Source organism: Macrosteles quadrilineatus, unplaced genomic scaffold, assembly GCF_028750875.1.
Source record: "Macrosteles quadrilineatus isolate MER2022 unplaced genomic scaffold, UCM_ALF_1.0 Scaffold_6__1_contigs__length_79288215, whole genome shotgun sequence".
NCBI classification, from domain to species: domain Eukaryota; kingdom Metazoa; phylum Arthropoda; class Insecta; order Hemiptera; family Cicadellidae; genus Macrosteles; species Macrosteles quadrilineatus.
Window position 1 is genome coordinate 72,428,411 of NW_026542599.1, and position 72,089 is coordinate 72,500,499.

A 72,089-nucleotide genomic window follows, 5' to 3' on the forward strand; every position below is an offset into this window, starting at 1 on the left:
AATTGTTAAATTATATCCAACATATTACTTTTTGATCCTTTATGTAAAATTTCGAGGTCTATTGTAGAATATGAATGGTTATTGTCTATAAGATGTTCGGCATATGTAGATTGGTTTTAGTGGGAGTTTTTGGGAAGGTGTTCCTTATAACGGACATTGAAACTTCGGCCCGTTTGACCAATGTAGTATTTTGGGCATGTGGCACATTTGAGTTTATATACCCCCAATGCGTCATGATTTGTTTTATTTCTATGTTTTGGTTTGTTGAGGATTTGGGCTAGGGTATTCTTCGATTTGTAAGCAATTCGATACCCTTTGTTCCTTAAAATATTATGGATTGAATTGTTGACTCGGCCATGATATGTCATCAGAACAAATTGGTTTTGAGGGTTGATTGATTTATGATTCCATGTCAATAATCCAAAAACCGGAACCAACAAGAGTTGTGCTTGATACATTCTCGACATTTTCCTTTAGCCCTACATGTAGACTTTTCGAGGTTCTTAAGACTCTTTCATTGACTGTACACTCGAATAAACTTTATACATATTTATAGTTCTATTTAATATACTATACACAATGCTATTGACGCTTCTCTATTAAGACACACTTCCCCAAGGCCAAGAAATGTTTAAGGTCATCTTTTGACATTTCAATAGTTCTGTTCACGACAATTACAATAATAGCTTACAATTAATAGATGTTAATCCTTTCTCATACTTGTTATCATAACTATTTCCTGAAATAATTATGTTTATTGGCCATTTTAAAATATACTTATGGATTTTAAAAAATAGTAATCAATATTTAAAATAACTATTACGATATTCAACCCCTCATTTTTACTTTATAGCAATGACTTTTCACCTGTCTTTCACGTGACTTACAACACTACTAGCAGTTACCCGGCGCGCTTTGCTGCGCTAACAAAATACATCTGTCTGTGTGAAAAGCATGTTTTTTCTACATTTAAACCAACGATAGTCAGGGATTGCCCTAGTGCCTTATAATGGTGATTGCGAAAGCAAGACACTAAGGAAATTGTAGTTGCTTAAGATCAGAGGGTAATTCGGATGAAATCATCAGTATTCTTGGGATTAAGACTATTTCTCCCTTAAACCTACCGCTGATAATTTTTGCTTTAATCCATTTTGACGTTATTACGTTAGTTTGGTATTGTTGCACAGCTTCGGTGGAATAAAGTTTCGTACTAGTATTATTGGAGTTTTTTTTTCTTTTAATGGCAGTAATGTGGTGGGTTATTGACAAATTGAGAGGTATTTGATTACCCGTGATACCACGCACGATTTTTATTCACTTAATAATTTATGTTAGATTGTGTGGGTATAGAACGAAAGATAAAATATTAAGGCATTGTCATCCCTTTTATTGTTTATAATGCTTTGATAAAGGTTTTTATGGTTTTAATATTTAACATTGGAGAATTTAAACGTTGTCGAGTGCTCAGGTGTACTGCGATAGGGATTAATGCATTTGGACTTATTAAAAAGTAAAATAGTTTTCTGTGCTGCACTGTGTCGAAACACTGTGGCACTATTTCAAATCATCGAATATGAGACAGTTAGATATTTAACAGTAAACCCTTGAAAATCAAGTTTTTGTCGATTTTTGACGTGGAATTTCTGGAAGCCCATGTTAACCTTATGAGAAATGAAATTATTGAATCTTAACAGCTGTTTCAATTAAACAAGTTGGTTCAGTTCTGTGATGTTCAATAGCATTAAAGTTACAAGGATTACCAACAGGGTGCAGCACTAGCACTATTATTTCTTTTACATTTATGACAACAGCTAATTTGCAACCTGGAGGCGAGTGAGCGTAGCGAACGAGCTAACCTGAAGGCAAGTGAGCGTAGCGAACGAGCTAACCTGAAGGAAAGTGAGCGCAGCGAACGAGCTCCAACATACAGGTGAGTGAGCGTAGCGAACGAACTTCAACCAGGACGTGATTGAGCCATGCAAACGAGATCAGATAGTAAAAATAAAAGTAAGCCTACCGTTATAGGATCGACCGGCAGACACAGAGGTAATTTAACCTTTTATTGATTGTCATACCGATCCGGAACAACAAAAAACAACATAAAATGAAGCTATGTATAATAGTTTGGCCAGCATATCTTAAAATATGCAAACCAACTGCTGTTCGTTATATAAGAAGGTTTCAACTGAATATTATAAGATCCCCGTGCGTAGAACGGGTACACAGCTAGTCATGACTAATGCTAATACAGAATGTTGTGATTAATCAAACCTACAAAACAGTTGTTGAAAGTAACATATGCTTTTAAATTATATTTATTTGTAAACATTGTAGATCAAAAAGTCTGACATTGTCCCACTTAAAACCCTATAGGGCAGAGCTCTTTTGACGGATCTGCACTAAACTTCACTCGAACCATGTTTGAAAGATGCTTAACAATGCCTGAAAGTTTCATTACAATCTGTCTAGTGGTTTCGGAGTACATACCGTATATACACACACACATACATACATAGTTCTTCTTTTATAGATATAGATTTTTTATAAAGCATTACAATATTGTATTGCAAATTATCAGACAGGCCTGTCTGTGTGTAACAAGAGTCTTTCTGGTTCCGTAAATGTTAATTATATATGTACTTACAAATACTATTTTCTCATTAACCTACCATATTTTATTAAGGATCAGGATGGCTATGAAATGAAGAGCAGTTGAATAGGAAACTAATCTAGTGGACGCAGTCTCTAATTCAGGCTCTTTACTAATTTTCAATAAATTACAACCCTTAGTTGTCCAAGGGTGAGTAAGTATAGGTTGAATAAAAACAAAATTACTATATACCTAAATAGAACACACTAAAAACAGTCAAAGTTGCAATAAATCAATTGTAAAAGGTAGACTACATGCTTACCTATAATTATCTAACCTACCTTCTTACCTAACCTAACCTCTTATAAACATGTATTCAATAATATTATGTTTCTAACTGTTTCAATAATGACTTGTTTCAAACTGTCAGAAGATGATCGATGAAAACGAATCGTTGTTCTTAGAGGTATTACACATTGTCGCTTAGCTGAAATATCACCCAAACCTTTACTTCACATAAAGCCTCTGGTTCACTTGTGGAGATAAAAAAATCGCCAGAAATTTATGATTTTAATTTAAATAAAACCTTTTTTACGCCGGTGGCATTTCACAAGAGGACAATGTTAGAATCAAGGTTAAATCACACTAACCACCAGGTTTAACACGCTAAGTTTTGTACTTGTCGCATAAAAAAAATAAATATACTCATTAATAAAAGAAGAAACTTAAAAAATTATCAAACATATTACTATAATGCAAACAATGAAAAAGACATCAACTCTAAAGTTTATATTTCAGTAAGCGGGCTGAGGATTACTCACAATATTTTCATTGTGATAGAATTATTTTCTTAATCGTAGAATAATTTACCAGAACATTGAAATTATTTTATTTTAATTTTTCTAACATATCATATAGTTTTAACACGATCAAACACTAATTCCTACTTAAACAGCAAATAATTACTTGTTTTGTTAGTATTTCAGTGGATTTTTGTTTTTAGCCTAATTAAGATTAGATTCAGGACCTAGAGAATAAATAAAAATTCTTTGAAACAATAAAAAATTTACTTAACAACAAATAAACAATGCTTTAATTTTTTCACAAAAGCAGTGTAAAAAAACTAATGAAAACATGAATAAAAAATTGCAAAACCTTGGATAAATTCGTGATCCAAAGTAATTTGTACAAATTAATATTAACCTATGCTAACAATATACAATCCAAAACGTTCCACTAGTAAACCGATGGAAAATATCAGTAATAGCTTGCCTTGGGGTAGTCCGTGCAAAGAAATTGAATTACATTCCAAACATAAACGTTTTCATTGTAGCTAAAACGATTTATCTTACAAAATCGGAGAGATTTCGTTTAGTGGTATGTGCATTTATAAGAATTTTATATGATTTTTTGACCAAGTATGTGCATGGAGGTTGATAATAATAATAACTGTTAATAATAATAGATAACAATAAATGGTAGATGTAATATACAAATAATCCCCTCCGCAGCAAACCTGCCGAATAAGCGAATTTCCATTTGTCTGGATTGATTTTCAAATCTATTTAAAAACAATAGGTTTGACGAGTACCTTGGTTTGCTGCTACAAGGAAACTAATAAAGTGTTTTTTTAGTAAAATATTAATAGCTTATTATTAAATAAATACATTTGGCTAAGTTTTATCAAAATATACCCATAAACAAGCAAACTATAACGTTTTACATTATTTTCCTTAAGAATAACATGGGAATTTGAAATGTACATTTTTTTAGATTTTCTCCGTTACCAATAAGCGTACAAAAACACTTTGATACATTTAATCATTTTTTTACTCTATAAAAATTTATAGTGAGGAATTGGAATTTTTTTTGTTTTGAGGGTCAAAAATTAGAAAAACCAATTTTTACCCCTTAAAACCCCCCGTAAATCCCCGTTCTCATGGTCTGATCATGCTGGTTCGTGAGCTCATTCAAGTTTATCCTGCTTTACTCGCTTAAACCAAATTACATCAAATTTGGGCAAAAATTACAGAAATTATCGTGTTCACGGACACATACATAACTCGTATACATATTAACGAATTTGAATGGCGTTATTTGAATTGAAAAATTAACGAATGAATTGAAGAATGGCGTTTTTGGCCTCTGTGGACACCAAAATGAACAAATAATTCGATCCTAGGTCATACCGTGCCACCTACGGTAATAGCTACTTCCCTATAGGAAAATTCGCTAATTAAGAGTGTTATGCTGAAAATTATATCACAGTTGGTTTTCCTACTATATCTTTATGTTTTATACCATGAAAAAGCACACTGCTTAATTACGTTCCGTGAGCTCTAATGGCCCAAGTTGGTGTAAAAGTGGAAAATTTGCATACGAGAACCGATAAGCTACACTGCAATACAGCAAAGTGTAGATTTACTGTGTTTTTGTCACGGAAACTACATACATTTACGTATTTTCATAGCCATTAATACTAGTGGAAAGACAAAAAATAAACTAAACATGTTTTTTGTTATATTTTTATCTAATTTGTTGTATATTCAATCAGTATGTAACTGTACATTAAGTAATTAAGTACGTTACTGAACGGTTACATATGACCATATCGGTAAGTAACGATTTTAGAGTTAAACTTTCAATGCTTTTTTACCGAAAATGTTAGTTATAGCCTACATCTTAGTAATTTCACGTTATGACAATAAAATTTCATTTTTTAACTAACAATTTATTTCCTTTTATATTTTAAAACTAAAACGGAAGTATATACGAAAATTTTATTTCTGTTCTAGATAATATGCATGAATAACATGCTTAACCGTAGCAACACATTTTATACAATACTAGTATGTTTGGCAAATAGCTTCTAGTTAATTGAGACTATAATTTTTCAATTTATTTATCAACATAAAATTTAAAATGATAAGAGTGGAATGGTTTATTATTTTATTATTTGTTTCATGAATTCCCTTAAATTTTATCTTATGACTTGAACTACGATTTTGAACTAGCCTATGACAGTATATGATTACTATTAGTAACGTTTTAACTCTTTTTCATTTATTCTAAATCGCTTAGTATATTGAGGCCATTTCGTAGTACGACTCTTAAGACATTGGAAATCATAAATGCCTCAAAGTAACGATTACATAAAATAGAACGTTACTTTTTCTCACTATCCCGGAACTGCTACTTGTATTGGAACAGCTGCAATGTTAAAAGCTCATGAATATATTACACGAGAAATGGTCTAAGATGAATCCCCTTTGTATACAGCATCTGGTCTACAGTAAAGGAAACGTCAAGCAAAAGGTGTTGAGAATTGACAAAAGTTCCATTTAATATATCTAAGTACTCATGGATGCTAATTACGTATTCAACTCAATTCGTATTAGCTATTTACACTACCATCACGTATTTAGTGTTATGATTAGAACCAGACACAGAATTTAAATTTCAAAACTGAAAAAGGGTTTGCTAGTTTCTATACATACTAAAAGCGATATTTTCAAACTCATAAACAATTTTAAGTGATTGAATATTCCAAGGTATGTAATTTAAATTACTGTATTTTACTCTAAGTATAACACCATGGTTTCCTTATTCGTCTCCTACTTGTATTCTATGTTCTGTGATAATCATTTGAAACACATTGTAGTAAACATAGAGCTTATGAAACAGGATTAACATTTACATAGTCACAGATAACAACAACCGCATCGGGTACGTCCGTGTCAATGGAAGATACAACCACAGAAACATAGATGAGTAGCATAACACAATCAGCTGTCTAAAATAATCAGCTGTTCAACATAATCATCTGTTCAATAAAAACAGCTGTGAAAATGTAAAATATGTAATATAATATGACTTACAATGCAGACATAAAAAATAAACTAAAGATAAGAAATTTACTTATTTGCATATTGCAAACATCAATAAATAGTAAAATCTGTTTGATAACCAATACTGAGTTTGAAATTACATTGAAATAAACCCTTTTAAATATTGTTTATTGTGTTAGTGGTGCAGGCGTCAGCGCAGAACAAAGAAACGGTCATCGGGGAATTTGCATATTGTGATCTGTTTGTTTAAAATGAATATGCATTTGACAACGAATTAGAAACACTATTAATATTTCAAAGTGAATATAACCATGTTTTTCAAATCAGTCATAAAATGCTTGTACTGAGAGATGATCTGATACTAATAAATTTAGATTTTAATATTTCAGTTATGTAATATTATTTGTTGAGTTACGTGAATAAAGATTACGAAAAGATTATTTTTTTGCTTATATGAACTAAAACAAGGTTTATAGTTTATTTGCACTAGTCAACCTATACAAGGTGATTGATATAAGCCATCCGTTTTATAAGATAGTTATAAGAGAAATAAAAGATGTTAAATTGTATCTGCCTTGGCTTTTTTATTTTAAAAATGTTGGTCAAGTTGAAAAAATAATTTTCACTTAGATTTCCTCAAATTTATTATTTGTTCAACCTGATTAAATTTGTTTACAATAAATCCAGAGTATTTACAATTTAACATTGTTTATATCTCTTATAGCTTTCGAATAAAACAGATCACACTTAAATCAATCACCTTTTTGAACACCCTGTATATAATCGATACAGGGTGTATACCCAGGGTCTATACCCTTGATACAGGGTGTACAAAAAATGGTGAGAGCATAATTTACGTAGTGATTCTTTGGATTGAAATAAGGAGGAAATCAAGAAAAGAAATTAAGATATTCAATTTATTGACAAAAATAGTTACTTTTAACAGAAATGTGTATGTAAACTTATTTATTGAAGTTATAATTGAAAGTAATTTGTATATTGGTAACTAAAAAAAAAAAAAATGTAAAAACAAATAATAGTTCATAAATAAGTGTAAATAAGAGAAATAGGTGCTTAGGGGTTATTTGTATTATAAAGAGAACAGAGAAAACACAAAACTAATAAAATATAATTTAGATATAATTAAGTAGGTGGTTTTTGCCAAATATGAAAGTGCTCTTGAGTAGTATTGATAACAATACTGTTGAACAAACACAGTTATTAACCTTGATAAATGCAGTCGTAAAAACCTTTTGGGCAAATCATTTTGGAAATACTTAAACGTTGGTTTATTGTACAAATATGCAAACCAAATGAGCTATGTACAGTAACTAATATTGGGTCAGTATAATAAACATTTATTACATTAAATAATATTATTTATTGAGTGTATCAATACTATTACACATTTTGTTAAAAAGAATTCCATATGCAGTACAAAACAAATTACATTTACCAATACTTGTAAACAGTTATGTTTAAAAATTATCACTTATTTTAAAACACCTCTAGATGCTCCAAATTTTTACATTTTTCCAACGAGCAACCCCTGTGATGTGAAGTAAATGCATATTGATTTTCAAAGAGCTTTAATTAGAAATAGCGTGACTTCAGCAAACCTTGAGGTCGTCAGATGGTTTTCCTCATTGGGTTTACTTTTATCTTCTTATACATTAAACCAATTTATATATATCAAAGAGGTTATAATATTCTTAGCAAACGACTTGTCCCAGCTTTGAGTTCTACATTAATATTTATTCGGAATATTTATAACTGAAATGAATTTGATTACATAAGTGTATGCTATTTGTTGTACTTAGATTAACAGACATATAAAATAAAAATTGGTTAAACTAGTTATTTTAATAAAATACAAAAAAACCTATATTTGATGTAAAAATAATATCTACTATAACTTCCATTAAGAAGATACAGCTTCCTCAATTATACTAATTATTGCTAGCCATTTGGCAGCTACATAAACATAAAGAAACTCGTTAGGTCCAATTAAAGGTTGGATTAACCATGATGCACTTTGATTTACCTTTCATTTAGCATTGATTTTTATCTTTGATTTTTTCTGGATTTAGATACTATTTGCTCAGTCAAATGGTTTAATTTGTATAATTTTTATATAGTATTTGATTCTAATACGAGAACTACACGAGGTGAATTTATGCGTTTAAAATTAATTTGTAAAATGTAATTATAAATACCGTATTTTTTAACTTTGTGTATTGTATTACAGTAACATAGTATCTAAGTACATTTAATGTTTGTATAGTTTTTAAAGTGTACTAATCTTTGAATATTCAAATTTTATAATAGTAACTTAATTTCCATTTAAGCTAAAGGTGAAAAAATGAAAATATAAGGCATAAATATATATTGATAAGCCATAATTAGATATTGATGTTTTAAAATAAATTGAATTAAAAACCGCTTATAAAACTTGCACTTTGAATCTAAAACAGCTGTTTACACAAACAGCTGTTTTTATAAACAGCTGTATTTAAGAGTGCAGAGTACCTATTGATTTGTCACGTGGTTTTAACTTCGCGTGACTCAAGGCGTCACCTTTCCTCAGAAGGCGAAGTCCACTTGTAATTCCCTCTGAAATATTTAAATTCCATTCGATCGTTACTGTTAATAGCACACGACCTGTATTCTTTGTATCATTTAGAATGTACATGGTATGGGTACCAAGAACAGTATTTAATGTGTTGCCTTAAATCGTCACGTTTATTGTTCTTATTATTACTATTTCTCATTGATCTGGGAACCTATGTACATATTTTAACCCAAATAAGACTGATGTATGAGTATAAAATGGAGTGTGATGCCTTGTGTAGCTTTACTGACTAAGATCAGCTGTTTCGTTAGCCAAGACCATTTAAAAGCCCAATGACTAAGGACAGGTGGGTTCGGTTTCGAACTATCAAAAAGCTACTGACTTTTCTCAGGATGGAACTGACGACCTTTTGATTACCAGGCGAACACTAAAACCACTCACTACCCAGCAATAATAGCTATTACTTAGCTAACATTCTTATTTCAAAACACTAAATATTTTACAGTATCTCCTAAGTAGGCTATAGAGCTAGAGGGGGAAATAATTATTTAAGTTAAAATAACTTTTTTCCTTGTTTTAAATTTTATAAAAGTTTTTAAACACGGTAGGAACACGATACGTTATCTCTAAACCAAATGAACACAAATGATATTCAGAATATGTAATGGATCTTATACATAAATGGTTCATAATGTTATTAAAAAACCAAATTAACAATACTGCAGCAACTGTTATAATATGGCTCAGTTTAATTTTCATTCAAACAATAGCGACTGTCAATGTTAAAACTCGATATTGTACAAGTTTTTACGCCATTGGACTTTTACAAGTAAGGAATATTAGTTTCATGAACACGATCCCATCATGGTTTGATCGTTTTATTGTTCATTGTCTTTACACTTTTTTTTGACATCAACTGCTCTACATATAACCGTTTCACTTAACTTTATTGAGCATTCAACGTAAGTAATACGAGCATAAATTAATTCAACAAGTTTGAGCTAATACAAGCATTTCCTCTTAAAATCAGTAGCACATGGAAAAGTAGTTTAGTTGGCTTACTTTATCCCAATCCTTTGCTCCTAGATTGGGTACAGTGCTTCAACAAACTTTTAACAACTTGAAATATTAATAATTGATTACAAGCTTCTGTTGCTCGAAACAGACATTGTAATTAATTGATGATAATTAATCGAATAAAATTGCTCAGTTTATTAATCTTTTCACATTAAGTGTCATTGAAGCCATCTTGGATAGTTTCAAACAGCTGCTGGAGAGATATTTATCGTCCAAAAATATTTGTCCAAACAACAAAGTAATTATAGTTTAAATATCTAGTAAACTATGAGAGTAGAAATGTTGTTTGTAGCTTTGATTGTTCTTCAAGGGAGTCCATGGACCCATAAGAGCATTTTTGTTAATTTCAAACCGCGACTGAAGAGTTATTTACCATATCAAAATATTTGTTCGAATACCAAAGTGATTGAAATTTAAATGTCTAGGGAACTGTAGAATTAGATTTTAGCGGATTTCCCTATAGGGAAGTAGCTATTACCGTAGGTCTCATGGTAAGACCTAAGCCCGGGACCGATTTACTTTTTCATTTTGATGTCCCCAGAGGCCAAAAACACCATTCGTTCAAATTTTTATATATCTATATATAGATATATATATATATATATATATATATATATATATATGTATATATATATATATATATATATATATATATATATATGTATATATATATATATATATATGTGTGTGTCCATCCGCACGATAACTTGAGTAATTTTTGTCCGATTTTGATGAAATTTGGTTTGAAGGTGTAAGGCGGGATAAACTTGAATGAGTTCGCGAACCAGCATGATCGGACTATGGGAACGGGGGTTTATGGGGGGTTTTATGGGGTAAAAATAGGTTTTTCCCTTTTTTGACCCTAAAAACACAAAATTTCACAATTTCTTTTTAAACCATTTTGTAGAGCTTAAAAAAACAAATAACTTAGTATATTGAAGCGTTATTATGCGCCTAATTGTTACGGAGAATATTCAAAAAAGTTGTAATTTTAAAATTCTTATGTTATTCTTATGGAGAATAAGTCAACTGTTGTAGTTTGCTTGTTTATGAACATATTTTGATCAAATTTGGAAAATACATTAATTTCTTACTAAACCACAGTACCTTTTAACATTTTACATAAAAAAAAAACATTTTACCCTCCCTGTTGCAGCAAACCTAAGTACTCATTGAACTACAGTAATTCTGTTTAAACTTGGAATAGGCTAAATGTGATATTTTTAAGGAGACATTTTAGTTTAAATCCAATCAGGCAAATGGAAATTCGCTAAGTCTGCAGGTTTGCTGCGGCGGGGGTATTTTCTTTATAGTTTTTTATTAATTTTACCACCTGGAACGTCTGGGCTCCAAGGACTCTTAATATTTGGAAGAAATTGCAAATTATACTTAAAAATGACAAAATGACATAGCCAAAAACTCTATACATGTATTTCGTATGTTAAAATTATGAAAAAAAACTATTTATTGTTTTTTAAAGTGTTTTAAATAAACGATTTATAACTAAATTCCAATTATCTAGGTCAGTGAACAGCATGGACGAAGAAGTTGGGGGAAGTCATTATGTAAACATGAAAACAGAAGTGAAGAAAGATAATTAAAATGTCACAAACAGACTGTTAACAGTCAAGGATTACAAATAAACAGATTCTTATTTTACAGTGATAGTTTAAATTGAACAGTGTAATACATATTTTCTCATTTCATACTATTTTTATCTTAAATAATGGTCAGATATAGTTATATGTACTATTATACCTAGAATATATAAACGATTGGTACAAACAAATATATAATATATATGTACGTATTGGAATTGATATAGTAATTTGTTATTACTTATTTTTGAGGATAAATGGTTAATAAATATTATTTCGCATGTTCCAAAATTAATAAAACCGAGCATTAACAGTACATTTTAATTTACCAAAACTATATCTTTAGTTAGAAATCTTTATTCAAAGTAGTAATTTGAACAAATTGTTGATTCTAAAATTTAAATTGATGTTCTCTAATAAAAATAAAACAAAATAATAAATATTGAGTTTATCTTCCTTCCTAAATGGAGTACGTTAAGAAGCATCCGTGCAGGAGGAAAATATACTCCAAGAAGCCTTATGTGAAAGCGGCGTGATGTTATCAATCGCTTTGTAGTCATAATATAGTTTACTTTGAGTTTATACTAAGACCTGTTTTTGTAAAGATTGTAAAGGGAGACGAAGACTTATAATTTCTCTTTTACCTCAATTAGTTACCTCAATTAGTACCTATCCCATACTGTTCAATTTCTTCAGAAGTATAACCATTGATTATTGGATACTGAAGTAGACATCCCACCTACATGGATCAGCTGTCTCCATTTTTTTTTTTATTAAGGAGAAAATATTTGTGTAAGTCAGTCACAGGATGTGCTAGAATTCTATTCTAAAAACTATGGTTTCCACCAGTTCGACTTGTTAAATAAATTTGTTTATTTGTCAGAAATTAGTAACTTAGATCAACACTGTCAGTGGCTCCTGTTAACTACGATTTTTATTTAAAAAAAACTGTTGAAATTTTTAACATGGGAATGAAATGTCTATAAAAATTAGTATGCATAAGCATTTCTGTAGTCAAAACCCAATTGTTTACTACCAATAATAAAAAAGTCGGTATTGAACGCATGGCTCCTAAACCAGCCGTTGATCAAGAAATCATTCCAAAATCAATCATTCCAAGAAAATTTCAATAAAGCTCACCCCCGACTAACCCATTTACCTTTTTTAAATATGTAATCAATGATTATAAAAATCATTCTGCTGCTGAAATTTACAAAACACTTACATAGGCCCTATGATGAAATATTTTTATTCAATTTACAAATCAACATTGCATATAGTAAGTAGCCTACATTCACAACTAATTATTATGGAACACGTTAACTAAAACATAGGTAAAAGCTCTAGTTACGTTTTTAAAAGGACAGTTTAACTTTATATTCGTTCGACAGTTGTCAAATGGTAACAAAAATATAAAATACTAGCTGTTGCCCACGGGCTTCACCCCCTTTGACTTCTTAAGTAACAATAAAACTATTGATTGGTTAAGTTATGCTGAAATAAACAAAACAAAATACAGTAATACAAACAAATAATCAAACATGATTTTAATAATGTAATAAACTGAAAGAATAACAAATAAGTAAAGCTGAGGTATTTTTAACCTTAGGTATATTGAAAGTTCCCTTTGTTGCAATTAAGACCTTATAGGGCTATTTATGAAATAATGGATAGTTTTGAGCAAGGTTTCTCATGAAAAACATTTAAGTATATGGTTTATAGGGGTGTGACTTGTAGTTTTCTCAAAATTCGTGGGTACTTTGGGCTTTATATATGGTACTCATAAGGTTGACATGGGAAACTCCAGAGCCACTAGGATATTGCCGAAGGGAGTTTTGAGATAAGAATATGTCTATATGTTATTAAGAATGTGAGCTATCACCATACCAAATTTCAGCCCCAATCTAACCAGTAGTTAATGCGTGATTGAACTTCAAACAAACAAACAAAAAACAAACAAACACACAAACTTTCACATTTATAATATTAGTAAGATCAATATTATCCGAAAACAAACTTTTGTATTACTGTATTCTCTTTAGGCGTTTTATCTGTTAAACTTCAAGTTTTGAAGTGAATTTATTGATTTCTCAAGAGCGTTGTACATTGCGTGACTTGATCGTCGTTTGAGGTCAACTCAACTTGTTATTCACAATGGAATTAATATTATAATCACTCTTTTACAAGTCAAAGGCAGTTGTAATGTTTGTGACAGTTTCGATTAATAAAACTTTGTGACTGAAATCAATAATATTACCGCATAGCTGATTGCTTACCACTAATTAGTTTACCATTTCACGTTGTATTTGTGCACAAATATACACTCATTTATTTATTTGATACTGAATTATCATTTAAATATGATACTTAAAGCAGATGTTTGGTGTCAAGTTATTTACAAAGATAAAAATGCAATCATTACAATAATAAAGCCTACATTTGACGTAGGATGTGAGACAGTTAAGAATGAAAATAATAATATTAGGCAAAGATAACAATATACCATTACAACAAAGGTATTAATAACAAGGAAAATGAAACAACAACAATGACAAAAAGGAAAATAATCAGGTACGTATATTGGTTTAATTTAAATTTTGTAACATATTAAACATAGTAATATGCAACAACAATATGCAAACAATGTAATACAACAACGACAATTAATGAAAGAAAATATTATAAAAAAAACATAATAGTAAATAAATTACACAAGACAAGGTGTGTGGACACGATGTGTAAAATTTTGAACATGAAATTTTATACTTAATTGTACTTGAAAAAATTTTGAATGTAACGAATTGAGCTAACAAAGAGATTTAGGTATTTGCCACATAACAGAGGAAGGATAAGCATGTATTTCACCCAAGAAACATTTTGTAACCCTGTAAAGGCACCCCCTACTTTTCCAATGACAGTAAACCAGAAATACTCCTCTTCAATGATGGATTGATGGTAAATCATGGAAAAGTCTAGTATTTCACCTCGCCCCCACTCCTGAGAAGACATGAGATACTGTTGAGGGCATAAGTTGTTGGTCTGTGCCACATCTGGAAGTCTGAGAGCGTGTCGTGCGGGGTATGGTGAGGTATACTTTCAAACAATAACATGATAACACCACATTGACATAAACATTTTGTACTTAAAATCATAAACCAATCCGTATGCAATTTCAAAACCTTAATAATTGCAGCTCGATACTTAACTTATACTCAATTGTAACGTTAAAACTGTTTTCACATTTCGTTTTGTAAAATAAAGGCTAAAGCGTTGAGTTTAATATGACCAGCAAACGTAGTTTTACACAATTATAATTTTTTAATTAAGAAGAATAAACTGTTTGGGCAATGGAGTGATAAAACCAGTGGTTTTCACCAGAGAATGTTTTCCGCTTCAACAATAGAAAGGATGTTTTACAGCATTTGCGTTGATTTAGTGGATCCAGTGAATGTGTTATTAAAGTTAAATTATGTGTGAAACTGTGTCCAACGGCAACGGCCTGTTTTGTAATCCAGAGTTATCAGACAACATACGTTTTCAAAAACACCATTTAACTTAAACAACCATTGTGTATACTATTGAATATATGAATGAAAATTTCTTATATCTTTATATATTTTACATAAAATGTTTATAATTTGTTGAACAATAAATAACTTAAATTTAAGTGTTTCAGAAAAAAACTTTATGTTTAAAGTCTTAACCTTTAACTTTTAAATCAAATTAAACGTTAACACCATAATTTGTTGCTACTTTATAAGCTAATAAGACACTGAAATAAATAAAAAAACTTATTTTACATCACGTAGCATTCATTAAAGTTAAAAAATCTATTACTTTCTTTAAGAACATTAAGGAATTTGCCCTCTAGTTCTTTTCTGAGGAATGCATTCATCGGTGTATTATATATTTAAACTGAAAGAAGATAAAGTAAGAGTTTTTAATTGAACAAGATAAACATTTTACATACTTTTTGTAACTCAAAGTAACATGTGGCAGTTATTACTGCTATTAGAAATACTGTGTGAGATTGTAATTGTAAAAGCCAGCTTACCTTTTTATTAAGACTTTGTCGAGATTTTAAATTATTATAAAATGTTTTCAAAAATTTTTGTCCAAAAGCAAAATTAACTGTTAAGCTCATTTCGAATCACCAACGTTTTGGTTGCATTTTAATATAAACTGTGAGATTAAGTATTTTTATCATTATAGTTTAAGAAATGAATAATATTTTACAGTGTTGCTTAACCACAAATCAAATGAATCAAATACTTGTAGCAAATTCCCCATAAGGGAAAACCTATTACCTTAGTCGCATGTTTAGACCTAGAAGGGGTACTATGGATTAATCAGCCCCCCTGTAGCAGCAAACCTTAAACTCATTAAAATAAAAACGAAAATACATCATGTAATTTTCGATATTTCATCAAGATATTTCTGTAAATATTTAGGTGAAGATTTAATTAGGAAAAGATAAATTTAATTATGCTGCACGTTTGCTGCGGCTGGCGTATTATTTGTTAATACTAAAATGTGTTACTTTGTTTTTTTATGAACCCATAAAGCAAATAACTAGAAGCCTTGTAAATAACAGATTGTTATTTTAGTAGAGGTTATCCATTAAAACATTTAAACGAGGTTTTAACAATATTTATCAATTTATGATTAACGAGGGTATTTAATTAACTACAAATATAAATTATTTTCGCACTCTGCATTCATAGTTTCAAAAATCTATATGGTAATTGTGATTTTATGATCTATTTTAGCTGGATTTATAACACGTCCTAAAATTATATTTGTTTTAATTAATTACACAGGCATGTTTTTTTTATTGGAATCATAATTCATACCAAAGGTAATTAAAGGGTTTTCGTAATTATGAGTTAGTTTTGCAAGCAAAACATTTTATGGCTGCTGGAAAAACGAATTCTTTTGTGGTTTCAAAGATAGAGCTTTGTAAGTAACTGTTGATTTTAGAAGAAAATGGTTATAGTTAAATATATTTATGGTAAATAAAAAAGAAACATGTAAGGACAAAATATTGCCTTACTTTGAACAAAGGCTGATAAAAGCATTACCACCTATAATGACCAACCATTAAACCAATAATATAATATGCTATTTGATGGACCAATAAAACCTGTATTATTATCTAATATGTGAAAATATTTTTCACACTATTGTTTTTCTGCTTAGGATATGACTTAAAATTGTTAAATAAAAAAATTGCATATCTTTAGAGTAGTTAAACCCTTATAAGTTATAATATTTCAACGAGCTATTTGGGTTTTCTTTGGAATATAGGATAACAAATTAATCATGAAAATATTCAAACTTTACAATTAAGCCTAAAAATGCTGAATGCTGAACCAGTTAAACAATTAAACATCCATTGACTAGAAAAAGGGTTGTTCATGAGTCTACGTGCCAAAGTTTGCTTTAAAAGATATGAGTAAAAAGAGTTCAGCGTATTTTCTACAAATATGATGCTACAAAAAGATTAGATTACAGAACTAACATTACTCTGAAGGTCACTTTGCCTAAACTAACAGCTTGACTGTATGTACATTTCGGATCGTGGATACTGTTTGCCTTACATCGCTTACACTAACTGCTGATCTAACTACGGGTAGTAGAGTTTGGGCAGTTTGGTCTAGTCTTGTTATTTATTAACAAATCTTTTATAAAAAACATTAAGGAACATTTAAAATTGCTTTTAGGAACCAGATCACATTGGTAACGTAGCCTACTTAGTTATTTATTTATTGGCTATTTCAATATACTTTTTCCATCATTAGTATATTGCTTCAACGTTCTTAAATTCCATGTTGATGGCCCCTGGATTACTCAATCCAGTTGTTATTATAGTCAACGTTTTTATCTGTGATTGAATTGTTTGCAGTTTTAAAGTAATGGATTAAAAGAAACCCTTACTTTCCTGCCACAATCTTAGCTGAGCCAATGTAATTTATATGTAAGATAACTAGGTCGACCTATAAACGGAGTATGTTTTTTTGGAAACAACAACTGTTTGGACATTCGGTTTTGCAGTTCAGCGAATTTTATGCACCGGAAGTAGTGTTTTCCTTTTGAGCTAGACTTTACTTTATAAATTTTAAATTGATTTGATTCTTTACTTTAAAACTGTAATACTAAGGTAAGATGTTTTGTTTTTAAATGTCTTTACACAAATTTGAAAATCTGGGATAGATTTTGTGTGAAGGAGATCCGTTACAAAGAGTAAATTCTCTTTGTGGGTTACTTTTTAGATAAACAATTTCAAGTTAGCTTTAAAGAACTGTTTCAAAAAATGATTATGCGCTTAATATCCATTGATGATTAAGTACGTTTACAGCATAGGATTCACAGCAATGACAAAAATGGGCCAAATCTACTATACGTACTAGGTCAGCTAAGTGTATCCCTTTAATACAGTTTTTAAGCTTTATTTTCTATATATGTTAAAAAATTTTAAGAGCAATTCAACTAAAACATCTTAATATGCATACGAACTACATAAGAATCGAAACGCTACTCCTTTAGATACGGATTTAATTCGTTTTCTAAATTAAATATATATATATACCAAATGTGTGGACAACTAAACATGTTTTTAAAGTCAGTATATGAGCAACACAGCTACATGGTAAAGTTCAAGACTTAACATGCATGTTCATGTGAGCGGAGAAACAAAGGACTATGCTGATCCCACAATGAAGATAAAGCATCAGCTGGGGACCACCCGCCATCCTGTGACATGTAAATATCATGTTAACCAACGTGAGTTTGTTGCCTTAGAGAAACTAGATATAGAATTTACATGTTCGTCATTGTTGTGGTGCGTGATGAGCCAATGTTTTGGTAATGTTTTGGAACTGAACTATGATTTTATTGATCTAGAAATGAACAAATGATGTTAGTGGAGTGTATAATGAAACTGTGATGAGTGAATTGCTATATCGAAACTAATGCGGTTGTAAACTAAATGTGAATTGAGACTAATGAAATACAAGAGAAGGATCTGTCCCTCACGTCCTATGTGGAGCTATATGAGAACAATATTGCTCGACCAACACCACAATGAGTACTGATCACACAGACCACAGACCACCCTTACCCACGGTCCTAGATAACAATTCTAAAGACGGATAGAAAGGGTTGGTTTATGTGACTGTATTTGTTCCTTACGCAGAAGGACGGTCTAAGCTGCTTTGAAGCCTAATGCCCTAGCAAACGAATTGGTGGTTGATGTGATCGTAATAAACAAGTCTAGATTTTTGAAATTTGGATAACGTTTTGGAATCTTTCAACAAAATAAATATACATACACAACATATGGACAAAATACAATTACTCTCCCCAACACTCATTCTACTGCAAGAAAATAATATATATTATTTTGGTTAAACGTACCATTTTGCATTACAATAATATTCCATGCCTTTAGGAAAACTACTTAGTAAACTTTTTTGTTTTTTACATAAGTGGTTATATATTACAGTATCAATTTATACACCACACATTTCAATAGCCCGATTACAAAGAACATAAAAGAGTTCATGTACTAAAACTCAAACAAAATACACAGTATTAATCGCTGGGGTAATTTGATTACAAAGTGTTTGAAAAAAAGCTAATTTTACTTTGAACAGTTGGTAAACAGACCCTAGTTCTGTGCAGAAAGAAAATAATTCGTTTTCGATTGTCACTCACCCTGGGTTTGTTGAAGGTATTTCTCTGTGGAACGTGACACTTCTGTGCAGAACATGTGGAGAGATCACCTGTTTTTCAACAGCTGATGGAAGAATGCGGTTCGTGAAAACGTTTGTAGTTTTCATCTTATTTAGTTTTTTGTTACAGGAATAGCAAATCAAAATACAAACCAACCATAGAGTTCTATTTGAACACATACTGTTATTTATTGCAGTAATTTTTCGTTGTACTCTTCCAAAATCAAACTGTTGTATTTTGATCTTAAATACAACCAAATTTTAAATGAAAAAAGGGGTTCCACAACTTTAAATAATTCGCTGCATAAAAATAATATCACATATAAATACATGATATTTCAATCGATATATCGAATTACTTTGATAACGTTTTGTACCAATTTACGAATATTTTCTCAATGTTCTTTGATCATGTAAATCTAGATATTTAAGCAAAATGGTCACATTAGTAATTAGTAATTATTCTACTTGAAAATGTTTTTGGTACGTTAGAAAACATTGCAATATTTCGAATAAGTAATAACTATTGCGAATCTTACAATTTTGTGAGTTTGAAATAAAAAAAGAAAAACACCAAAGGAACTAAATATTATAATATTAACTATAAAAAAGTAAGCAAATTTAATTATGAACCGTAATCATAATTTTCTTGATTTACGTTTTACCGCTTTTATATAAAACAAAATATTTTAATATGAATTTTATTATATTTATTTATTGACCAATATGAAGAGTATTGTGGTTTTTAAGATGATTTCACTTAAGGGGCCGAAACGAATTATTTAAGTAATTGATGGTAAATTATGCAAAACTAAATGTTGAAAATATTTGAAGATGAGTTCAAATTTCGCTTAGATTTATGCCTAGATTTAGATCAGTATTTGCCTTTAAAATGTTTCAGTTATTTTGTGGACACCCTGTATAATCGCATTTTATTTTAAAATACTTTATATAAAGCTTTATTTGCGAGCCTTTTGTTTATTGTTTACTTTTTTTCTGCGAAATTCTGTAGGTATTTTTTTTTGTGATTTTCTAAGATCCTCTCCAATAAGTAATTAAAGAATTAATTTGAGTTATTATTTATTTGATCCTTTTACATAAATAATAATACATTTAATAACTGTTACATATTACTGGGAGTAAAGCCCGTTTCTAGTTTAAAAACAAGTTTTTACTTTGTTCTCAAAATAACTTCCTAAAATAAAATCAGTGTAGGAGATGGATATAAGTGAAGAAGCAGATAAAAGACAATAGAATTGTACCAATCGTGTGGGTGTATCAGTGTTTGCTCTCAGCTTGGACTAAGCAAGGTCTTCTTTTAATAAAGTCCTTGTCTGCAAAAAAGGTAGACGAAAACTTATAAATATGCGTCAATACCTTAGTTAACGGTTTGTTTTATATTTGTCAATTTCTCCAAAAATAATAAGCATAAGCTAGGCTATTATTTTTAAATGTTTACAGATGAAAATATTTTTTAACCTAAAATAATAAATATAATACAGTTAAGATATGGAAAATTTCAATTGTATACAGTAATTTGGTAGTTTACGTCACATGGTACTTACATATGTATATTACGCATGTGACACTACTGAAACATAGCTGAACGGTTTTGTAAATTTATTAAACTAGATTCTACAGGAAGTTTAATTTTCAACATTCAATTATTTGGGTATAAAAAAATTAAAAAATAATTGTATCTATAAGCATATTTTGCTACGGACTATGTGCCACACTTCAGGTTGTAAATTACAACGATCGATTCATCAAAACCGTTGAGTATTGCGTGATGTAATCAACGGTTGAGGTCAAGTCAACTTGTTACTGTCAATAGAAATAATATTATAATCACTCTTTCATAAGTCAATACCTATTACAATGCTACTGTCATTTCAAAAGTGAAAGCTTATTTGTAATTAAATAAGCTATTTTACTGCATTGCTGATGAAAGCCAAAGATGATTTTTATAACGTTTTAAATTTGTTATGCAGATTTTGAAAGTTTCGATAGAAATATATTGTTTTACGTGTTTAAAATGTGTAATAGAATGGTTAAAGCTGTTTTGGGGTAGTTGACTTCACTTGACTTCTGTTTTTTTATAAATGTCAATTTTTCATGTATTAATTCCGTTTATATTGTAATAACTGTTTTCAAAAACGTATCATCCATTTGTGAATTTTACACTTTTATTCATAGTATTTACTTTAAACGAGTTTAATGATTTCTATGTTATCTATTAGAACCTATGATAGCATTTTGGGAAACAGAATTTTAACTTGGAGAATACTATGGTTTATTCACAAATGTCATAACTAACAACTGAATTCTTAAAGCCTCTAGTGATAGAAAATAAATAGATTTATCACTTATATTTCTTAAAGGAGAGCTAAAGGTCCACTTGCTGGTTAAACGAACCATGCCATACTGTAAATTACATTTTTTAGACACTGATTTCTCCTTTTCTATTTCCTCAAAAAGAAAAGAATAATCACTGAAATAAGTAAATCGATAAAGATCTTAGGATGTTTCTTTGTAGTCCCTGATTGCAATTATAGAATCATAAAAAAATACTTAAATCTTAATGCCCAGTTATATACATGGTGTCCATGAAAAACGTTTCAGGACTTTGGGATATGAATCCTCATACTAAAAGGAGGGGAAAATGTATGTGAAGATATGTCCGAAAATGCATATTTACCTAGATATCCACAATTTTGTTTTTTATACATAACAATGTTTAAGTTATTTCTTCAACGACTATCGTTCCTCGTTTGGGTTGAAATTTATATACTTGGATAATGAAATTGGAATTTTGTGTATTTACTAATCTGTTCTAACATTACGCATTGTTGATTTGTACTATACTCGTGCTTCAGTACTTAGAACACTGAAATTGATGTATTACATATAATGCTTCGCTAAAACGTAATAAAAAATACTGCCTACAACACCGTAGGAGGCTTTAAAAACATGTTCATTACATGTTGCTGAATTTAATGATTCACATAACACCAGAAGCAATTGGTCGTAGATAGCATAGCAAACAAAATGTTCAATAATAATTGTGAATCAGGACGTACTAAATATATGCACCGGTTAGTTGGTACAGTTAAGACTTTTAAAAACCGTAAGAAGATTAAATGACTTCAATGTAAACATGATTGATAAAATAGATGGAAAATTCTGTTCAACAACTAAGTCCGTTCCACATAATTAAGATTTTTTTAATTAGACATTTTCTAATGTGTCTGAGTTCATGCATGGTACAAAAAAGATGTTAAATTAATTGCACTTAACAAAAAAAAAACAATATTACAAAATGACCACAGCTAGACTTGTTTGATAAATTCTACTCTTTCTTCTCGTATTAAGATTTGATAAATTATTTTATAGATACAATAAAATCTTAAAAATGAAAATACTTATGAAATCTTAATTTTGATACCGATCTAATATATTTGCAATATATTAATCAACTAACAAAAGAATTTGTACAAAATTACAAAATGATATCTTTAAAAAAGTAGGGAAATTAAAAAACTATGCATATTTAGTAAATAATTTATTAGGGGTTACAATAAACATTTGAGGGTTCAACTATCTATCATATTACACAGAATGTAATTAAACAAATAACATTTTGATAATTGCTATTCCATCTACAATAACATTATGAGCACCCTAGAAAATAGTATTAACACTAATACAAGGGGAATCGAAGGAACTAATACAGGTTAAAACAAACTATCTTCTATCTTCAGTTAGACACTTATTGGTAACTTTTAAGGCATGACACAGTACGTCGTCTTTCACCGCTTCTTTTAGAAGATAAAATTCTCTTCATTTCCAAACCTTTTCTGTAGAAAAATTGCAAAATTCAGATCTGAAACAGAAAAAAGGAAACAAGGTTGAATAGATATTGAGGACATAAAAAGTGATTTGTAAAGGTAAGTTATTTTATAAATTACAACCCATATAAACTTGAAAATAGGATTGGAACAAGTAAATAAAATTAAAGCTTTGATTAAAATTCGCTTTATTTTTTTTATAATTGTTACACAACAATTACCTATCCGTTTATATTAACAAAAAATAATTAACAGTTAATTTATGTAACATAGTGTAAAATTAATGTTTATTTAAAGCTTCTTTACGTTGAATACATTTTAAATTATATTTAGTGTGCCCTAAACCAATGCTATATATTTTTTTAATTTTATAATTCTTTATTTAGAAGTTGCCAGTGTCTAAAGTAAAGACTTTCCTAAAAATATAAAGCTAAATAGTGTAGACATTTCTATATTGATTCCCGGAAAAATATTTTGTCTTTGGAAAACCTATTCACAATTGGGCAAAACAATCTTTTGGATTTCAGCAAGTTTTGGAGATTTTTCTATGAAAAACATTAAAAATTTACATCGGAAGTGACTCAATTTAGAAAAATACGTAGATTTTCTCACAAAAAAATGTTTCCTTAAGGAGTCCATCATTATAAAATTATTACATATCGACACTGGACCTTTGTAGGACTCTTCAGAATCCTTAGGACAGGATAGATGGATATAAAAAAAAAACTAAAATTTGGTTTAAGTCTCACCCTAAACAGCTATCTAAGAAAGGCACAGTGGAAGAGCAGACAGGCTGTCAGCAGCGTCGCACTCTGTACACCGGAAGAAGATGTCTCTAACCTCTGTATAGCAGCAGTGTTATCCCCTTCTGCAACAAGCCGTGACAGAAATACGATTATTGCTTAAAATGAAACTTTTCTGTATTTAAGTATATTTTGTGAAAGTACAAAAAAAATCGTTAAATAACACTTGTAAAAATATATTTGCACTTCTGTTTACTAACAAGAAGGTGAATTAATAAAAAAAGGTGGTAATCCTGATCGATTTCCAATTGGACACTTCAATAATCATCAGACCCAATAGGTGAATGACAAGAATCTCAATGGCGTATCTTGTATACTATTGGCTACCGAACTATGGGTAGCCAATAGTACATAAGGGTCCCATGTATATTTTTTTTAAGGGTCCGATGATGACAGTGGAGTGGTTGGAGTGTCCAATGGAAATCGATCACCACTTACCATCTTTTAAATTTATTTACCGTCCTGTGGGTAAACAGTATAAACGTAAGTATATTATTACAAGTGTTATTTAACGTATCTTTTGTACATTCAGGTAATTTAATAACACGTACCATGCTGATAAAGAAGTTATTTAGAATTCCTTGTACTTAAACTCAAGAATTACGTGAAATCAAGCTCTTATAACTGGCCAATAAAAACAAATATAGCAGGCATCCCTATATATCAATGGATACAAACTCCAAAAATTGCAAAGCATCAAACCTAGAAAGTAAATAACCTAAGGCACAAATATATGATTACTGTCGGCTGATTTCTTGTAATAAACATGTAAATAAATCTACTGTCTTATCAATGTGTCTTGGCACAGCCACCTCTCGGTCCAATACACAGGCAACACTTAACCTTGGACACGAAGACATATATGGTGTCAAACGCTGTGTTGGGGGCTCGACAAGTGTAGTTGCCTGTGTCAGCTGAGGTAGCATGACTCACTGTCAGAGTACTCTGTGTGTTGTCTATACACAATACCTACCCTTGGACACAAAGACATATATGGTGTCAAACGCTGTGTTGGGGGCTCTACACGTGTAGTTGCCTGTGTCAGCCGAGGTAGCATGACTCACTGTCAGAGTACTCTGTGTTGTCTATACACAATACCTACCCTTGGACACGAAGACATATATGGTGTCAAACGCTGTGTTGAGGGCTCGACACGTGTAGTTGCCTGTGTCAGCTGAGGTAGCATGACTCACTGTCAGAGTACTTTGTGTGTTGTCTACACACATTACTTACCCTTGGACACGAAGACATATATGGTGTCAAACGCTGTGTTGGGGGCTCGACACGTGTAGTTGCCTGTGTCAGCTGAGGTAGCATGACTCACTGTCAGAGTACTTTGTGTGTTGTCTACACACATTACTTACCCTTGGACACGAAGACATATATGGTGTCAAACGCTGTGTTGGGGGCTCGACACGTGTAGTTGCCTGTGTCAAATGAGGTAGCATGAGTCACTGTCAGAGTACTCTGTGTGTTGTATATTCAGAATACTTACCCTTGGACACGAAGACATATATGGTGTCAAACGCTGTGTTGGGGGCTCGACACGTGTAGTTGCCTGTGTCAGCTGAGGTGGCATGACTCACTGTCAGAGTACTTTGTGTTGTCTATTCAGAATACTTACCCTTGGACACGAAGACATATATGGTGTCAAACGCTGTGTTGGGGGCTCGACACGTGTAGTTGCCTGTGTCAGCTGAGGTAGCATGACTCACTGTCAGAGTACTCTGTGTGTTGTCTACACACAATACCTACCCTTGGACTTGAAGACATATATGGTGTCAAACGCTGTGTTGGGGGCTCGACACGTGTAGTTATCTGTGTCAGCTGAGGTAGCATGACTCACTGTCAGAGTACTCTGTGTGTTGTCTACACACAATACCTACCCTTGGACACAAAGACATATATGGTGTCAAACGCTGTGTTGGGGGCTCGACACGTGTAGTTGCCTGTGTCAAATGAGGTAGCATGAGTCACTGTCAGAGTACTCTGTGTGTTGTCTATTCAGAATACCTACCCTTGGACACGAAGACATATATGGTGTCAAACGCTGTGTTGGGAGCTCGACACGTGTAGTTGCCTGTGTCAGCTGAGGTAGCATGACTCACTGTCAGAGTACTCTGTGTTGTCTACACACAATACTTACCCTTGGACACGAAGACATATATGGTGTCAAACGCTGTGTTGGGGGCTCGACACGTGTAGTTGCCTGTGTCAGCTGAGGTGGCATGACTCACTGTCAGAGTACTCTGTGTGTTGTCTCCACACATTACTTACCCTTGGACACGAAGACATATATGGTGTCAAACGCTGTGTTGGGAGCTCGACACGTGTAGTTGCCTGTGTCAAATGAGGTAGCATGACTCACTGTCAGAGTACTCTGTGTGTTGTCTACACACAATACCTACCCTTGGACACGAATACATATATGGTGTCAAACGCTGTGTTGGGGGCTCGACACGTGTAGTTGCCTGTGTCAGCTGAGGTAGCATGACTCACTGTCAGAGTACTCTGTGTGTTGTCTACACAATACCTACCCTTGGACACGAAGACATATATGGTGTCAAACGCTGTGTTGGGGGCTCGACACGTGTAGTTGCCTGTGTCAGCTGAGGTAGCATGACTCACTGTCAGAGTGCTTTGTGTTGTCTAAAAACGATACCTACCCTTGGACACGAATACATATATGGTGTCAAACGCTGTGTTGGGGGCTCGACACGTGTAGTTGCCTGTGTCAGCTGAGATAGCGTGACTCACTGTCAGAGTACTCTGTGTGTTGTCTATACACAATACTTACCCTTGGACACGAAGACATATATGGTGTCAAACGCTGTGTTGGGGGCTCGACACGTGTAGTTGCCTGTGTCAGCCGAGGTAGCATGACTCACTGTCAGAGTACTCTGTGTGTTGTCTACACACAATACTTACCCTTGGACACGAAGACATATATGGTGTCAAACGCTGTGTTGGGGGCTCGACACGTGTAGTTGCCTGTGTCAGCTGAGGTAGCATGACTCACTGTCAGAGTGCTCTGTGTGTTGTCTCCTATAACCTCTGTGTTCACCTCCACACCTCCTCTCTCTGTGTCGTAGTTGATCATACGCTCGTTGTGGTACCAGAACACGTACTGGGGTGGTGACGGGCTCTGAGGAAACAGATGTTTGATATGAGTAGGGGTGAGATATATGCATATATGGTGTATGGGATGGAGCTTGGTTGTTTGCTTGGTTCTAAATATTTGTATTGCTTTTGATAGAGGGAGTGCTTTATTTCAGGAAACGTTATTATAATTTACGTGATCGTTTTTTTCTAAATGGTAAGATCTACGGCTTGACAAGGGCTTGTTTGGCTTAACTTACCTTTAGGTAATGGTTTATGCCAATATATGGCAGATGTCCCTACTATAATTAATTATTATATTTTGTATTGCTTTAATTTCTTTAAAACTTAGAGAAACCTCGTATTTGCTTTGACTAGTACACCATAGAAATCCAATTATTTGTCAAAAGAGCTGCTCATCTTAATTTGATATTGAAGTATTTGAAGAGACAAAGTGCATTTCCAAAAGTAGTTAAACTTTTCAATGCAATGTATGTAGGTAATATTAATTTTACTGTATAACATTATACCATATCGTAAATTTTTATATGACCATAAAAATAGATTACTTAGTAAGGTATTTTTCGGTACAACCTACAAAAAAGGTCATAAATAATTTAAAATTATTGTAGTTAAGTTTCACTATCATACAAACAATAAAGTAATACACTCTATTTCTTCCTGAATCTCAAAAATAGTCAATAGTATGAAAAATAGTTTTTACATATCAAATACATCTCCAACTTAGCTTCATATTGATATTATTCCCTTATCTGAACTTCTGCTGATCGGATTACTTCTTCTTGTATTTCGATGTATAGTAAAAATGTGTATAATCTTAATACATTTTCGCTTTGAATACAGAATATTTTTACTAAATTATATAAACGCAGTGTTTTTCTTGAATCAATTGCAGCTATTATTTAACTTTAGATCTGATTAATCTCTAATTTTAAGTAGAATACATATTTTCTAAACAACCTACATTTTCGACGATACAAACGAGTTGTATGGTGCTCCCCTCCCCAATATGGTATTCTCCGTTCCCCTCTATGTAAGCCTTGGGAGTGACTACGTGAAGGTGGTAGTAATGTGATATTGTACCAACACCTGTTGAGACCTACGAACAGATAAAACATTTCACATATACATGAGACACTTATTTAACTATTCGCTCTTTCCTGCAATGTATTTGTTAAAATATTTTCAGTTAAAGCTGCATTAGCTGGGAACAAAGTGAGACAACAATCTTGGCATAGTTTTTTTTCAAGCTATGATGGTTTCGTGGTAAGAACTAAACAATCCACATACAACTCCATAATGGTTTTGTGAAGAATTATTAGACGAATCTGAACTTCCTCAGTTAAAGTTACAAGAGTTTTCAAGTTTGAGTACAAATGGATCCAATATTAACTAAATTAATGTCATTAATGTAAACAGTGTTCTTAAACAATCTGGTGTTTGAAGAGAATGTTTTGAGATTGTTGAAACTAATTGCAAGACATTCTGTCTCAATTGGAAAAGATTTGTCAAAGTGCCCAAAGACACCGAAGCTAATTGCCTGGAAAACGAATGTTTCAACATTTACACGAGAGAGTGTTAACTTTCAACATTTACACTTTAGGCCTACTAGCATTAAGACTACTAATAATTTTGTTGGAAAAATAAACGAAATTATTGAATAGTGTGGTCTATTAAGATATGGGTTCCTAACACATTTTACGTTTAAAACCCTCTGATTCCACCATTACTATTGGTATGAGGAAAGTCCTAGATATACTACTAATACTAAAAATAGTAAATGTGATATCAGTTTCATGGGGGTAGTGACATGGGAAGGAGCAGGAATAATGTTCCTAATGTGATTTTAAAAACAATTTTGTATAAACGGTCTGTGTTTTTCCTGAGTCAAATTTTGACTTTCCCGCAATGGTTACGACTACATCACTATTTTGTCCATTAATAATGAAAAAATAAACATTCAATATAGTATCTGTTTATAATTAACATCTGTATAGGTCTGAACACATTCATGGGTGCTTTGTAATATTTAGATCAAATATAATATATCTTTTTTTTTGGGGGGGGGGGCGCTTACCCTTAATTTATAAATAGGTGGTTTTAGGAGGCATACTGAACTTAAATTAAGATGCAGCTTAAGAATTTGAATCAATGTACTGTATATATTTAGCATGCAACCTCTTATAGTTTTGCTACTGATAAAGTTTCCAATTTAGTTATAAGAACAACTACCTGACACTCATAAGTTCCATTGTCTCTCTTTTGGACAAACTTGATTTGAAGATGCCAATCCTCAGAGTTGTCTGCGTGGAGCACCGTGAACCTGTCATCGTTCGTGTAGGTCATCAACCCTGAACTGAGGATGTGCCAGTCTCTTCGGCGAACCCATGAAACCTAAACATGACATGTATTGTATCACTAACAAGTACCGGTCTCTTCAAAGTACCCATGAAACCTAAACATAACATGTATTGTATCACTAACATGAAACCTAGACATAACATGTATAGTATCACTAAGATAATTGAATATTGAATAGTCAAAGCTAAGATGCCCCAGCCCCTTCAAAACACATATGAAACCTAAATAGTAATGTGTTACTAAAATTACAGATTAGTGTTTAAAAAATGTTTAATTTAATTTAAATTCAAATTAAATCTAAAACAAGGCCGTGGCTTGGTTACAAGTAGTAACAGCCCTTAGTACTGGATAAGTATAATAAGCTATATTAAATGGTTAAAATTTTATGATTCATACTACTTAGTTAGTTCTTCAGAATTTAATGCTAGGATATTTCCTAAAGGTTTTGCATATTTCTTCCTGTAGTAAAATACACTTTCAACATCCAAAACTTCAATTTCCATTCTGAATTAACGTCGTTAAACTAAAAAAGCTATATTACTGGGTATAAAAATATAATAAAATAGTTAGTGCTTATATGGCTATATTATATATCCTTGTGACTATCAAGAATTTAAGTAAAAAGCCTAGGCCTACATTAACAGTAAATGTCTATTTATCTTTAAGCTTTTGAAATCAACCTTTCAGAGAGTCTTGTTACCCTTAAGTTTTATTTATTTAGTTTCTACCGTACTTCTAAAACTGATTATTCTCCTTACCGTTCTTGCAGTCAGATATCGCACTTTACAGTGCAGAAAAGCAGTTCCGCCCAGTGGTGCTGATACGTTAGTGATGACATCAGTGTCAAACACAGGCAGCTGTGACGGAGCGGTGGTGGGGGAAGGGGTGGACGTGGTAGTCCTCCTAGTAGTAGCTCTAGTAGACGAAGTGGTGGGGGTGTCAATGGCGTTGGCCTTCATACCAGGTAGTTCTGTAACATTATTATTGGATTACCATAGAGCTGTTAAAGGTTTATTGCGGGCATTTTCCATCCCAATGGTAAAATACAATAGAAAACGTTGGGGACGTTGACATCTGACATTTGATCGTGTCCGCAGGTGAAAAAAATAACTAATACATTACAAATAACATTCACAAAAGCCCAACCTAAGTTTGAATACACTACAGAGAGTAGCAGTGGAATACAGTGCATATAATTGACTGATTCTCTCCATAGTGTATCCCAACTTAGGTTGGGTTTCTGTGAATGTTAGTTAAGTTTTCTCCACCTGAGAACGAGATCGGATTCCAGATCACGAAACATTTTGTATTGTTTTAGCGTTTTTCCCATTTAGGAAATAAGCTATTTTACCATTGTGAGAGAAAAAGTCCGCAATAAACTTTTGAACACCATTAACTCACCTACACCAACAATGAACTTCAAATAAAGAAAACAAAAACCTATTTACACCTAACATTTCACAATTTTCAGTTACTCGTTCGTTAAACATTGATTGATTAAAATGTGACAAATTATGAGATATACCTTAGCAGTTTCATAATCATAATTTTGGAACCATGCATTATAATGGTCTGTTTGGGCAATGGAGTGATAAAACCAGTGGTTTCCGCCCTAGAATATTTTCCGCTTCAACAATAGAAAGGATGTTTTACAGCGTTTTGCGTTGATTTAGTGGATCCAGTGAATGTGTTATGAAAGAGAAATTATGTGTGAAACTGTGTCCAACGGCAACGGCCTGTTTTGTGATTGTGAGTTATTCATAATTTAATCTAACTGCTACTGAACCTTTGAGTAACATTGATTATTAAAATTTTTTAGTTTAAGTATTTTGCATTATTATTTGTAAGAATATTCTTTCGATTTAATTTAATTTCAGGTTACTCTAGCTACATACATTTTTATGTTTCCGACAAAGTTAGGCAGGGGAGCTTGTCTAAGTCAGTCAGAGTTACAAGTTTAAAAAGTCACTGTTTGGGAACGAAACAACCTCACAAGACGGCAGTTGAGTTTATAGGAATTTATTTATTTAGAAACAAAATTGTGTTTTCACAAGCTTATATATTAGGTCTTGAACAATAATGCATTCCAACTAAACCATTTGTATTACGTTAAGAATGGTTTGCAATTATGTTTCCAACTGTGGTTTCAGAATCTAATAAATCCTTACATATTTTAACAAATGTAAAGATAAAAATACAATGATAATTTTTTCATAAAAATGCATATACCAATCTAAAACAAGTGTTTCATTTAAAACTAATCTAGTTAGATTATAATTCAAAATATCACTAAACTGTGCACTCAGATGTACAACAATGCTTATCAGCTGATTGGTAATAGGTAAAGGAAGTATGGCTGCCAGATTATGCGCATATTTTATCCCTATGACTCTCTGTCCTTATAGTAATTTGGGTTGCATTAATATATTCTATAGTATTAAATGTACTGGACACAAATAAAGTAGCTATTCTACAATTTCGATGCAACAATATTATGAGGAAAAGTAGTCCAGAGTAGTTTTCACAGAGGTAATGCCATAAAGAGATTATATGACAAAACAAACTTTGCTCTGAAGGTCACTTAGGTTATACAAACAGCTTGACTGTGTGTACATTCTGGATCCAAGTGTTTACCTTATACAGTTTACACTAACTGATACAATCTAACTACTTGTAATACAATTTGGCTCTTGTTGCAATTTCTTTACAAATATTTCTTTCGCAAAGCAAAAAATGTGCAGAAAGTTTAGTTTGGAAAGCCAAACATATTTGAATAACCTGTCGTTTTAAAGTCTATTTTATTTTGCTTTTAATGATAAGTGTTTCGCGGTTTTTGAGGTTTTTAAATTGTTCTTCAATTCTATTAGATTTATCCAAACTGAATTTATGTTTCAGTAACCTTTCTACAGTACATAAAATGTTTGAATTTTTTCCTTTAATTGACTAAAACTTTGTTTTAAGGTTGAAATGTCATTTATTTACCAATTCTGTTTTAGGTCAGGTTACTTTAGGCTGAGTGAGGTTATGATAGGTTAGAACATAAGCATAATCTAACCTATATTGTGTTTTGCTTTATAACTTTTTTTCATTGTCTAAGCTTGTGGAATCTTTTAACGAGGTATAGGGAGATAAACAAAAGTGTTTGGGAAATTTATCCGAACTCATTTACATGGGTGTGCCGGGAATCGAACCTTTCGTACCGAAGTTTAAGACACCATAACCACTGGGCTAGCAACACACACTATTTATATATTGTTTGTGGATTACCTGCTTAGTAAGTCATTAAAACCCCCTTTAATATTTTACTCTTTCAACTATCTTGGTGGCATCTTTTGCATTAGCTAATCTTTACATGGGCCACGGGGGCTTGTGCGTGAAAGATATCCAGCAAAGCATAGGGTGGGCTGGTATAGTGCAATGACTACTACTGACAACAAGTAGTAGAAGTAACAAATCCGAACCCACAACATCGCAGTCTTGGGCCCAAATTCCATGGCGTTACCGACTGAGCTCTGACACAAAAATTTTTACCTATTACTTTTACAAACTAAAGATTTAAGTAATTCAATTACTTTTGGGGAAACGTGATCATCTTTAAAGGCCAAAATAAAATGTGCTTTACTTACGAAATAGTTTGTGCAGGTCAACGTCCTCGTACTTGGAGATGTCGGACTCGTTGAACACCCAGTAGCCGCTGACCTCGTGGAGAGGGTTGCCCTTGAGAAGGTCAAACAGGGAGGTGCCGTTGCCTTCCTCCTCGTCGTCAAACTCTATCTTCCCTGCAACACACCATAGACTTAGACAAGCTGTGGGTCTAACCTACGCACGGGGATCAGAAGTCTCGCTGAGAATACAAAGGAAACACTTTTGGTAGCACCATCTGCCGCGAAAATACTTGTGACGAGGAAGGGCACGAGCAGTGAGCACTGCAGAAATTCTTACCACAAAACATAGGTTCTTCCTCCACCACGAGCGTTGTACTACATTTGGGTGAAAGGTATTGTGTTGGACTTTGCTCTAGACACCAGGTACAAATGCTAGACACCACTGAAGTGCACCATTTACGATTCCTCTGTACCTTATTCTCTGTGGTAGTCTCGCAAAACATTAATGTTATAATTCATATTATTCGTGCGTATGGATTGCAACATACATTCCCGTAATACGTTCCTAACATTTTAGCTATAGTCTACCAAGCTCTTTGATGTATATCTATTTATGTAGCTAACTCGTAGTAACTGTGGGTAGGTACCTTATTACTTTTTTAAACCCTAAAGATTTACAAAGTTGTGCTTGATCCAAACCTAACTAACCGAGGGACTTATAATATCAAAAACAATTAATTGTTGAAACTTGTAAATCACACCATCCTCCCCAATGTATAGTTTTACTTCGATATAAGTCAACAAAATTGATTTTTTTTCAAATATTAATAGCTGCTACCCATGGGCTTCACCCCGTTTGACTTCATAAGTATTAATACAACTATTGATTGGTTAAGTTAAGCTGAAATAAAAAAAAAACAGAACAAAACAAATAATCACACCTGATTTTAATAAGGTTATAAATTGAAAGAATAACATACAAATAAGTACAGCTGAGGCATATGGAAAGTCTCCTTTAGAAAGGAATCACGACCTTAAAGTTCAATATATGAAACAATGGATAGTTTTGCGCAAGGTTTCTCACCATGACGAACATTTTAAGTGTATTGTTTATGGGAGTGGGACTTGTAGTTTTCTCAAAAGTTCATGGGTACTTTAGGATTTATATCTGGATAGTGGTAAACCTAAGATTTATTGAGACGTCTCGGAAATGATCAATATTTATAAATTAATGATGTTCAGTTCATTCAGTTCAGTACATAGCACACACTTGATTAGATAAACACCTCTTCCTTTATAAATAAAACTTGGATAAAATAACGTAACTAATATGGAGAATAAGTGGGTCGACCTATAATTCAGACGGAGAAACAGTCCATTGGAAAACAACCACTGTCTGGACATGGATCGGTTTAGCGATTCAGCGAATTTTGATGCACCAAAAGTAGTGTTTACCATTACTCTAGTTTTTAGACGCAAAATCTAACACAAGTTCACTATTTTTTGTTTGCATGTGGTGCGGTATGTCAAACAGTGAAACAGTGTTACCTTTTGTGTTTAGACTGTAAAGTTAATAGAAAATCGTTGTCTGATATTTGTAGAACATCTCCCATTAATAGGAGAGTGATTTATTTCGTAAAATATTCTCCTCACATACGATTTACTGAATAAGGTTGGCCACAAGTTAATGATCTAAGAGTTTTTCATAGTTATTCATAGGTATCATAGGTGTAGTGTTAATGATGCTTTATTGAAGGCCTAACCCTACCATATCGGCTACAGCTGAATTTACTACTAGGTCAGGAAAATCCAATCCTTAAAATTGGATCAACCTTTTCCATAAAATATCTTTGCTAGTTTTTTGTTAGAAATCAATCTTCAACTTTGCTATATGAACAAGTTTTGTATCGATTCAGGTGTTAGGGAAAAATTAATAGTGAAATAGTTTTGGATTTTCAAATTAAATGTGTATACTAGTGTTGTGTTGATGAATAAATAAACTAATATATTTAGTTAAACAACACAGCTACATGGTAAAGATGGAGACTTACCATGCATGTTCATGTGAGCCGAGAAACATAGGACTATGCTGATCCCACAATGAAGATAAAGCATCAGCTGGGGACCTCCCGCCATCCTGTAACATGGAAATAACATGTTAACCAACGAGAGTTTGTTGTCTTAGAGAAACTAGATATAGAAAACAAGTTATATTCTCGTTATTCTACTATAAGTGAGTGAAATAAGTTGTTTTATTGAAACCAAAATACTACTACTTAGGTGAATTAGCTGAGTGTTTCGAACTGTTTCGAATGTTTAAACTAAGATAATTTAGTTTCAAACCATGTGTAATAGAACCCCTTGTTTTGTAAATAGAGAAAATAATTCGTTTTCGACTGTCACTCACTCCGGGTCTGTTAAAGGTATTTCTCTGTAACGTGACGCTTCTGTGTTGAACATGTGGAGTGATCAGCTGATTTTTCTACAGCTGGTGAAAGAACGCTTTTAATTTACGTGGTTCTTATTTTATTTCATTTTATTAACCAAAGTTATATCTGAATGAATAAACCATCAAGTGAATCTATTTTAAATACATATCATTCATTATCTTAAACTGGTACACTATTTATAACAGCCCCTTATGAATTTGCTGTTGTATTTTTATGATTAATGATGTGTTAAAAATATTATTTTTAGAACACCAAACAAATCCTCTAAATTGTATTCCGAACGTATGTTTTGGTTTCTTTTTGGTATTTTACTCTTGTAATTTGTTTTCATTTCCGTAGTATTTATCCTACCTTGGTATACAAATTAATAGTATACAAATTATACATTAATGAGGCAAACGTTTAACTAAACCATTCTCAAACCAATCAATAAACTGCCTTAAGTAATGTTACCTTTACTGCCTACTTACTTAACCCCTTTAAAAGTGTACATTACTGAATGCTAGAATCACATAAGAACTGCTTAGTTTTAATATATTTTCCAACCTAATAATTAATAAAAACAGTAAACATTTATGGAATATCGTCCCAGTATCAAAGTATTAGGTTGCCCTAGTTAAAAGTTTCTATCTGCAGCATTTAATTGCTTTAGAATGTTAACTTTTCGAGTTTGATTTGCTAAGTTCGTTAAACTCAATTAACTGCTGATCATTTACCAAATAACTTGAAATATTTTAATTTGTCTTAAATAATTTTGTTTACCGACTGTTTATATTTTAATTAAGGCAGCGAATTGCAATTTGTTCAAGAAGACAGTCGTTAGTGTTTTTATTTTTTTATTTTTATCACTTTCATTATTATCTAAATGATTATGATGTGGGCTAAGTTTCCGTTAGCACATTTTGCCTATACATTAGCATACTTAAAATTAAAAGCAAATAGGTTATCATTGGTTTAACTGAATTAAATCATATTTACTTATAATATCACACTATGTTTTAATATACAACGTTATACCAAACAAGTTCAAACAAGAAAAGGATTAGTTAAAATATAAACCCTTCGTTGTTTTATGATTAGATACTTAATCTGGTGGAAATATATTTATAACTTAAGACAAAACAAAGAAGTGACTCCAAAGAAGTGATAACTTAAAACATTTTCCAACCAATCTTTGGTTTTCACTTTTCCATAAGCAAATTTTCAGATGAATTACAATCATTCAAATATAATTCAGTTGAATGAACACAGAAGAAGAAACTTTCAAAGTAAACAATTTCTACAAAATGAAACACTTAAGATATTGCAAACCTTGAATTTAAAATATGAAGGAGATGGCTCCCATATTCTGGGAAAGCTTGTTTATTTTTCTATGTATTTGAAAGCTCCATTACTTTCTTTTGAGCGCTCTGTAATTTAAATGGATGGAAGGTCTTGATGGCAAAATGTCAAATTCAAATAAGGACACAGTTACAATATGTTATACTTATAATTTATATTTTTCGTATTTCACATGTAGTACAGTTTGGCAATATTCTTTTATATTTAAACCAGCAATATAATGTATTATCATATTTTAATTAATGTGCCATGTTTATTTTGAACGTTTCTTTTTTAAATAAATGGTTACTATGGGACATGATAACAGTACATAGATAAACTTTGGAATATTCAATCATTATTTTTAGTCCTACAAAAAAATATTTATTTTAAAAATTGAATATGTAAGTTATAGGCCTACAAAAAATAATGTAAGACTCGAATCAATACCCCTGTATTAGTCTAATAAACCAAACTCTCAGCTTTAAGTACAAAATAAGTTCTCTTGCCGACCGAAAAAATTTCGGTAATATTTTTGTCATTAGCCAATCGATTATTGATAGTTCTTACAAAATATGATAAAAGTTAGATAGTGGCAAGACTATAGATTTAAAATTATTTCCTTGAAAATATTTATAAAATCCAATTGCATCAAAAAGGCTTTACAACATTAAAGCAACAAACAATAGTTCAACTCAAAGTTAAACACAATTAATAATTAAAAGAAATTTAATTGTGTGAACTATTTTAACCATATAATGGAACACGAGAAATACATTACCAAGCTATAAAACGACACATGTGTTTCAAATAAATTTGTCGTAAAACGTGATAATGATAGTGATGAGAGCAAACGTTTTGTTTTTCTCTGTCAGCTGCCGGCTGCTAGCTGTAAACTGGTAAAAACAGTTCCTGTGTTTATACGGGGAGTATTTTGTTACACCATCTGCTGTAGTGATTAATCGGGTTTTCTGATTGTTTACCAATACTGTAAAATCGTATTTACTACACCTTCATGGAACGGTTGTCAGTTTATCGAGTTAGAATGAGACAGAGTTATTTTTATCTGGGTAAGGCTTCGTAGCAGGTAAAAAGAAGGTATGATTCATATGAATTAGAAGTTTTTAAAAATTGTATGGCGTGAAAATAAAACAATGACAAATAAAAAAATAATATTAAAACATTTATACTTGTTAAAATGGTCATTAACTACTATAGTAATTATTTTTTTATCTAAAGGTTCACAGTAGTTTTTTATTGTTAACGTAAACAAATAAATAGATAACAATGTTTATTGATTTGAAATAAAAACCAAAGTTAATTTTATAAATAAGCTTAGTTGAACCAATCGGTTTTACAATAATAACTTTAGGTCCTATTCTTTTTACTTACTAGTAATAATTGAAAATAGTACGTATTTAATTCAAAATTTATGGTATATTTTCCAAGGCCATTAAAGTATTATTGTGTTTTAAAACACTCTATCTACGCTTACAGACAAATTGTTATTCTAGGTTAGCCTTTGTCGTAACAAAGGCTCTACTCGTGTAGTAACATTTTGGTCCGAAATCCTCAGATGTGGCCGTGGTCCAACTCTCTACCTGCTCACTAGTACCACTTTGTCCTAAAAGATATTTGACAGGTCTTCACTAACTATTTGGGAGGATGGTAAAAAACTAACAAAACTTAACAAACTGACAAAAGGTATTAGACTTTAAAACTTACTCTACACAAACTGCGTTAGTTTAGGTTAGGTTAGGTCAGGTTACTAGTATGTTGCAAAGTATAAAGGTCATAAGCCTCTTACTACCCGAACTGCGTTTCTCAACCTTTGTCGAAATTTTCGTCCATTAGCTTATTTAATTAACTGTAAAGTAAAGTGGGACGAAGTGTTACTGTTTTTCTAAGAAATTTTAGTTTGGTCCAAATGTTACTACAACACTCGACTGTCAATTTAACAAAACCCCCTTCTTGACTTTGACTGTATAATTAAATACTAGAACTGTACCAAAATAATACATGCATTATGGAGACATAACATCCTATATGCTGACATAGATTAAACATATTCCCTTAGTAGTATATTTAATCTATGGTGCTGATTAGCACAATTTTTTTTCATTTATTCTGACGTATTTCTTTTCATGATAAGAAGCGATTTAAAAAGAATTTTCCAAGAGTGTCATAATCATAATTTTCTTGAAGGAAGTAATTACAATGGGTAGTTTAATAGCAGATAAAATCATATTGTGCTCGCTTTATAGTGTCCTTCTAAGAAAGAATTGTTATTGCATAGTTTGAATTTAATCTAATGGTATATTTTTCAGAACGTTGGCAACCCAAAACATTTTTTTATTGGTATTACTGTATGTTTCTAACTGGAGTAAACATCACAAAACAATACATGACTTTTCATCATAAAAAATCCCAGCTGATTCCAGCTCACGTACGACAGAGAAGGGTCACGTTTCGCAGAGACAGGACTTAACTGAACCCGAGTGAGTGACAGTCAAATACAAAATATATTCTGTGTTTGTAAAACCAGTGGTTCACTGATACATTATACTTTAAAAATACATCGTAAAAAATGTTATAATTACAGTAAACTAAGAACTAAACTAAGAACTAAGAAGTAAACTAAGTAAACTAACAACCTTGATTATTTAGGCTGGGAGTACGTGAATAGGAACATACAGTGTAATAAAACGTACTTACACTAACTAATTAAATTTAAAAATGGTGAAAAGTAGGTAGACTATAGGTGGTGTATTTTGCGATGACGAGAATTTCATTTAGAAAAAGACAATTTTAATTAAAAAAATTTGCTTTGAAAGCGTAGTTTTTATTGACGTAGAAAGACAAAGAACACATAATTATACTTGTTTCAACTGTTTAAGTTTGAAATAAGTTTTTCTTTGTAAAATGCAAACACGTCTTCTTAACTAATAAGAAAGTGTTTACAGTTCCTAGCAACCTACTGATGTATTGTTACCTTATATTAACAATTGTTTGTTTTAATTTGTTTAGAGTAAAATTTATATTAAAATATTTTACACATTTTTCTAATAGATCCGATTTTAGATTGAGTAAAATTACAGCAGATTCATCATTTATTTAAATTATACACGTGCACCGTAAAACATAAGCTTATGGTACCCAAATCCATCGTGTTTAGATTTAAGGAATCGACGGAGGTGGTTAAAAAAGCTTGAAAAACATGATTGACTGTCTGTTTGGTTTATTTCAATTCACTGATTATTTAAATTCGATTGTTTTGTAAAAATTACTTAAAGCTAAACGAACCCAGAAATCTTGCGTAATTTTTTACCAATGTAGTTAATATCAGTGTAGAGTTCAATGAACCGAAATATTAAACATTGTTAAGTAATTAGTTATTGCAGAAGGAAACTCTCAACTTTGCTAACTTTTAAATTTTGATATTGGATTAATAGTTCCTACATACTTTTCCGCTTCTTTTTGTCTCAGATTTAAGAGTTCTATCGGCATCTTAAAGCTCTTATTTGAGAGAGCGAGCTAGAAGGAAAACGTAAGACTTCGGTCCCTAAGATCCAGAGTTCAAATCCTGCCAATCACCAAGTGATAATGCTACGATGCTCTAACCCTAGCCTTGAAATAATGTTAAAACACTGGGCTAGAGTTTAACTTTCTATGATATGAATGTAGGACATAAAAAACTAGAGTCATTTAACTCTTGAAAACGTAATTTTAGTTTCCCAAACAATTCCTCCCATTTAGTTATATATGTTTAAATATAATGTGTGCTAGATTACATTAATCAAAATGATACCTAAATTGTATTTTTAATCTCAGTCACATATAAATTATACAAATTGTATTAAGAATAGGCCCATTTCTGTAAAATACTACATTTATTGAACTACATTGATCATGAAATGAATGCAGGAAACCTTTTACCAAGTACATACATTTTAGGTTTAGATTTGTTTACACACATTAATAAAATCAATTTAAGTTATGTTAACTGTATATAAACTAATTATTTTCAATGCAATAATTCCAAATTATAAACATTTGTTACCTCTAATCGCAAACCTTCATTTAACAACCTATACGTTTTTGTGAATAGCTTTGCCATATAATACAAAGGAAACATTATTGAGTCATAAAAACCACACACGTGTTTGAAACAAATGTTTAATAAAAACGTGTTAATGATAGCAGTAGGAGATAACGCTTGTTTCTATCCATCATTTGCTCGACGTCAATTGGCAAAAACACCTCCGGAAATATACACCTGGTATTTCTGTTACACCATCTGCCGCAATTCCTTTTTTATTGTTTATTGAATTCATTTTTATTAGTTGAATGATTATCTATGAGCTGTGTTGTAGTGAAACACACAAAAATGTGTTATGTTTATGTGATTGTGTTCTCCACTTGCCTTTTCTGTTATCAAACGGAATTTTGAAATGGTGCAGCAAGTTTGCTTAGTTATGTTAGGTAATCTTAGAACAGTAGTTAGATTTTTTAGTCTATAGGCCCTATACATATTACTATAATATATTAGCCTAAATAAGATAAGTTTCAATTTGTACATTAAATACGCTTTAAGATATTAAAATAGAAGCAATAGGGATCGTAAAGGAAAAAAATATCGATATATAAAAAAAAATCATCGACAATAATGAATGTTCCCTTTAACAGGAAAGTAATTTTCTTTAATTATCTTGCCTTTTATGCTATCCGATTCTATTGTATTGTACTAACAATCTGTAAATGGTATGCGACAAAAATAAAAATTCATAAGCAGTGAACAATATAGTGACGGCCTTCCGTTTGTCTATTTAATGCAATAGTACTATATCTTGTATAAAGATTAAAGCTAATTAATAATATAAACTTTCTATACCTAAGATAAGACCTTTTAAGATATAAGATATTTATTTGTCACTCTTACATGTATACATGCATAGACAGGTAAATTTAGGCTAATACATCTTTAATCAATATTGACGTAAATATTTATAATCACAAGGAATAAATAACAGGCTTTTTTAGATAAAAAAACTAATAATAAAAAAAAACATTGAAACTAACTACTTGATATTAACATCAACTACTAAATCATGTGTTTTGTATACAGTATATATTTACTCTGATAAATACAATTCTGACTCGATAAACTGACAACCGTCCCATAAAAGTGTAGTAAATTCGATTTTACGGTATTGGTAAACAATCAGAAAAACCCAATAATCGCAACAGCAGATGGTGCAACAAAAAACTCCCCGTATAAACACAGGAGTTGTTTTTACCAGTTTACAGCCAGCAGCTGACAGAGAGAAACAAAACGTTTGCTCTCATCACTATCATTATCACGTTTTACGACAAATTTATTTGAAACACATGTGTCGTTTTATAGCTTGGTAATGCATTTCTCTTTTACATAACAACAATGTAAATATAGGTCGGATTACATTTGTACAGTAATCTGTGTTTAAAAGAGTCTTTTCAAACCTTGTTTTTTTACTATGTTTTGTTAACATTTTACTATGTTTTTTATACGTGTGACTGGGATGGTGGTAACGTTCTGTAATTCAACTACTAGGAGGTCACGAATTGTGGATATTTATAGGCATGCACTGTGGATTTGATACTCCCTGGTGTGGACGTCCACACTAGTTAGTACTACGACCATCTGCAGTACTATCCTGATAATTACACCAATTCGTTTTTACCAAGGCAAAAACGTGGTTAAGATTCCTCTATAAACTGTAGGTCCTTTGTTGATATTAGCTGTAGCTAAGTATTAACAAAGCGTGTTGTATATATGGCATTGTTACATTATTTTTAGAGGAACAATATAAAAATACTGGTCTGATCTAACGTTTTACTCTCTGAAATAATTAATAAATGGCTATTTGTTTATTGGGCCCTTTGAATAATTGGGTAGTCAACAATTAAGTAGTTGTATATTTAGTTTTGTCAATGATAAACATATTTCTCGTAAATTTACGTTGTACGTGATGAAATAGTTTTAGCTGTAACCTGTTAGAAGGGGAATGAGGTTGTAGTCTCACAATTAATTACTAAATTCTATTGTTAAATTCTTTTGTCTGTGTCTGATTAATCCATTGTCCATGTTATACAGGGTGTCCATAGTTTCCGGCAACCCATTTTTATAATGTAAAATATTCTTGTACTAATCCAAGGATCAATCTTGTGAAGTTTTTCGAGAGAGTTCACAAACACCCTGTATAAGCGTGTATATACAGGTTGTCCATAAAAACGTTTCAGGACTTTGGGAAATGAATCCTCATACTAAAAGGAAGAAAAAAGTTTACGTGAAGGTATGTCCGAAAATGCATATTTACCCAAATATTTGCCGATTAGTTTTTTATTCAAAACTTTTTTATCAGTGATTTTTTTCATTCGATGATTATCAAATTTGGTAAGCATGTTAAAATACACAATACCTATTATTGAAAAAATAATAAAGTTCGTCCCATTGTAAATTCTAAAATGGCGGCCGTTTTAATTTTTATAACTTTAATAACTCAAAAACGGATAATTCTATGACAAGGCTTTAGCGAGAGTTTTTTAGCATGTTTATTTCCCTATCAAACGATACCAAGATCAAAAAGATCGGAAGACCAATAACTGTAATAGAAAGTTTTTTTTTAGATGTGAGATCAGGCAAAATTAAGTGTTCCCCGACTAATCTCATTTTCACACCAAAAATGTTATACTCAAATTACTTGTCGTCCGATCTTTTTGATCTTGGTATTGTTTGATAGGGAATTAAAAACGCTAAACAAGTTTTTCTGATATTTCATCATAGAATAAGCCGTTTTTGAGGTTTTTTTATATAAAACCACTATGAAAATGGTTAATCGTAATAAATATTTACCATTCGTCCACATTGCTTGAATCATCGATCACATAACATTTATTTAGCTGTATCGTTTTTGAGTGGCAATATAATCTGTTATCTAATCAAGTTAATGTATGTAAAAAGTTGAAAAAGAAATTATTATCTAATAGTTATGTACTGATATCATACGTATTTTATTCTTAACTACCAAATAATTAACAAAATTTGTTTTGCTTGCTTTTAAATGTACTATCACATAAAACTTGGTATTATACAGCAATCAATTACATATACCCACTACCTTAATGAAAACAAATGTTATGATCTTAAACAGTTATCTGCTAATTTTGGGATAAGTATATAATTAACAATATTAAAATCATGTTGAGTTAGGTCTGGGCTCCAGCATTAAGGCATTGTTACTAAATTATTTAGTGAGGAGGGAATGGTGTTGCCATGTCTGCTTGTTCCGAAGATTTATGTTGGTAGCAAGGCGTTGTTTTGTGCAAAATTCATGGGTATAAATCTCCTGAAGTAGGAACAGTGTTTAGCAAGTAATTCAAGTATGTTTTGAAAGTGTTTGATAAAATGGCTTAAAAGACCCAGCTCTACATTAGCAGGATATAAACTATGTTATATTTACAATATTAAATGAACCCCATCGATTTGGGAGTTACAAAAGTTTACTCCTACTTGAGCTGGTGTAATCAGGATGAGTTTTATTTTCACTAATGCATTCTCTTAGATGTGTTGAGTAATTACTTTTCTACAATTTGCAGATAGCTTAGTTACTTCTCTTTCAGGCTCCCGTTCTCTTTCGTATACACTATGACTAATCATGAAACATGTTCACTAAAAATGTTTTTATAAATACATTGAGAATGTTTTTTTTTAATATTGTACAGTCATTCCAGACTTACATGAAGCTCTTAATTTATGACCATGGTCAGAGTCCTACGGCGTTGTTTGTAGACTATCCATGGATATCAACCCTGTGAAGGTGGTACAGTTTTTGTAAATTCCTCACTTTCAAAAAACTGTTCCATAATGTATTAATATTGTAGAATGTCTCTTGACAGAGCTGTGTATGCTTGTGATAAAATTACGTAAACACGTCCCTGGCATCAATAGCAATTTAAAAACGCAATCTCCATGCTATAAAAGTAAATACTAGTTTACTTTTTTCTTGAGAGGATTCATTTGCAGACTCGCGTAAAATTGTGTATAGCGTCTCGTTGTCCTGGTCAAAAACCGATGAGAACCTCTTTAGCGAAGAGGTTCGTAACTGTTTCGTACCATTACGCTCATAACTGTTTAGTGTAGACAATATAGCTAAAAGTTAAAAGCTCACTAAGAAATTTTATCTGGGTCAAAAATTGATTATGCTAAAGTTCGAGCTAGCAAACCGATCATTCGTGTGTATTAATATTACCTTGTGTGTATTTTATGTTAAAATGTATTACCTTGTGTATTATATAAGTATTTTCTCATTTACTTATATAATTGGCTTAACTATGTGAATTATATTTGTAATTTCTATAATGATGGAAAAGATGCCCATAACTTTGCTGGTATAATTAAATTGGTTTTATTTTAATTTATTTCCCAGAACTGAATCCCATAATAGAACTAGAATTAATAATATTCAAACAAATAATTCACAATACTTAAATACTTTTAATTAAAATGGCAACCATACACAGTTAGGTATCTTAACCAAAGTATGAATGGAGATGAGTTAGCCCATACAGCCAATGGCAACTAGTCCCGTACAGTTAAAATCCAAACTACTTTTTGCCCTGTAATTATCGAATTGGTCTGTTTATTCAGAATAGTACTGCGGATAGTCGTAGTACTCACTAAAGCGGACGTTAATCCACACCAGGCAGTATCGCATCCACAGATCATGTCTATAAATCCACAATTCGTCACCCCCAAGTAGCTGGATTATAGAACGACGCCACCGTCCCAGTCAATTAAATAAATTTATCATATTACATGTATAAAATAAACATTATCGCATCTTTGAAAACACAAATTGACTAGATATTAACCGAATATCGAGTAATCTACAGTATCTTCTATGTAAAATGATTCTATGTGAATTTAACATTAAATGCTTTATGATACAAGTACTTTATGATATAAGCTCGGATATCAACCCTAAACAATCAACGGTAGGCTTGGTGGTTGGTACTAACGCACTTAAATTAAGGCTAATTAAATATTGACAAACGTAAACAGGTATAATGTAATTTTTTAAAGATTTAATGAAACTACTAATGAACAGTTAGAGATTGCAATTTCGAAAACAATTAGGAAAACAATTAAGAAAACATATCGTAATTAGCTTTCTAACATATCGGTAGACTTGACACAATCCATTTATCTAATTAGTCCCAATCGCATAAGCTTTTTACAAAATTAAAATACATAGTGGATAAGAAAAAATAAATGTAACGATTGACATAATATATTGTGGTATAAATGCACCAATTATTTAGATTCTGTAGGTTTAATTAATACGAATAAGACACCAATGTAAGATAATAAATTGAGTATGTCTTTCATTAAATTGGGTGACAACAGATCCAACTAGTACATTAACGATATTTCTATATATTCGATTTAAAGCAAGAAAATATTATGACTTAACACATCTCATTAATCAACAATCACCTTGTATACAATTTGTAATATTTACGAAAGAAAACTTAATTCTGAGAACTCTTTAACACAAATGAACACAACCTTGGAGCTAGATCTTAGCAAACAAAAAACCTTGAGATTATTCTACTCATTAAAAATTACTAAATACAATAATGAAATAAAGAAACTAAATACCAAAAGTGGGCAGTCATATGAATTAATGTTAGAAAGGGTTGAAATAATTATGCTTCTTCCAAATTTGTAAGAGGTGCCTTTAGAAAACCAAATTATTGTTATATGTTTCAGTTAGCGAAATAAAGTTAAATTAACGAATATAGATTATATTAAATGGTGAACATAATATTTGATTTAACTTTTTTATTGATTTATTATTTTAATACGTACTTTCATGATTAATTTAAATATTTATTCATAGTTTGATTTGTTTACAGTTGTTCCTTTTTATCTTGATTAACGTAACATGATTCACTCTCAATTGGTCCTGCAGATTTAATTTTTTGTATTATTTCTAGCAGTAACCATTCCTGTAATTTAAAAATATGTTTTTATTTTACAAGTAATTTTATCTGAGGATTAATATGTTTCTAACATGTATGAATTTCAAAAAAAAAATAGTTTTTTATATTTTATTAGGGTAAGAAATACTATAAATAATTAAAATTGTAATATGTTGTAAATTTTTGTCGATACCTTTATAAGTTTCATAAACTATATTATTATATTTAATTCAATATCAATTAGATGCAATTTATTTATTTTAGCGAATTTCCCATATAGGGAATAAGCTATTACCGTAGGTCTCATGGTAAGACCTAGACCCGGGACCGATTTACTTTTTCGTTTTGAGGTCCCCAGAGGCCAAAAACATCATCCGTTCAAATTCATATATATATATATATATATATATATTTATATATATATATATATATTTATATATGTGTCCGTTAGCGCGATAACTCGAGCAAAATTGATCCGATTTTGATGAAATTTGGTACAAACGTGTAAACCTACATTTATTCGAACGAGTTCGCAAACCAGCATAATCGGACCATGGGATCAGGGGTTTATGGGGGGTTTTATGGGGTAAAAATGGGTTTTTCTCATTTTTGACCCTAAAAACTTTAAATTTCTAAATTTCTCTCTAGACCATTTTGAAGAGCTTAAAAAAACAAATAATTTAGTATATTGAAGTTTTTTTTAATGTTCATTGACTACGGAGAAAATTAAAGAAATTGTAAATTTAAAATTCCCATGTTATTCTTATGGAGAATAAATAAACTGTTCTAGTTTGCTTGTTTATGGATATATTTTAATCAAATTTGGCAATTTGGCTTATTTCATACTAAGCTATCAATATTTCAATTGAAAAAACACACCTCAACATCTTTCCCGTAGCAGCAAACCTAACTACTCACTAAAATTAATGTTATTTAAATAGGAAATAAATCTGAAAATTTATAGGGAATATTTTAGTAGAAATCGAGCCTGGTGAATGGAAATTCGCTTAGTATGCAGGTTTGCTGCGACGGGGGTATTTATTAAATTGTATGTACTGTCTGTGTTTACGTAATTTTTATCAAAGCCCCTTTAGTGACAACCCCATTATCAAGTTGTCAAAGTTTAATTAATTCTAAGAAGCTAAAACAGTTGCGTATATGAAACAGTGCACACTTACTTTGAGCGGGACCGGCGAAACCTCACTCACTTCCCGGTGTTTTGAGGAAAATACACAAAGTCATCCATTAAAAACTACAAGCCCGGTGACGCCCCATATGTTCTACACTGTCATCAATCGCGTAGTCCCTTAGACCGGTGAACGATAACGGTGAACGAGTCGGGAAGGATGTCGCGCACCAACTACAGGGCGCGGACTGGGGTGGAAGTTTGTGTCTCCACCCTCTAGACTGCTCTGGCGTCGCTATCACACCCAGCGCACGCACACACACACACACCTAGACACATAACAGACAAGGCATCAACATCAGCTGTCTCGAGGCTATTGTACAATTGTGTCTCTGAGGGGTTTGGTATATTTAATTTTCTCCAAATTGTTTGTGATTTTATTTGTGAAACATATATTTAATTTATTTTGTACGTGTGTGTGTATAACACATTATGCTTGAAGCAAACCTATGAACTGTTTCATCCATTGTTTCTATATGAATAAGTTAAATAATTAACTACTTTTTACATAACCTTAAACAATTTTTACTTCTGAAATTTTCCCTTTCGCACTGCAAAAGATACAATGTATTTTTAAACACTATATTTTAGCAAAAACATTTATTAGTTTGCACCAGTCTAAGGTAGGCTAATTGTTCAGCTTACAATAGTTTTAGTTTTTATTGGCTTACTGGAACATATAATATCAATGATAATCTCGAAAGTGTATTTTTTTGACATTTTAGATTTGCTAAATAAAAGTTCCATAAACCAAAGAAGTTACCATTATCAAATATAATTTTGACTAACTTTGATGAAACATTATTTCAACTTGAAAACTAATTTATTGATGAAAACCTCCACGTTATATATTCATGAACGTATTCATGGAATGCATCAAAAACAAATTTAAGTTACAAGTAAATATTTCACTTTTAGGATTATTTTATAAAACACAAGAGTTTTGATCGAGAGAAGATTACAATAACATGATCTGCCATGTACTCCCTTGTAATCCTATTATGTTTATGCTTTTTACTCTCTTGTTGTTTTATCTTTACATCAGTATTTGAAAATTACTGCTACACAAAACCTATACCTAAGCTACACAAAAAAAGTAGCTTACTATTGCCAGTAATGATATGCCAAATGTGGTTGTGATATCTCTTTTGGTTTTACAGTTATATAATCTCCCTTAGACTTAATTGTCACCATGTATGCGAATATACTTAATATAACTACAATGTAACACACTATCAAAAGATAATAAGTTACTATTATCTACTAATTTGTAGCTTACACGTATGGTTAACTAAATAGTAAATAAAGATATCGTGTTAGATATACAACGCATCACTCATAAAAGAGTACATTAGAAGTGTAAATTATGGCTACATTATTTTGATCTAAAAGAAGTCACTTAACTGTAAAGTAATCATTTTCAAGCTGTCTGTATTTGAATTTCCAATTAACAAGATCACTGTTGTTGTCATCAACTAGAAATTTAATCTGTTTTCGTAATTAATAGTAATAAACTAAGTAGTGCATTTCAATTTTTCTCTCTCTCTATATATATATATATATATATATAAATTTGTATATTTCTTCAGCTCTTTTAGTTTAGTTTACACAATAACTTTACTACTTTTTGAATAAGAACATGCACAGATACTACGTATTAAAAATATATAGTGCTTTTATTAGGAAATTATTATTATTATTATTATTTTTTTTTTTTTAAGAGGTTGGCGGCCTCTTTTAACCTTGCATTTGCCCGTCCACATAGACTAAACAACATGCACAGATACTACGTATTAAAAATATATAGTGCTTTTATTAGGAAATTATTATTTATTTGACATTATCTTAGACTTTTTAATGAGAGAACATTTATAAGAAAAAAATACATTTAAATACTTACAGAAGACCTTAAAAAGATAGAATACTTTATACTTAAATTTGTGACGTGGTAAAAATGCGTTTACGAACGCAGGTAGGCCTGTAGTGTGATAGTCCTGAACTTATCAGACTACTCACTAAAAACCCACTCTACTCTGTTGGACATAGATCTGGGATTGTTTGTCACATTTCTTCAGGCCTCGCACCATTTCTGTTTTTCGATTACTTAATATGTTAAACGAACCCACAGGTTCAATTTTCCTCACCTGCCGTCATCATCAGGATGGCCGTGTCCACCGACAACTGTCTTACATGTTGTTGAGCCTAGAGGTGGAGCATTTCCTAACGTGGAAAGAGGAAGAGAGTTTGTTCCAAATCATCAGCGATGCCCGGTCCGTAGATACAATCGGGTGACAACGGCTTTGCTCAACCTGAACAGGTATAATAGAAAAGATCCGTGACCCGTCAGAAACTGGGTGAGGTAATCCACTTTTCCATACCACCAAACAATGCATGGTTGGATTTGCTGTATTATTCTCCTGTTTCTAGCTCTCCTGCCAGAGCCAGTAGATGCATGTGTGCAATCCTATGTTCTTGCATGTTACTCACAACGCCAACGATAAATCGCCTTCCTCTCCGCCACAAAACGTTTGACGGGGATGACTCCACCAAACGCCAGGATGGTGGGTTCGGATTTTGTTCGGTAGGTAGATTCAACCCTCAGTGCTGAATGACGCTGCACTCGGGTGATCCCAATCCGCATCCTGTACACCACCATAGACTCTGTTTAGGTGACACCGTATAGGTTCGGACTGGACAGCACACATTCACAGCCTTCTGCGGACCTCTGATATTGGTCTTGGATAAGAGAAGAAACCACCTTAGCGGCTTTATCCACACCTCTGGATCAAGGGAAGATCTGATCCCGCCAGCTAAGCTTAGTGTTCACATTGACACCAATGTATTTGGTAACACGTATTTGTCAAGGGACTGAATGGTTGGAGGGACTTGGAAGTACTTCACCCTCAATGGCATAATGATGTCAATCAGAATTACAATCTCGGGTTTGCTCCAAAATATTTCGTGGCAGGCATAATAACTAGCAACCACTCACAATTGATCCTATGCGTATTAAGTTTGTAGTAGTTAAACTTGTGTTAACCATGTTTTAGTTTGTCTGCACACGATGTATTGACTTGTTACTTTAGAAACTTCCTATGTTGACAATATTGTAAGTTATAAAAAGTACAATTTATGATACTGTGAATATTACGTTGAACCAATATTAGCATGTAATACATCTTTGAATATATGAAAAGTTCAAAGAAACCAATGTTGTAAAATGTATTCTTAAATTGTATATAGCCTACTTAAATAGTATTGCTTTATAAAGAGATGTTTTTTTTTTAAGTATAAACTACAAGTTCTGATATGCAATTAAATTAATTTCTAAGCATAAGATGATCCCGTAATAAAAATTACCAGCCAATAGTGATTTTATTTAGACGAGGAAATATACTAACAGTTGAAAGTCTTATTGACATAATTTTATATTACATTTTATTTTTATCTTTTTGGTTTTTTTTATTATTATGAAACCTATTTTATATTCTTATGAGCTACTTTCAAAAATCTCTTATAAGGTCCGTGATTTTATATAAACGATTTTTAATGTACTGTCGTATGTAGAGAATGAAGAAATCTTGAATTTGTATACATATGTGTTTATTAAGAGTAACGCTAAAATTTGTATCAGCAAACATTTAATTTATTGGTATCAATAAAGTGTACATGTTTAATTTACATCCACTAATTGACTAAATAAATTGAATTTACTGTGAAACTAGAGATGTTGCTCTTTGAGTTTCACTTGTTAATTAGAAATTCCGAAACAGAAAACGGAGAATGTTTGCGTATCCCTTAATTAGTTTTTAAGCAAACTAACGGCGGAATATATCTAGGAATATATTTATTACTGTAACAAAATCCGATTTCAATGTTTTTCAAACGTTTATTCTATTTTTTTACAGATTTCAAGTTACTTATCTTGAAATTTTGTGTTAATGTTTAATAATTGTTTACATGCCCTTACATTAAAAACAAAAAACATTATACTTTCACAACAAACGTATATTTAATGATTAAGTTAATTATTTATTTTATTATATGTTTATTGTTTATTGTACAATACATTGCAATATGTCACATAACAGATCTTTAAAAATTAAAGTTTCTTGATAAAATTAAAAATATCACAATACATTCAATATCGTTACTTACATTATAATGGGGCATTAAAAGAATTCATCGTCAACAGTTATAACCCGTAACAAATATTTTGAATTTCCATGCTAAAACATACAATTTAAAATTAGTTAATAATGTATTGCATTTGTGCAAACTCCACAAAAAATAGCAAACTGTACTTAAGGTAAACTAAGTACGTTTTACTAGTTTTACGCCAACATAATATCATCTGTATCCTTCAAAAAATAACTACTTTTTGGTTTTTTTATGTTTTCAACTTAATTAAACATTCATACTCAACATTGTATATTTGTTTGGTTTGGGGTGGCACATCACACACAAAAATGTGATCTTTACAAAATTGATAAAAAACATGCACAAATTAACCATAATCATTGGACATTTATTGAGTGAACTGGAGTTTCGACAAAGTTTTAGTTTGTCAAATGGTGTACTGATTCTCGTGGCTTTAGAAACTTCCTATGTTAACAATATTGTAAACTCTACAAACAATGTTATTGTGAATATCATTCAACTAACTTTAAATATTATCCTCTAATACAAGAATCCAGAGCTCAACACACCGTTGTCATGCCGTTAAATATTTAAACACAACGATAATACATTTTCCTGCTTATGTGGTACTTGTTCATTAAATATTATTGTTTGCATGCAATCATGGATATTACAGAGAAGTGTTTAATACATTCAGAAGCATTAAACGTCACTTTCGTATTATACCAGCCAATAATGTTTTTTGTCGATGTTTTAGATTGAAAAAGATTAACCACAAACGAAACCGCCTTATTGTAAAATATCTTATTGTATTTTAAATATTTCAATAATTATATATTATTTATTCTGAGATATACTGTATTTAAATTTAAAATTACATAAATATTTTGTTTTATGACTTTGTTTCAACTCTTTGCACAAATATAAGTCCGAAGCATTCTCATAGGCTAAGCAACCTTTTTTAACCTCTCTTAATGTGTTACTGTCCATGGAAAAGGACTCAAATCACTTTTGTCTATCTATTTGCGTAATCGGATGACGGATAATATTCGTACAGTTTCCGTAGATAAAAATGAATATCAATTGGTAAGAAATAAAAGAAGAAGGATAAAATATTGTACTCAAACTGAAAGTTTTCAATATCAGTAAAGTTTTCATGATCAGTTTTTTTTTCAGTAAAGGACAACCTTCCAAGTTGCATTCACCACGAAAATAGAACCAAACGAACTTCCAGCTAAAACCAGAGATGATGATCTTTGAGAGTTCCTTGTTGATTGGAAATTCCGAAGCGAATAACGAAAATGGTAACGGATTACTCGAGTAGTTTTTTATTTCTTTTTCTAAGCAAACTGATGTTGCAAGCTGTTTTCAAACTCTTGTTAAACTACCTGTAAATCAGCTGTTTTAACACATTAATTAAACTCCGTTTTGAATTAACGGTCATGTTAGGTTTCGTGAAAAATTTTCACTTTTTTTAACGTGATATATTAGTGCAGCAATATTAAATAAAAGATTTTGTATCCCAGGTTAGAACTCTATTTAAGAATAAAATCACGTGTAAGCTGAAATATAATTTAATGACTTTTATATACAAATATTTTTTTTTTAAATCAGTCCTTTTTCAAATGTATTAACATTTCAGTTTGTATTCTGTTTAATTCATAGCCGACTACACGATCATACGATTAGTTTGGAAATACTGTGTTAAAACTATGTCAAAAAACTATCCAATAGCTTACCCTCATCCTGTCATACACAATAGACTAATATCGTTGTTTATTTTTACTTAAAACTAAGAGAATTATAACAGTGTTGAATATTAAATTATCTTATCAAAACTAGTTCCAAACATTAAACGTTAACAAATTCCAGCCATTATTTAAACTCCTATTTTGGTCAAATCTAAAAACACTTTTCTTTTTGAAAAAACCCCATTTAATAAGTTTATATATGTTTTTTATGTAAGGAAAATCATTTGTTTGCTCGACTTATTTTATGGAATAGACCAAAGCAATCTAAATCTACATTTAAATATTTTCCATAATATGCTATAAACGTATAGAACCAACTGTTAAATCAATATATAAAATAATTTCCTAACTTAACTTAAACATATCTCGTAAGATGCAGTTTACAAACTGCATTCAAACAAGCTTCACAAGACATGTAAACTTCACAAGCTGAGCTAACAATATTATACATTTAATAGGCAAAGTTAACGTAGAGTAGATAATGTTTTAGTTTGACAGTCTACAGTCTATATTCTCGATGCAAGTAGTGTTAGAAACTTTCCAGAGCGTGTAAACAATATTGTTAATTCCACAAACACTGTTAGCATTTAAATTATACATTGTGTTTTCTAGGCGAAATTACTGTTTTTATAACGAGAATCAATATGAAAGGATGTAACTGTAAAATTTTGGTGCTACCACATTACAATAAATAGTTTTGAATACTAAATTAATATAATTTAAACAATTACACCACAACAATAATATAAATGTTTAATTAAAAGTGCCTATTAGTCATGTTGAGTTGCATGTTAAATGTTATTGTCTATTTATGGTTCTTTGTTACTGTATATTTAATTATTCAAGTAATATAGTTGTTTAAAAACAAGTTTAAAACTATTTCAATTTTGTTATTTTAATATTGTTATGTAACATAATTTTGGCGTTAAGTAAGATGATTCTTTAATATTTATTATACCTGTGTGCATCTAAGTTTTTGTGCTGTTTGTTGTAGGGTAGTTTTCATGTTTTTAATATATGTTATTTTGTATTAGTGGCATATTTGATTGGCTCTTTTAGAGCACTTAATACAGAATTTGAAATTTTAAATGTTACCAAACTTTTATTTTCCCTGATAAGTTCAAGCAGGCCGACGTTAATATACACGTGCATCTTGTTAAGATTTTCATAATTTATTTCCAAAATATAAATTTAATTTACGTGAGTAATGATAGATGTATGGTAAAGTGAAACCTAGAACAGTTGAAATGTGTATTATTTACGGTACAGAAATATTTGTGTAAGTAACGTATTTACTGCCTCAAGCCTTTGTTAACAATTAACTCAGTGAAGCTATAAATGTTCCTTTGTAAAACATGTGGCATAGGAATTGCTTTCTATATGAAATATAATTAATTGAAGAGCTGTGGAATGTTAAATGCAGATCGATAAATGTACGTGCCTCATTCACAAAGGTAGGTTAATATTTATTGTATGGTTGTAACAGATTATTTGTTAAACGAACAATCTCCAATTACTTATTTTCTCTCTAACCCTTGTGCATATTTTACTGGGGTTTTATGAGTCTCGCTGAATCCAAACTGCACATGTGATCTAATTTTTAGGAATTTTGGTATGTGTGTACTAATCCATTAGGGGGGGGGGTCTTTAGAATTTTTATAATTGTTTTGAAATTGAGATTTAAAATGTTTTTCCTGTGAAAATCAATAAAATAACGGACTACCATGATTTTTACAAATGCATCTAAACAATATTCTGATTAAATTTCGTATGTGATGATCATTTTAATTCTAAACAAAACTGTGCAAGCCCCAGGATTGTAAAAATTACCCTTCAAATGTTATTGCAGTTTATCTTATTTTACGTTCATAAGGATCCCTGCCCATGATAAGGATTTGTATCAAGCTAGTGGGAGAAAGTATGTGTTATTATGCTATAACTATAACTATATATTTTTTATTGATATGTAACCAATAAAAGCGATATATTCTAACAGTGAACTATGAATACCTTGGGTTTAAATTACCTAAATGAATGGATATTTCAAGTTTAATGGATTGCTCTTTCCGCTTGTTAGCCATCTCCATTTCCCAAGAACATAATGCTGCTAAACAATAATTCCATTAAACATAGTTTGATGAGAGACAACGTTAATGTAGGATGCTTTTAGTAGAACAACATTAAAACTACGTCATTGCTGTATATGAAACGCAACTGGTTTTAAGCATCTGTGTTGAATTATTTGACCACCTGTATGGATTCAAAATAAACCCTCCACAGCAAACCTACAGACTAATAAGCGGGGTCCATTATTTTTAAAATGGGGTCTCACAGACCGGGGGTTTCGGTTAACGTCAGCCTAGATAGGGTTTCGGTATTAGTGCTAAGCAAATTGACATTTGCCTGTCTAAATACTTATAAAAAATACTCCATAAAATTTATGTATTAACCCCTACTTAAATTACATTAGATCAAAAAGTACTTGGGTTGCCACAATTCAATTTGACATCGAAAAATTCAAACTTTTTAAGCATCAAACAACATTTACATTATGATATAGTAAATATCTCTTGTTAAGTCTTGCTTTCCATCACGAAATTAAATTGGCCCCCTAGCGTAATCAGAGTTAATCGTAGCCCTTTTGACTAACCTAAAAACGTCCGTAGTTTAACTAAAAATAATTTTTACTCCCTAGAGAGTAAAAAATGCTACTTCAGACCGCAACACATGCATTAAAAACGACTTTTTTTGCTACAGTATGACGAAAACAATGTTAACTTATAACAAATTAAAAAGGGCATAGTTGATTTTTGTTTTTGAAATTGATGATGGATTTGTAACTATTTTATACGATGTACTTGAAGAACCATTGTTCTCCTTCACGACCCATCTTTAAAGCACGGGTATAGCGGATACTATCTAATATAGAGTTTTGCAATCTCGTAACAAAACTCTTGTGGTTACATAAGGATTTTTTACATCTTTACAATACTAAAAATGAAATTACAAAATATACAGCAACAACCTGAACACTCCACGCTAAGGATAAACAAGGTTTTCACACAAGTGTTTGGATGATAAATTGTTTCGTTGAACTTTCTTCTAGATAACCGTCTCAAACTGAGTTCACCCTGATATATTGTGGCGTCTTTCGTTTAGAAACACTTCAAGTCAAAAAGTTATTTTGAGATGAAATATAACAGAATTGCGTCTTTAATAAATAACTTCTTGATCAGCATCTATAATAAGTGAAACATTTCTTGTAAGTCATTTAATCCTTTAAGTTTGTTTTTGATTTCTTATAACATACTCTAAAACTACAAGTTCCGCCTTTTCCTCTGATAACCTGTTATTATTATTTTTAAGTTAATTTCAATCACAAGTATAGAGCAGTATTTGCTTTTAATTGACTGTAGATGTAATATCCCTGAAAGAATAGGCCTACACATAGCAATTCACTCCTAAGCCTTTTGATGTTAAATCTAAATTTATGACCGTCATCCTTGTACTCTAACCAAATTACTTTCTAAATTACTTAGCTTACAGCTTTGTAAATTGAGCTAAGTCGTAACTGGTAAAACAAACCTTTGTAGCCGGACAATTATCGTTTTACGACACGTTAAAAGTCAATTTAATCCGATAGTAAATTTGTTAGTAAGACCCAAAGATCGTATTTTTCGCCAAAACCTCGTTACAGAACTCTCGTTACAGAATATTTTCTTCTCAAGCTATTCGTAAAATTTTACTATCCGAATAATCGTAATTAAAACTTTCTAAATTCAGAAACATATGCTGAGATTTTACAAAATTTTATAAATAGGATCTTACAACCGTGTCAATATGTTTCATATGATCATTACTGAGGTCTTTCTTCTAAGTAATAATCGGTCTTACATTCTATATTGTTACTCAGATGGGTAAAAAATAATACTAACTAGAATGCATGTTTCTACAACTGAGCACAGGAAAATTCTTTGGTCGTTGATAAAATCTTTATTAAATCACAAAGATACTTAAGTTATGGAGATGAATTCATCACAATTGTAACAAATGTTGCTAACTTTCAGATAGGATCGACAATTTGTTGAGCTTCACATATTACCTATAAATTTGGTGTACCCATAGTATCATATCTTTTTCTAAAATAACTCTTTGAAGTTGGTAAATGTCCTATTCGAATTCAAACAAGGGGTTTCAATAATCTTTTATTTTGTTTTTGTCTGTAGTCTGTCTATTAATAAAGTTAGTTGAAGTTGTCACAAGTAATAGCTTTCTTTTGGTCTCATTCTTGAATATAGAAAAGACACACATGTCGTCAGTTATTTCCTGATTATCTAGTTGGAACCAACATAATTTATTATCTTTTAAACATATTCTGTTTACTCTGTGGTTTTGGCGTACACTTTATTCAGCTATAACTGGCAAAGAACTAAAAAGAAAATAAAAACAAATGTTCTTAACATTATCCTTATACATGATACAATACTTTATCAAATTTTTCTTTCGTTTGTGTATAAACCTCAAGTATTAGCAATGGCGAGAAAAACTATTTTTGCCAAACGTGAATAAGTTTTACGGTTGTTAACTAAGTTGGATAGACCACAATTGTTTCAAAGAGCATATCTACCAACGTTGCTTTATCCAATAAGCCTGGCGAAAAACAGACTAGCAAATAACGTAATCACTCACAGTACACACTCAACTGTTAAATTGTCTCTTTTTGTGTCAAAAAATCATCAGAACACAACAATAACAAATTTGTAGTTTCTGACTAACCCTATTTTTGTGCTAAGACGCTAGGCACGAGCTTGGGATCGAATTTCACATCAATTCAGGCTAGACCTAGGGTTGCGGCATTATAGCTTCGATAAAATCCATTGGTGATTGGCGGGAATTTAACTCGGGATTTTAGGGACTATGTCCTGTGCTCTAACCACTAGCTCGCTCTCCCACCTAACACTATTAGATTTTATTGAACAATAACTATGCCTCGACAAATGTCTACATAAAGAGTGGTTGGCTACATTGAAGGACTGTTAAAAATACACAAACACCTGGTATTTGATTAAGTTTTATTATGTGATTTAAGTGGAGATGAATTGACAAAAGTGTCAAAAGCGGAAATAGACTGACTTGTTCTGACGTCAGCAATATCCTTTAGATGAGTGATTTATTTGGGGCTATTCAAAGCCATAACTCTTTTGTTATAGGTTAAAACAAGGTTATATGTTTACTTGTATAAACTTTACAGTTATAGTAGAAAATGTTGTCTAGAACAACCACAAGTAAATATTAAATGTAATTTATTTTTTATTAGGAATATAATACAATTTGCATACGATACACATAAAATATATGTATACATATATATATATATGATATATATAATAACATATATATAATATATATAATAACATATATATGTATATATAAAATATATATAAGAACATATATATGTATATATAATATATATATAATAACATATATATGTATACATATATATATAATATATATAACAACATATATATATATGTATATAATATTTGTAAGAATAAATGTATACAAAAAATAATCATATAAAAAAATTACCTGCATCAAAATTTTGACGAACAATGTTTTTGGCCACTGAAGACTTCAAAACGAAAACACAAATCGGTCTCGGGTTTAGGTCTTACCAAAATACCTACAGTAATAGCTACTTCCCTTAGGGAGATTCAATAAAATGTAATAAGATTTTTCTAGGGAATATTTTAAAAATGAGTATTTTCTTACATACTGACAGAAATTTATTGATAATTTCAATTTTGTGCAATAAGTACCACAATGCAACAATATTTTACAAAACATTAAAGTATAATTCAATACCTAAACACTTGTCGGTTTGAACATTACACACAAAGGACAGAACAAAGGATAAAGTTAGTTGGAACTTTTCGGTCACACCGCAGGCTTGAGAACTTCTACAACACTTAGTAAGTCTATTATGTTTGTGTGATAGCAGTTGATTATAGTGTGTAGCATTATAATGATAATATCCCATAATTATTGAGGACTTGTGTAATAACCAGTGCAAGGTGTATATTATTTTAAATCCTAGCCAATAAAAGTAACTTATTTCTTATTTTCTTACATGTATAATACTAAACACCCTAGAGAGATACCAATAACTATACACCAGTACATTATTAAAGTATCATTTTTAATATTTTTTTTATTTTAAGCAACTCCATAGGGCTGCAGTTATTAACCATGTTCAAAAATGCACAACACAAATCGTAACCTATAATCTAATTTGAAAAAGAGTATGGCAAAGTTTTGATAAAATTTTCTGTGAAATAGAATTAATTACTTAATGTAGCAAACTATCTACGTTGCCTTTATTTTTCAAAGTGTAAATTAACCTCCCACTTAAGTTAAATAGTGATTTAATAGAATCTTACTTTTCAGAGTAGGTCATACATTAGTAGACAATTTGAAGCAACAATTGTTCAATTTCCAGTCGTGTCAATGCAAAACTTGTAATTGTGACCAAAACCAGATTCAAAAACGCCAATGGAAGACCCCAAATTCTCCTTAGTCCATGCCCCAACGATCCTTTAATTAGTAAATCAGTTATTAAGTGAATATACCGGTTATGAACAAATTCTCATTTCCTGGTAACAAATACTGAAATCATAACTTTTGAAAATTCAATATTAAATTTAAACAAAGTAAATAAACTTAGCCAAATTTACAAACCTATACCAACCTAAAACTTCATGATATTCAGGTTACTAAATGGTTGCGATTTAAATTTAAAGTATTCGGGTTTCTTAAATCTTTTTCCTTATTCTTTAAGGTATTAAAACAAATATTGAATCAACTATGAGACATAAGGAGTAAATGGCTGAATAAAAAGCCTGTATGGAATATAAATCCAAAATAATAAAATATTATCTAGACTTTTCTATACGGTGTACTGAATTCTTGATATACGTACCAATGAAGCTATGACTATTTCAGCAGATCAGTGTTGTTGAGCCACTTAGCCATTCAAACAACGTTTTAAAGTTGGTCGATGAGACTAGAGTTGATACAGCTCTATGTCCAGGCACTGATTTAATTTGGGGTTTGTTGAAATAAGTATAAACGTGCCAGGAATTTCGCTACTTCATCATACCCACGTATACGTGTGTAAAATTAAATAAAATTAGTGTCTGTATTTCATCTTTATGAAGGGTATTGGCAGTTTGAAGTTTGTGCATTTGAAAAAATCTCAATTATGAAAACTTGGATATAAAAGAGAAACATACATGTATTAATGTATACATGTATATACATATTTATAACTATCAGGTATGTGTGCATGCATTAAAGATTTTTTTATTAATTTATCTGATAGAAACTGAATGCAAAGTATGGAATGCGGAAAATTGAAAAAAGTTTATATATATTACTTTTTACTTTACAATATACATATGTTGGCAAAAGTATATGCAGCATATAAATTCACCAGCTAAATGATGCTGTATTTTATTAAAATATAAAAATTCAAACACAAAACCCGGTAAAAAAAAACTAGGTCCAATTAGTTCCAAGTTTGATGAGCTTATCTGTGATTGTTTTGTAGAAATACCGTACCTAATATTTAGGGTACTTTCTAAAATAAGCATTGGATTAAACTAGTATACTGTGTTAATTTAATTCACCATAACCAGCTAAAATATTATAAGCATTTAATTAATATTACACAGTTTCTTAATGTTAATAGATGTGTGTAACAAGATAATTTTTAAAGAATCCTGAAGCTTACAGTTTAATTTTCTAGTCATGAATTTAACTCAGCTCCTTGCTATTTATACTTCAAATAAGAGGTCAAATTGCTGAAATATGTACAAAAATTTACATTATGTTGATAATGGAAATGCTCAATTGCGTAGGTACAATACTTAGAACTGTTTTTGATCAACTCACTTTGTAAAAAAATGTGTACTTACATTTCATAACGAAAACAAATAAAAAAAGCTTTTTTATACGAAAAGAAAACAAGTAAATTATCATGAATGTGGAAACTGTTTATACAAAAATACCATAAATAATTAAATGTTAGTATTATTTATTATTATTATTATTGGTATATATCCAATGATATTCCATGTATCTAATAATTAATAGTATTAATGGCTGGATTGGTTATAAGCACACCATTTCGATGTGTTAATGTGTACATTAGCTTATGGCAGTTCTCTAATTAAGCAAGTAATTAAACTAATATTCCGTGCATTCGCGTCGCAGTAAAATTGTACAGGAAATTTCATTTAGGAAATTGGATACCGTGTTAAAAGCAATTTTTCCAAAGTTTTTATTTGATTTAAAAACTCGTAAGACTTAATAACATCGGTCAACCCGTAGCACGAGTAGGTATACTATATTAGATATTAAAAAAAATCTTTTTGGGGAGTCATTATAAAGTTAAATATAAATATACAAAAAAATCATAATTAATAGTTTTATAGATAATTCCTTTTATGATTGACAACAAACGACAATGTATTTGAGAAATATCAAACACAAAAACACTAGCAGTTTTCACCATTAGTTATAAATAAAGTGACTTCCTCATTTAATTAATATTTTAATCATAAAAAAATGTTCTTTAGAATTGGTTAGTTAGTATGCCTATCGAAGCTAAATATACACAATTGATATATAAGGAAAGAGCTTATTATATAAAATAATTAAATATTTTCCGTCAGTAAATCTAACAAAATTACTATCTTTGACTTCATCAGGCAGAATTACCCTCATTAGAGGAGCAAAATGTAAATAGTTCCTATTATTTCAATACATTCTTAGTTCTTTAAAAGATTATCATTTCACTTTAAGACGTATCATGAACTACGTTTAGGGATTTTTGTGTTTCGAAGAGATCAAAGCTTGACCTTGTTATGACGTCACCATGGCTGAGAAAACATCCCTTATGTTATTACATTATTACTCTAAAGAGTTGAAAATAGAATATTGACTAGTATTACCTACATAATAACACAAATAACGATGACTTCATATCTGTTCTTCAATGTCCAATGAACAACTGAAAAATCTAAATATTTTGTTTTGATTTTTTTTATAAAGGCTAATGGATAAAATATTTTTTTAATTATTTGAATGGATAAAATATCCATCTACTGATTTATGACCAGATGCTATCTATTTCTAACTTATAACTCATTTTTAAAAGCCATAAGAGAAAGCTGTGCTAACCAAATTTAGATGTGATTGAAATAGTTAAAGTATAAGCAACTACATTATTATTATTTTTTCATAACACAGGCTGATCCGAGATTTCGTTAGACCAAGATATGTCTGGACCTAATTATAACCAAAAACGAACAGGAATCCAGGGGTAATATTCATTTATGGTTTAAACAGTTAAAGAAACGTCTAACCATCTCCCATGCCTCATAATGTTTGTTTCGTATTCAAAATATTTACAAAACCTAATAGTACCAATTTACAATATTACTATTTTCAAACTGGCACCTAAATAGACTTTTTTTACTAGATGATAGGAATAAAGTACTAAACTGCAAGGAGATATTTCCTACAACAAAGAGAAATTCCGGTATAATAAATAAATATTATTTTAATTTAAAAACCAAGCTTTTCGTGTATTCGATGTATCTTAACAACATTTTCTGCCCTTTGAACGTATCTAAGAACCAATTACTGAACAGGAAACTAGGGGTTAAAACTATGCACTCTAGGGATGGGTCTAGCCTCAAGTGACCAATTAAGTGAAATGTTTATGCAAAACAAAATAGAGCACTTAACAGTTAACTCTTGGCTTTCTCTAAATATTATGCTTATTTTATCTCGTTTTCTGATGTTAATTTTGTAAACAAATTAAATAAACCACCAAATATTTGCAGTACATTAAAAACAAAACATTTTACTAGTTTTTAGTTATCATGTAACGTGCTTCGTTTTTAATAAACAAGTTTGAAGTATGGATAACCATACGTATTCTAAAAAAAAATATTTAGTAGAAAAACAGTTTTTTTCTATGTTTATTCTTTCTTACACTGACAAATTTACGTTAATACTGGTATTAAAAATGTCTATTTCAGAACCTTAACACCTAACAATTTATTTTGAAAAAATATTTAAGTGGTTAAATTTTCTTCAACTTAACCTATAGTCTCATTTAGTCTGGAATGTATACTTGAACTCTATTCAGTTAAATAAGCTTTTTACTGTGTAATTATTATTTTATAACTATAACAACACAATAATAACAAGACTATATACACCCTACATCACGACAAGTTGCTGGTAGGTATAAGTTATGATGATTGAATAATATCCTGCTTGCATATTGAGCGAAATATCTAAACCAGTAGAGCTGAGACTTATTTACAAGACTAACCTTGGTATAATCACAGACAAAAAGAATTGTATTTAATTCTTTTTGTCCATGGTAAAATACAACACAACCAAACCATTTACATCAAAACGAATTAATTCGCTTGAATATTTAAATGGTATTGCTAAAACCTATTTATTCACTTTCTTAAATTTGATATTATGCTAAAACTCAAAACGCATCAAATTTTTTAAAATATTTAAATCAATAATTTGACCACGTATATTTATCTAGAAAATGTCATATGTATTGTTATTTATTATGTTCAATGAGCAAATAACTACTATGGTTTAGTAAACTATGTATTTAATCAAGCTTTAAAACAAAAATTAGTGAAAAACATCACAACTAATGAAAAATGTGTGATTTAAAACAAAAATACTTCGTAGGTTAGAAAAGTGGTAATTTAAAAGGTAAATAGAAACTCAAATTGTTTGTAGTTATTGTAAAAGGTACATTTATCCTAAAGCATTTTGCACTTATGATTCCCGACTATAAGGAAATATTAATTTACCACTCTTTAGTAGGTAATTTATCTAAGCTCATTCCAGTTAAACACTTCTCAATTACCAGTAATTATAATTCAACTAGTTGTTGCCATGTGGGGATAAGAACATTGTGGTAAATCTAACTACAACTTATAGTTTAGTACCAACTACTTGGAATACGCTAACAAGTATACGTCATTCGTTAAGACTTCAAGTGTCTCGCAGGTTAATTTCAGCAAAAAAAAAATAAAGGGTTGAATCCGCAAAAATTACGTTACTACTTTAAAACCTTTATTTTTCTTAACCTTCTCTTAACCTTCTACTGTAATACAGAATAATCAAACGGAATAGATTCGAAAAGGTGGGTTTACTGAACGATTGCATTTAAGAATTTAAATTTCACGACAAAACATGATGCAAGAAAATATTTTATTTCTTAAATTTTACAACATAACTGACTCATATTCATAGATTTTTATACATTTTAACGTATTTTGACGTCTTTTTTTAGGCTTTAAAAGTTCAATCAATTCTACCAATTAAAAACTTCTTAGTTTTGGAAAACAACATTTACCTCTTTAGGAGAAACATTATTGGCCCAAGAGACCAATTAGTTTTCCTCCATACAGGAAGTCTGAGAACATAAATCTTATCTATGAGAAAAGTAACTTGACTTTTAAACAGGTCATTTCTATTCATAATATGTTTTATTTTAACCATAATATTACATATAATGTGATTATGATGTAAGAATTAGTTTAGGAATGCATTTTACCTTTTAAATTCCTTATGGACAAGATAACTCATTATGAACATATAATTTGTTTATTGTCTTGAATGAAATACCGATGTGACTAACTGGTATTTTAAGGACTGATGTAGGCCATAAAAAGTGGACCATAAGCCTATTGGAAAATCCGTCTGTGCATTGTATGATTTTGTTAGTGACTAACTATTCATTTTAAGGTGTCAATGACAAAAGCCACTTTAGACCTCAACAATATGTGTTTATACTGCATTATAAATGAAATAGTCTTCACATCTATTGGCTGAGGCATGCTACTGACAAGAGATGTCACAAACACTTCCCTAATACATTGTATTTTATCTAAAAAATCGACTTATACTCGAACTAGGCAGTTAATTGCTTAAATATTTGTCACAACAATTCATAAATATGTGATGAGAAATATATATTGAATCACTTAAAACGCAATAACATTACTCTTATGCAAGTAAAATCCAAACAAAAGGTCGTTAAAATAAAATAAATAAAAGAAAATTATCAAACGTTACTAAATACCTAGGTTCGGCCCTTCTCACTATGTCTGTGAAATACAATGAAATTTTCTGGTTACTAAATACTTCATACAGTTTGTCCAAACCTTTATGATGCATTACAGCTTACAACTTAACCCAACAATGAGCAAAATACACCTGAACATATTTAGGACGAATTTTCTACAAATATAACGTATACACTACCTATGCTTTGTGTAACAATTAACTTTGTGAAGTTAAATTCGTGTCTTTGTGGAATATGTAATATTGGAGCTCTATTGCACATGGAACTAGACCTGGAATTTGGAATAGAGTTTGATAACACAACTTCATAACTTCACTTGATAGCACAGCATTTATCAACATGTTTCCACCTTCGAAATGTGTTTTAGATTTTAAAATATCTTAGGTAAATATAAATGCCAAGTAATTAAATGGTTTAGTTAAAACCATGATTGTAAAAAGTCTATAACTTTGTTGGGTTTTTTGGTGGGGCTATATTTAAAAAAACATTTTTTAGATTTGTGTAAAGATTTATTGAAATCATTTGTGTTTATAAAAAGAAAATTTAGTGTTTAAAAGAATTTTTTTTTACAATTGCTATATTAACTTTTAGATGTAATGTGAAGGTATAAAACGCCATAATACGCATTATCAAGGGTTAGTTAGTAAATGCATCTCCTTCTGAACAATGCCCAACTTTGTATAAACCCAACTGTAAGGCAATTGTGTCGTTTATACAGGTGTACCAACTGTATACCAACTGTATGTGAATATCTCATGCAACGTGTACATTAAACATAAACAAACATAAAGTCATGTAAACAAAAATGTCGCACCTAATAGATAATTATTTTCTAATTTAATAGAGATAATTAAAATAGAATCGATAATTTAAAGGTGGTTTAATAATCTGCATTATAACATGAAATTATAACACCTTAAAGTAATAAATATTAAATGATATACATAACGATAAAATATTCAATTGTCTCGTTTTGAAAATTAATTATAAAATGTTTTTTATAGAATTTTCTTAAGGTTAAAAATTATTTACAAGTTTATTTAGCTTTAATCTGTATTTGAGTTTTTAATTAAACTTGCTCAGATAAAGTAGTGAACACATATTAAACTATTGATAAAACATAAATTAAATTTCTGGTTTTATTTTTAAAAGAAGATTATTTGTTATAGTATTTATTTGATAGCACAATAATAAATTATAAATTTAATAATATGCACAGCCGTTTCTTATATGATGTATAAAATTCAACTATCTAACAAAACTTGTACAATGGTTTCATTCAAGTTTTGACTAAAAGTCAAATCTTCTTTCTAAAAGAGTCACATCTACTTCAACCAATACTACTTAAAGGATCACAGATTGCCTTCTATTTTATGTTTTTAAATGATGTCACAGATATCCAAACGTATAAACGACAAAAATTAAATGAAATGAAAAAGGGTTTATTTATACAGGCAATGTTAGGGCCACATGGCCTTCTTCTACACTTAACCTGTGCATTCAAAACTTAACATATATAGCACTGTATAATATATCCTACAATCTATTTAAAATTTATTGTAAAAACCAATACATTTGTAAAACATAGAATACTAACTAAGCCTACTACGTGTGACAGTTCCTTTACAATCTAGACTATTTACTGCTACAAATGTAATTAGATTATTTTGTATTCATTGAAAATGTTTATTTTATCGCTTTGTTTGGTTTTGCATCATAAATGTTCCAAAACAGATTTATTTGGAATTTTATCAGAATTAATGCTTATGACAAGAACTATGTAATACGCAAACCTGGAGACCAAGGGAATTTCCATCTCTTGGCTTGAATTGCACTAAATTATTTCCTTTGATTGTCGGATGTACTTCCTATTTAATTAACATTATTTTTTACGAGTACTTAAGTTATATTGTTTTGAAAAGGAAGTCATAAAATATTTTACAATACCCTGAAAATTCCATCGCTTGTGACAAACAAGACTTTCATTTTCACACAAGTGTTTTTGTATGATAAATTGTCTCGTTGAACTTTCATCTTGATAACCGTCTCAAAGTGACTTACTCTGATATATTGTTGGGGATTCTTGTTTTGAAACATTGTAAGAGATAAACGTATTTATAATTTATTAAAACAACATTTTTTCCATAGTTGCTATCGATGAGTATGAAATTAGTTGTTTTGTGACAGTTTTATTGTGTGTTATATTGTAAGCCAATCCGTTATTTAATCAAGTTAGGAAATAAAACATCCATCAACAATAAGAAACATACTTTACAAACTACAAAATCTTTGATTTTAATTTTATATTTCTTAAATTTTTTATTGAAGTCAAACCCAATTCTATTGCTAAATTTAATTGACTGTAGATGTAATACGGCCCTCATAGAAATCTCTGAACGGTTCCCTCTAAAGCAGTTCGTTGCTAAATCTGAATTTATGGCTGTGATCTTTGTGTTTTACCGCCAGCCAAATGAGTTTTAAAATTGCTACAGCTTTACAAGCTGAGTTTATTAGTAACTAATTGTAAAACGCGCACTCGTATCCTGATAATTGCAGTTTTACGAAAAGTTTTATCTTAACATGATTTTTAAAATCAATATTTTTGTATGATCCAGAGATTATAGGCAACAAAACTTTGTTTAAAAAGCCCTCCATTTCTATTTTAAGTATTTTTTTTTATTCAGCATAAAAGAATTCAATGTTGTGTGGTACTGGATTTTAAATGTATGAAACAAAATGTTTTGTGAGTCTGCAAAAACTTAAAAGTATCTTTTTAAGTCAGACATTTTTTTATGAATGCATTTATTTTAGTTTTTGTTCAAAGCAATTGCTGGCCTTGCAAATAATATTTATATTAAGTGAAAATATACGATCTATGGTCAAAATGTGATACGTACCTATTTCATCACAAATAAATATATAAAACTTCGCAAAACAAAATTAACCAATAGTATCCTTTAACTTTAAAAAGTCATTTAAACAATTTAAAAGAACTATAGAGATATTAAGATACGAACTATGTGTATTATTATTTCTTTTTTTAGAGTAATCTGTTTGGAATATCCCTTCTAATGAATTTGAAACTGTTATGGTCGACAAATGGATAAGAAAATCATAAACAAACTGAAATGCTCTACGGTCCATAGTACTCTTTTGTATTATAAAATCCTATCATGAATTTCATTTTCTTCACGGTGTTCACCGAACGTCAAATACCAAAGTCGATTTTTTAGTGTTCATTCTTGAAATATTTTCCCTCAAACTTCTCTTAAACCTTTATTTCCGACTGCTGTATGCAAAATAAAACTAAAGAAATATTTGGACTAATTCATATACAATCTATAATCTACATTATTCAACACAATACACACACTTAAAGATTCAATTGTTATTTTTCATAAATCAAGTAAATATTAGTTTTCAGAGTTTCAATCACGGAAATGGACAGACTTGTTGTGACGTTCACGATATACTGGAGAGTGCTTTATTTTAGGACAGCTTTTCACAGCCATAACTTCCAATCATTTTATTACATTGTAATTACAAATTTAAATATTAAGTGTTATAAGCTTTAATTCAGATTTGAACATTGGATTACAATTTGTGGCATTATAGTGACTATCTGAATGACCTTTGGGGAGCAATGAACATAGTTTTTACTCTGCCAAAGGTAGTCTAAAAGCCAACTACATTAAGATATTACCAAATCAAGTTTATGGTTCAGGTTAGGACCAGCATAAGCGGAATCTTAAACTCAGTTTGATTCAACCAAGGAAATGTTTTGAGCATAATGGATTATGATTAATATTTTCCTTACTAAGAAACTGATCCATCTAAGCGCATTAGAGTAATGCTACTCAACTAATTATAATCCAACTAGTTGTTGCCACATGGGGATAAGAGCATTGTGGTTAAATAAGCAGACTCTGCTTCATAGCTTATCAACCTCTTGGAATTAGTTTTTAAGGACTTGTAAACCGAGTATTGAAAATTATATCATTCTTAAACAATTGTCTTAAGAATAAATCTAAAATCTGCATTTCAGGAAACATTTACTTTTTTTGTTGAACATCGCGTCCTTATAATCGTTGATATGTAGTCAAAAAAAAAGGAATTGAAGAAGGAAAGAATGTTAGGTAGTATTATCAAACCAAAGGTATGAAAAGCTAACAAATATAAAACCTATTCGTGCCCCATGTGTTTTTTGTATATAACAATTTCCATACGTATTTTTTTAGGTTGATTCCTCTTATATGGTTGTGCCATACATCGTTTTACTATAGTTCTCTAAGATATATCCAAACCAATTCCACATTTTATCTTCATTTTCCCATTCAATAATACTGCAATGAACCCTGACGTGCCAAAGAAATGACTGTATGTATTTTTTAGGGATCTTACCACTTTAAGAGTAAGGACACAAAAGAAACCTCAACAAACAGGTCTGAAATCCTCCAACACCTTAACTGTGCTAAACTCATGAGGCAAGATTTTCTTTTTTATACAAATTCATGTATAAATAGATCCATAGATAGCTTAATAACTAAGGTCATAGTTCTAAATACTTATTCATAAAAAATATAGATGAAACGTAAATAATACTGAAATTCTTTCTTATTTTCTTAACAGAATACACATCGTGCACATGCTTCTACTTGAACCCTATGTTACATTTTTTTGTACCATTTATTTTATGATAGTAAGATAAAATGAATGAATGAAAATTGCAAATCCTCTGGAATTTACAAGTACAACTGTTGTACAAATAGTAGTCTACTGTACACAACGGTCGTGTAAGGCTATTTACACGAGTTTCGTACAGACAACCGTCTCGTAGCCACGACCGTTTTTTTATTACTAAAAATCACTACTCATAATTTCTAAGATAGGTTATGTTTTCGTTTATAACCTCCAATTGCCACTGATTGTGATGTAATGACTTATTTTCCCGACCATTCACTCATTGTTTAATCAATTTAATAGATTTTAACAGCTGATAAGTATTACAGTTTTACTTCTTTTCTCTCAATACTTTAACCTCATTGGTCCAGACATGTACTGTAAAGTAAGTAAAAAAATACTGTAAATTGAATATTTTCAATTCTAAGAACTGAATTGAAAAGGTCAGTTTAAACAAATGGTCGTAGGTAAAAATATTTATATCCAAGTATAGTAGTTTCAGTTATATGAGAGCAATCTTTTACTTAAAACATTATGATAAATGACTAAACAATCTTGTAAGAATTTTACTTCTCTGGTCTCCAGTTAAAGGGTTTACAACACTCAGGGGGCAAGTTAGAAGACACGGAACATAAAACTGTCAGATAAATCTGCTGAAACTATTGTAGTTTTTACTGGAGTTAGTTTGCTCTATGAATAACTAGTTGTTTATGTTGGATAAGGTTATAACATCTTCAGATTCGTGTATACGTATATTTGAGTAAACCTTTTATTTTTTATTCTTTCCCAAAAATGTAAAAAAAAAAAACTATTCTTGGGATAAAGTAATTGAACATTTTTTTTGTAAAGCACTACAAAAGATAATCTGGACCTTGTTATTAATTTAGTCAAGGTTTAAACAAATTATGCTTGCATTAGGATAAAATAAAACTCCCTTCATAATAGACCTACTTTAGTATTACTTTTGTATTAAGTCACAAAACTAAAATTATTGGTCCCGAACATTTGAATTTTGGTTGATATATCTTAATCTTTGAAAATGTAGTTGCCCTTTGTTAAATTATCAACGGTTGATAAAGTTCGAAGATATGTTTGGGAAGTAGGATCTAATTTGTTTTTGACATAATTGTAATTTGACTTTTTATAAAATTGCACTTTATTATAAATATTTTCCCCCTATATTTT

General features: G+C 30.8%; 1 protein-coding gene and 1 long non-coding RNA gene across 3 annotated transcripts; both read right to left on the minus strand.

Annotated features, from left to right (window-relative positions):
- Positions 1 to 23,015: 23,015 nt before the first annotated feature.
- On the minus strand, positions 23,016 to 25,382 carry LOC128997008 (uncharacterized). 2 transcript variants are annotated; one of them, XR_008491079.1, is made up of 3 exons: positions 25,303 to 25,382; positions 24,016 to 24,134; positions 23,016 to 23,301 (listed from the first exon to the last, which is right to left on the minus strand). It is a non-coding gene; the product is annotated as an uncharacterized LOC128997008 (long non-coding RNA). The 2 variants fall into 2 exon arrangements; XR_008491080.1 differs by lacking the exon at positions 25,303 to 25,382 and adding an exon at positions 25,172 to 25,274.
- Positions 25,383 to 26,338: 956 nt separating this feature from the next.
- Positions 26,339 to 48,263, minus strand: LOC128997635 (hemicentin-2-like). The gene is made up of 10 exons (XM_054423274.1): positions 48,127 to 48,263; positions 35,207 to 35,292; positions 33,177 to 33,329; positions 30,309 to 30,520; positions 29,422 to 29,583; positions 28,154 to 28,288; positions 26,998 to 27,214; positions 26,867 to 26,956; positions 26,478 to 26,678; positions 26,339 to 26,409 (listed from the first exon to the last, which is right to left on the minus strand). The coding sequence occupies exons 2-10, from the start codon at positions 35,289 to 35,291 to the stop codon at positions 26,339 to 26,341; spliced, it is 1,326 nt and encodes a 441-aa protein (XP_054279249.1). The 5' UTR covers position 35,292; positions 48,127 to 48,263.
- Between the last annotated feature and the right edge of the window lie 23,826 nt (positions 48,264 to 72,089).

Bases quoted from the DNA above. Each gene is read 5' to 3' on its own strand.
- LOC128997635 (XM_054423274.1), bottom strand. From the start codon at position 35,291: ATGGCGGGAGGTCCCCAGCTGATGCTTTATCTTCATTGTGGGATCAGC. The intron at 28,289-29,421 runs GTAGTTGTTCTT...ATCTGTTCGTAG, and splicing joins ATGGAACTTATGAGTGTCAG to GTCTCAACAGGTGTTGGTAC. The intron at 26,679-26,866 runs GTAAGTATTGTG...ATGCTACCTCAG, and splicing joins ATATGTCTTCGTGTCCAAGG to CTGACACAGGCAACTACACG.